Source organism: Geotrypetes seraphini, chromosome 19 (assembly GCF_902459505.1).
Source record: "Geotrypetes seraphini chromosome 19, aGeoSer1.1, whole genome shotgun sequence".
NCBI lineage: Eukaryota > Metazoa > Chordata > Amphibia > Gymnophiona > Dermophiidae > Geotrypetes > Geotrypetes seraphini.
In genome coordinates this window covers 9,458,100-9,530,188 of record NC_047102.1, presented here as the reverse complement: position 1 = coordinate 9,530,188, position 72,089 = coordinate 9,458,100, and positions in this window count along the sequence as shown.

The following is a 72,089-nucleotide window of genomic DNA, read 5'->3' as shown; positions in this document are numbered from 1 at the left end:
AATTCCACTCACTCCTGCCCTTAGCAGCATCATCTTCAAAATAGCTGCTTCCGCCATTCCCAAAGCCAACCCTTGCGCCATCCCAGACCTGCCTAATTTTTTATGGCTGGTCAGAGCCAAAATTCAGCAGCACTACCCAGTTACATGCTGCTGAATATTGGCGGCTGGGTGACCCGAAACCAATTTAAATGGATCAGAGCCTCTCTTGCCCACTTAAATTGCTTTGTATATTGGGCGAACAATTTCACCCAACTCATTTAGGAGTTTAGAAATTGAATAGCAATAGCAGTGGATTTACGGTGTGGAAATAAGATTATGGGCTTAGCAATGATTTTCAGCACTAGGCTCATAAATCTAGACAAAGGAATGACATATCTACATTTTTAAGCCTAGCTTTTAATCTCAGAATGAAAAAAAGAGGTGGTGCTTTTGTTCCGAGGAAGAAAAGAGAAAAAAAAAATCGTACCGAGAACAAAGATCCAAAATGAGATCAAACAGATTGGGGCTCTTCTCCCTGGAAAAGCGGAGACTCAGAGGAGACATGATAGAGACCTACAAGATCATGAAGGGCATAGAGAGAGTAGAGAGGGACAGATTTTTCAAACTTTCAAAACATAAAAGAACAAGAGGGCATTCGGAAAAGTTGGAAGGGGACAGATTCAAAACGAATGCTAGGAAGTTTTTCTTTACCCAGCGTGTGGTGGACACCTGGAATGCGCTTCTAGAGGACGTAATAGGACAGAGTACGGTACTGGAGTTCAAGAAAGGATTGGACAATTTCCTGCTGGAAAAAGGGATAGAGGGGTATAGATAGAGGATTACTGTACAGGTCCTGGACCTGTTGGGCCGCCGCGTGAGCGGACTGCTGGGCACGATGGACCTCGGGTCTGACCCAGTGGAGGCATTGCTTATGTTCTTATGTTCAACAGAGAAACTAGACTGCTCAACGTGGCAGGGTTTGAGGAGAAGCTTAATCAAGTAGGCCCAGTGATCTCCTACACTGAAGGGATGGAAGTGGAGCATGAAAAACATTGTACTTAAACAGTGTTTTTCAATTAACATATAATGGGAAACAATATAGAAAAAAGCTTCAAATAACTCTATTACTCATTAAATATTGAAGCATAAATTAATCACAAATATAAAATGTCATATTACAAACATTTTTTATTAAATAGACTATAATCTTTGTGCAATCATATTATTAACTTCTATCAATACAGTGCAATCAATCCTAGGATCCCTTCTTAGCAACAATTTACTAAAAGTGCGATATCATCACATGTTATAATATAAAATGTGAAAAATAAATAAATACAAGCTGAATATCTACTCGTTAAATTGCACCACCAAAATGATATTCATATATTAGTCCCAAAACCAGGGACTAATTAGATAAGGTTCCACATAGAATACGGAGAAAAGATCTCAGTTTCTTCCAAGGATACTTGACACTTGGAAAAACTCTATGATCGCCGAAGAACTTAAGAGCATCGTTCCTTGCTGCTGAGGCCAAGTCTTATGACAAGAAAAGCCTGACCCTGGCAGCAGGAGGTGATATGCTAAGAACTTCATTAGCTGCCATATGGAAATAAGGTCCTTTAATTGAATCGATCAAAAGATTCTGGGGCAGCACAAAAACGCTGAAATTAAGGTCATTTACTATGTTTATCTCTTAGTAAACGTAAGACATTTGGGGCGGGGAGGAGGGGGGATTCTCCTCTCAGTAAAGAATGGAGTCAGCTGGCTGTAGCCACATGAAAATATCTTAACTTAATCATAAGTTCAGGGGCCCCCCAAAACCTTTCAACCACATAGGACATTGTGAAACACCTTAAGGTCTGATGGGGGTTTCCTATTGGACTTCGCTGCGTAGGATAGGGAAATTCCTTTTAAGTTAGCCCTTCAAGTGTATGGCGTAATGATTAGAGCTATAGCCTCAGCACCCTGAGATTATAGTTCAAACCCCGCACTGCTCCCTGTGACCCTGGGCAAGTCACATAATCCCCCCTCCATTGTCCCAGGTACATTAGATAGACAGTGAGCCTACTGGGACAGAAATGGAAAAATGCTTGAGTACCTGAACCGTTCTGAGCTCCCTGGGGAGAATGGTATAGAAAATTGAATAAATCAAATAGTCCCTCTTTGACTGGTGGAGTCTGGGAACCTCACCGGCTTTGGAATGCCAAGAAAATTCTTCTTGATAAATTCAAAACTAAACTAAAAACTTTCTTATTTCAAGACGCATACCATAGCGTTTGACAATACCCCTTTCCAACATCACTTCAGTATACAAAAAGAACCACTTTTAAGAAGCGACCCCCCCCCCCCTCTCCTGGTGTTTTTTCCTCCCCTCTCTTCCCCCTCATTTATTTTTTATTTTATTTAATGATGTAATTATAAACTCTCCTTTCCCCCCTCTCCCTCAAAATTGCGTACGTCAACGTATTCGTCTATTTTATGTTCAACCTTTTCGTTTTACCTCCATTCTTAAATTTATTTTAACGATTTTAGCGTTGTAAACCGGCCAGATACATGATGATGGTCGGTATATAAAAATGTAAATAAACAACAGAAAATATTTATTCCCTGATTGAAAACGCTAGAAGGGAGAGGGTTTTTTATTCTTTCTGTATTGTTACTGATTGATTATAAGTGCTTATTAATATATGTATGTATATTGTTTTGCACTTTTTGTTAGCTTTGAAAACTTAATAAAGATAAAAAATAAAATAAAATGTAAATAAACTTGGAAACTTGGCCAGACTAACCCCCTGTTTTACTAAGGTGTGCTATGCGTTTTAGCACGCGCTAACCGCTAATATGTCCATAGACTAGCATGCGTTCAAGCACTGTTGCAATCGTGGTACTGGGGTTATTCCGTAATAATAACGACCAATAGGGAGTATGAGCTTTATAAACCCTATGTGATAACGCCCTTATTCAATTTATGTGATCCTCAGCAACACCACTCAGAGTTCAAGAAATTTCATTACTCTAAGCTTTATGTGTTCAGTCTTCATCGGATCAGCAAAAATGTTTGTATAAATAAATAAGTCAATTTTAGATAGATAGATTTTTAAATATTTAAATAGTTATATCATTTAATAATTAGATCTATATATTTTTTTAGTTAGCTTGTACTTAGCTTAGTTCTTGTGGTCTATTCACAAGGTAAAGGTAGGGGAGGGTCATTAGGGTGGGCAGACTGGATGGGCCGTGGCCCTTATCTGCCGTCTATTTCTATGTTTCTATGTTTCTAAATCAGGGACATGAATTCACCGACATGTTTCGCTAGTAAGCTTTCTCAAGGTGAAGTCCCTGCAGAATAAACAGAAATTAGAAGATTAACAACCTGTTCTATTATAAACATGGGAAAAAGGAAAACTAAAATCCCACCTCTGTTTCAAATCGCCAGAAACATAGACCACTTCCTCTACGAAGATGGCGGCGGCGTTCTTAGAGCTCAATTATATCAACCTCGGCAACAATCAGCTGATAACCCGGAAGTTCGGGAAATCGACTGACTAAGGGTGATGAGGAGGGTCAGAATTAACTAACATGCACACGTTAGCTTTTAGCACGTGGTTAGCGTGCGCTAAAACGCTTAGCGCACCTTTGTAAAAGGAGCCCTAAGTTGCAGTCTTGAGAAGTATAACATGCCAAAAAAAGTAAGCTTCAGGGGATGAATCCAGCCTAGAAGCCATGATTTGGGGATCCCACCTTACTCAACGTGGGGGGGGAGGGGGGGCGGGAACCAAACCATACCCCTTTGAAAATTCAAGCTAGCGTATGTTAAAGTAACAATTGATTCCCAGTGCAGAATGAAAATGATCTAAACTTGGCAATTTCAAGTCATTTGGAAAAGTTGAGGTTTTAATTAGAATTTGCAGCTGTCTTAGTAATGTAGACCAAAATATATGCTTGGAGGAAGTCGTCTGAGTAAGAATTGAAGCCAGAACACCACTGGCCCTGCCATTTTTTTTGTCTCAATTAGGCTAATAATAATTACCTTGGCAACTACAAACCCCGTCTCTTTCCTGCCTGCTCCTACCTACTGCAGGGAGCAAGTCTGCTTAAGAGATGGAACCTGCTGTAGCACTAGATCACTCACTAGCATTTACTAAATGTAGAAGTTCACCTTCTAGTGCCAAGTTTGATTCATTAGCATGGGGAGGGGGAGGGGGATGGGGGTTTGTTTTAAGATTTGTTATAGCTCATAGTGATATGCATTAGAGAATGACACGGTGACAAAATTCATCACCGTCCCCGTCCCCGCGGATAACCGTGGGAAATAATCCCATGTCATTTTCTAGTGTCTATTTCAACCTCGGTCCTTCTACACCAGCATTCTTCAAAGCAAAACTTGAGGGTCAGTGGTTGTGGCCATTCATACTCTGATTCTTATGTGAGCCAAGGATAATGAAGCCATTGTGACATCACTGATGTGATTGGCTCTTAGGCACTGGTGGAATGAGGCATTATGACATCACAATATCGGCTCTGGAATGTTGCTGTTCAATCTCAGCATTCTTCAAAGCAAAGCTTGCGGGTCAGTGGTTGTGGCCATTCGTACTCCGATTCTTCCCTCTCTCCTTAAAGAATGACATGAAGATGGTTTCCCGCGGTTATCCGCGGGGACGGGAACGGTGATGAATTTTGTCACCGTGTCATTCTCTAATATGCATACAAAAAAAAATATTTGCTCTGTGTTTAGGTTTCTTGGTTTAGGTTACGGATTTATTAAATTTACTATACTGTTTGACTTATTCAGAGCACAGCGATTTACAATAAAATAAAAAAATGCATGAAAAAAAAAATTGAAATGGAAAATAACTCCATAAATATGACAGGAAAGAACCTAAAATAAACACTCAGCAGACACCAGGGGCACGATTCTATAAATGGTGCCTAACTATAAATCACACACTTCCAAACTGTTTCCAAGGTGTTTTGAACTCAATTTTCTTTCACCCTTATATTTAACTTATCCAATATATGTATAAGTGGTGCCAAAGACCTCAGAAACACCCCTCCTCCGTCCCATTACAGGTACAATTTTCCGTGGAGGACCATGTGTTAAATCCTCACTGGTCTAGGCTCAATTCTCTCAATTTTTTAATTTTTAGATTTTAGTTAACTCTTTATCATTTTGTATTTTGTACTTATCTCAATTCAGTGACTGAGCGGTTGGACCTGACATGTTTTACTTTCACTTCGTCAGGGATCCACACTATAAAAAATCATACCACAGTAATTAACAACTCTTAAATATATTCCCATTACTATAGTACAAACCACAGACTCCTAACTCCAACTTACAAAGAAGCAATCTTACAAAGAAGCAATAGTGTGGGTTGGATGATAGCAGCTATGGTAAGGAAAACTATAAATCACAGGCATTTTCTCAGGCATCTATCAATTTAGATGTTGTTTATAGAATCAGGCCAAGTGCCATCTTTTGGACGTCTATCATTGTTGAAAATGATTCCCATAGTCACTTTTCTTTAAAAAAAAAATACAATAACACGAACGGACAGAAAAATATTATTGGTATTTTGCAAGACAATTTTAAATTTTAGGCCACAGGGTTATTATGCCCAGGTCAAAAGTAAAGGCACAGGAGATGAAAACACCGAGGTAACTAACAATGACTCTGTGTTATGGAAAGCAAGAGATGGGGGAGATTAGCAGAGCTGTTCATTCTGCAGAGAGAACAGATGCTGGAGGTTAATGGAGCATTAGAAGGGAAAAAAAAATAATCTGCATTGCCTGGTATCAACATGGTGAATAAAATCACCAGACTCCTTGCAAAGATGAATTCATTTTCTCGCGACGCTTAGACTTGGACACAGCATGGCTTTGTTTATGCCAAGACCTTTATCAAGGGCATACAGAAAGCAGATCCCAGGAAGCCCTCTGGTATTCAGAAGACATGAACAGATGAAAATGCCCACTGGCATTTCTGCGGATTAATTTTTGGTAATTATAACTGTTAGTCTTCTCCAGGATAGCATGCACTGGCAGCAAACTTTAAACAATAATAAACATCATTATAAATTACCGTTAATTTGGCCAAGTCATGTCAACAATGGGATTGTGTCCAGGCAGTCAAGATGGTGGACAGCTGTGAGCACTGGCAGTCGTAGGGCTATATTTTTAAAAATGGAATATTCCTTTGTCCACCTACAGTACATTTTTCAGTGCATGATTTGCCTGCTCGAACAACCAGCTCCAGGTCATAAAGAGCAGGTAATTCAGTCCTACTGTTGCAGCTTCCATTTCACGTATTGTCAAATATATTTTATTGAGCAATCAAGAAAACAACAGAGTGACACAACAAAGTCAAAAACCAGCTCAAAAGAGTTTGAAATATCTCCCCAAAGAACCTCCCTCCATTTCACGTATAATGGTATAAAACTTTGAAATCTTCTACTTCCTTTTCCAATAACTTATGTTAAATGTTCTTCTATTCTATCTTACAAACGTAAGGAAGTTCTTCTTCACCCAGAGAGTAGTAGAAATCTGGAACACTCTTCTGGAGGCTGTTATAGGGGAAAACACCCTCCAGGGATTCAAGATAAAGTTAGACAAGTTCCTGCTGAACCAGAACGTACGCAGGTAAGGCTAGACTCAATTGGTCTTTGACCTAAGGGCCGATGGATCACTGGTCTGACCCAGCAGCAGCAATTCTTATGTTCTTATGAACCTAAGAACAGTACCGAGGCAGAGCTTTAGATTCATGCCCAGAAATAGCTAAGGAGAAGAAGAAAAAAAAAAAACCCCAACAAATTTTTAGATTGAATCAGGTTGGGCAGACTACGGTAGATGGACCATTCAGGTCTTTATCTGCCCTCATCTACTATGTAGTTCTCCCTTTTTGCTCCCTTTTTGTCTAAATCTGTTTGTTCGTATTCTGTAGTAATTAATCAGTATGTCTGTATGTTATTATTTTAATTTTGTACATCACTTAGAAATTGGATAAGCGATCAAATCAAATTTTAATAAAACTTGAAACTTGATTTATACTATGGGGGCTCCTTTTACTAAGGTTACTAGCATTTTTAGCATACACTAAAGATTAGCGTGCGCTAATCACGCGCTAAATGAAAAATACTAACGCAAGCTCTATGGAGGCATTAGAATTTAGCGCATGCGGTATTGTAGCACGCGCTAAGCGCACACCTTAGTATATATCAATCCCACAGGCCACCTGAGCATATCCCATGATATTGCATTACAACCTGCAGTAAGCATGCATTAAGGGCTAGATTCTGTAACCTGCACCAATATCGGTGGCCGCCAATCGTGCGTCAGTCACAGCACTGGCACCAGTTTCAGAATCGCACCTATGGGATAGATAGGCACCGGAAATATAGGCCAGGATTTTCAAAAAATGAAAGTGGCCTAGATTTACCCCCCCTCACCCCCCCCCCCCCGACTTTTATAGGCTTTATCTCCGTTGTTTGTAACCTCACTTTTGGTGCTTTTTCGCTCAACAGGTCCCATATACATTCCAGGATGTAATTTTTCTTTTCTTCTGGTTCATTTCACATTTTAGGAGAAAACTGCACGTTCATGAGAAAAGTTGAACCAGTTTAGTAATTCAGTTCATATATCACCTCGGATAGAAAGGCCAGAATGTATCATTAAAAAAAAAAAAAAAAAAAAAAGGAGGAAAAGTGTATTCCTCAGAGACTCCCACACACTTTAACCTTCCAGGAAATTTTCTTAGTTGCTCTCCTGGCTCTGCTTAAAGCAACTGCAAAGAAGTAATAGCGTTTAATAATGTTTGTATATTATAGAGAAATACAGATACTCGTCGACTTACGACCTATGCAAGTTACAACTGTTCTACTTTACAACGCGTTTCGACAGTTTTCCCCCGCCAGCTATTAGCAGCGTCGGTCTCTCGCATTCCCAAGTCTCACTACGCAGCAGTAATAAAATATCATTACCCAGTCTAATATTCTTGACTTAATATAACATAGGCCGACTTATAACCTGTCAGTCAGAAACAATTGCAGTTGTAAGTCGATGAGTCTTATCTGCCTGCCTTTATTTCACCATAAGCTCAGTGGAAGAGAGGCTTTCTTTCTCTCTACATCTCGTAATGTGGTGATTACTATTAGTAGTCGTCAGGGCTGTTTTGACGCACAGGTAGTATGGTCAGTGGCATAGTAAGGGAGCGGGGGTGTCCGCCCCAGGCACGGTCTTCCTAACGGTGCAGCACTCCTCCTCCTCGCCATGCACACACACCCTGGCCTTCCCCTGTACCTCTTTTTACGCCCCCGGCGCGAAGTTGCTGCTCACGTCGGCATCGGCACTCCCTCCGACATCGCTCCCGGGACCCACGCCTAGGGAGCAACGTCAAAGAGCGACCCAACACGAGCGTGCTGCTCACGGAGAAGTTAAAAAGCTACAGGAAAAGGGAAGGGGGTACGTGGCAGGGTGGAGTGGAGAAGAGGGCGGGGTAGGGGTGCCCCTGCCCCGAGCACCGCTTGCCATTACTACGCCACTGAATAGGGGCATCTACCTGGGGGTGCCAAGCGAAAGAAGACAGAGGGAAGCAGGATGAGCTTCATCTCTAGCCGTATGCTGTACTGTACATGCGGTGATTGGTTCCAGGAAACAAGTAGGCAGGTAGTCTGCTAGTCCCCAAATAATAAATGTCAGGGAAGCAAACATGGTTAATGGAAGATAATTTTTTAAAATTTTTTTTTAAATATTTCAAAAACCCTTCGCTGCTCCCTGTGACCCTGGGCAAGTCACTTAATCCTCCACTGCCCCAGGTACATTAGGTAGACGGTGAGTCCACTGGGACAGGCAGGGAAAATGCTTGAAGTACCTGTATGTGAACTGCTTTGAATGTGGTTTGTATAACTACAAAATGGTGGTATACAAGTCCCGATCCCTTTCCCTGGCAGAAACCCAACATAGCGTAACATAAAACTCACTTGTATACCGCAAATACCATTAAGTTCTATGCGGTTCGCAAAGACTAGTAATACAAATGGACAGACATCCGATTTCTAACTTCTGAAGTGTTCCCTAAAAAGATACGTTTTTAAGGCATGTCGAAATTGTTGATATGAAGTTGGGAATGTAAATATATAAGTTAAATCCCTAGTCCATGAGGCTGCCTGAAAAGATAGCAGTCGTTCCTGAAATTTCTTGTATTTACATCCTTTCACAGAAGGGAAAGAAAACGAGTGAGTTTTCCTAGGATGTTTAGAATTTGTGATAATAAAAGATTCCATAAGATACTCAGGAATTGAGCCTGTTAGTAGCAACATTCCAGAGCTCATATTGTGATGTCATAATGCCTCATTCCACCAATGCCTAAGAGCCAACGTCATCAGTGATGTCACAATGGCTTCATTGTTCTATACTTGGCTCACTGCTGCTGTTGCATTGGAAGAGAGTGTAGCGCAGTGGTTTGAGCTACAGCCTCAGCACCCTGAGGTTGTGGGTTCAAACCCCGATGCTGCTCCTTGTGGCCATGGGTAAATCACTTAATTTCCCCATTGCTCCAGGTACATTAGATAAATGGTAAGCCCACCAGGATTGATAGAGAAAATGTTTAAAGTACCTATATGTAAACCACTTTGAGTATGGTTCTAAAACTACAAAAAAAAAGTGGTATCCCAATCCCAAATAATATAAAGAAAAGATCAAGAACACCTATGTTTGAGCAAAGCCGTCTTTGCCTTTACTTAGATATTTTGCAACATATGTAAATGTTAACTCAGGCTGCAAAGACTGTAAATGAGCCAGAAAAAGAATTCAACTTTCTCCAAGATCAGTGGGGGCACCACACTCCTTTGCTTGTGTAAAAAAAACATGATTCTTGAAATGATTTGCACTGTAATTTTCCACTAGAACATGAGAGAAACGTGGCACAATCCAAGCACTTGAAGAGATGACGCGGCACCGTTTCATTGTATTTTTTTCTTATATTATAAATCTGCAAAAGCAGTGCCTGAAGTTTGAAAGAGCTTAATACCTTTTTATTCTGTGTAATTAATTACAAGCCAACCTGCAAAGTAATTGTGCAGAAATGATACCTTTATTAAGCTAATGCATGTTTCAAAATGGGCCTATTACCATCTATCTAATTTATGTATTACAGAGCACAGCAATTATGGAAATATGCCTGAATGTTGTCATGAAATCTGATGTTTTGTTTACCACAGAATCTTTTAAATAGTACCACTTTCACATTTGCCACAGAGATATGTTGAAAGATAAGAAGTACACAATCACTGGCAGAGTCTAAATAATGTTGCGTTTCTAGTCTAGTGTTAAAAGAACAATTGAAAAGATCGTAAATCTACTGTTTCAAAACATTACCGCAAACCACATCTTTCCAATTTCAACAAAGCAGCTCAAATGGTCAACGGTTTGGTAGGAAAAGAGCTTAAGGTAGTTTAAATAGATGCATTCTTACCGGTTGTTGAAAGTGCAAACTTATTTCTACTGCGTTTACGAGACTAAAGAGCCCGAGAGCTGGTCTCGATGGGTGACCTTAACAATGGGCCGGATGGCTCGAGTTGGTCGTCAATGGGAGTCATCTCTGCAAGGGAGTTGGGAGGAGTTAGGTCAGGTTAAAGGGGAGGCGGGAAGTGCAAAGTGAAACTTGGCTTCCCACTGATAAGTTTTTAAAGGATAGGGTAGAGAAGAAGGAGCGGGGAATTATAAGTGGGGATATAAGGATCCTTTCCTTCCCTGTCCCTCAGAGGCAACTTTCCCTCCCGCCTGCCCCTTTTTTGTGTTAGGGTTAGTTACGGCGGTGTGGAGCTTGGCAATCCCAAGCTAGAGTGTTTTTTTGGCTCATCAAATAATGAGCGGTTACTTGGAAGTGAGCTCAAGTGAACGAATATTCTTTGGCTCAGGTGAGGGTACAGTACAAATTGCTGTTGCTAATGTATTTATGTGTACATCGGATGGCTCCGAAACAGTCGGGCGATACTGTATCCCCATATACGCTGTCTCGATTGTGGAGATCTGAATATACCAACCATAAAGCAAATGAAATTGCATATGACTAGAGTAGGCTCTTTTTCATGTTTCGGCTCTGATACCTGGAATAATATTCCGCTATACAGTACATCCGCACGTGCTCAGAGGCCCTCCAGATGTGGCTGGAGCTTGTAGGGACTTTCCGAAACCTGGACAAATGCCGGGTTTTGGAAGGCCGGACAATCCTCTAAAAGGAGGACATGTCTGGGTTTTCCCGGGTGTCTGGTAACCCTAGGCTTGGTTTCAAAATGTGCTATAGTTTAACCACCTCCCACCCCCTTGTTTTTTCCACTTTTCTACCAAAATGAAAATTGTAACTTTTGCATTTTCCCTCCCTACTCATGTTTGTATTTTATGAAAGAATATTGTCAACATGTTTGTTTCTTTGTATTATACTCTATTTTTAATTTTGTTCATCGCTTAGTAATTTTAATAATCGATTCATCAAACATTAATAAACTTGAAACTAAGATAAGTTATTTCTCAACATGATAAGTTATAAGTTTGATTAAAGTGATTTATGGGAGGCTTTTCAGGGTCAATGATGGAGACCTGGAACCAATAATTCTCAGATCTTTGAGATAAAGTTGATCTTGAGTCGGTTGTTCCAGGTACATCAGATTGCAAGCCCAGCAGGACAGATAGGGAGAAATACTTGAGTATCTGAATGTAAACCACTTAGGTTATAAGTGGTGTATAAATACCAAAATAGATAAAGACTTCAAGGGCCCACATTTTCCATCATGAACTGCTGACCCCCTTTGGCAAGTGCAGAAAGCTATTTGCATTAGATCTGCCTATCAGACGAAATCTGAAAGCAGCTCCGTCTTGTGTGTTCATAAAGTGCTTTTCTCATCTCCTAGGGGGATTTTATTTTAACATTTCAGCTTTTTCCCCCAAAAAACTTTCCCAGCCTTGGAGAATGACAACAGTACTTTAAATGCCAACGTTTTAATATTATCCATTTAGTGAAGCTGCTGAGATCAGGGGAAATGAAAGAGAAGACCCGTGTAGTTCCTTAAGCAATCAAGGAGCTCCGTAGGAGGGAAGTCCCACAGCTATTCCCCCTCCAACAAAGATGCAAGCTGTAATTAAAAAGCTGGTCACAGAGATTTATTCATTGACAGTCTCGCATCTCTACCTCCACAAGAAAAAATAAAAACCCACAACCCTATGAATCAGTTATTAAGGGCTTGTGGGGATGTTTCTGTACTTGCATATTTGATGCAAAAAAAAAATACATTTCAGCACTAAATTTATAGCACATGCAACAACTAATCAAATCTTTTCTGCTGATTCTAGTACATTGTCATCAAGTAGAATTTTTATCTTGGGTGATTATAGTTTAGTTTTCAAGAGAAACAAGATGCTACATTGCTTTCAAACTGCTCAGCTGAAAGCATAGGTATATTAGAAATCAAAGGCATTCATTCTTAACCTGATCAAATCACTGAAATAAACATTTTAGGCTGCTAAAATAGACAGAAGGGCAAGAAATACACCAGTAATAAAGAATCAAAGCCAGTGCTGAGCTGATTTCATTGGTCTGTGCCCTGATCGTGGTCACACAGATTCATCTTCAGTGGTCGGAGAACATGGCTAGTGTTGGACCGACTTCTATGGCACCCTGAAAATGGCAAGGACAAGTCAAGATCAGGTATGCATATGTAATATCTTATGCTATGAGTTTATCTTGTTGGGCAGACTAGATGGACCATAGAGGTCTATCTGCCATGAGGTGTGACAAACTCATTCTAGAAAAAGTGCTACATTCCTCCATTGCTGAATATCGCTATGGTCGCCTTCGAAGTAACTCCGCTTGGGAAGATATGCACCGATGCCAGCGCCTAGTCCACCCTTCAAAGCAATTTTGGAACTCTTTTTCTGGAATGCCATCAGAGCTCTTGCCGTATTACCCTTGATGTCCTGAATGTAATCAAAATGTCTTCCTTTCAATATTTCTTTTTATTTTTGGGTAAAGAAAAAAGTCATTGGGTTATTTGTTTTCTGGCTATAAACTCCCTCATAGACAGTGCCGTGTGAGCTGGTGCATTGTCGTCATGCAAGAGCCATGAGTTTTTGGCAAAAAGTTCAGGTTGTTTCCGTCTAACTTTTTCACACGGCCTTTTCAGCACTTCCAAATAGTAAACTTGGGTTAACTATTTGTTCAGTTGGTACAAATTCAAAATGAACAATCCCTCTGACATAAAAAAGGTTAGCAATATCGTTTTGATTCTTGATTTGGACTGACAGAACATATTTGGTCTTGGAGAATTGACCGACTTCCATTGTACATTTTGACACTTTGTTTCAGGGTCGTATTGGTACACCCATGTTTCATCACCAGTGATAACACGGCCCAAAACATAATCTTGCCTCTCCAAAAGGCCTTGGCAAACATTTTGTTCCCCCCCCCCCCAGATTTCCCTAAAAAACTTTCTTTTCAAAGATACTTTTGAGCTGTAAACCATAGCTAACCATCCTCGTCTCTTAGGCTTAGCTTACATAAGCTTCTTGCCGTGCTCTTAAAGAATCCTAAATAACCTCCCCCTTCCTTTTGTTTTAACCTTTTTTTGTTTACTTTTCTATACTTATTGAAGTTCATCCTTCTCTCACCATGTTTTTAGTACGTCTGTTATCGTCTTCGTCCGAATCTGTTCCACATTTGTTTACCAAAATCTATTCCCATAATTTTTATTGTACATCGCCTAGAAGTCTCGATAAGCGATTAATAAAATTTTTAAAAAACTTGAAACTTGATTTCAAGAGCTGGCTACCTGCCTAATACATATATATCAATTTGCATATATACAGTAAATCTTTTTTTATATATGTATAGGTACACATGGTTGTATCTTATACATAAAAACTAACACCGTATTTACAGTAGAATATTAACAAGAGGTTGGATTTCTGCTTTGAGCCCATAATGGAGCGCATTAAGACATTGCTTTTCATCCTAACTTTGGTGAAACAAACCCCCTCTTTTACTAAGGTGCACCAGCCGATTTAGCACACACTAATCGATTTAGCGCGCTCTAAATGCTAACGCGACCATTATATTCTATGGACGCGTTAGCGTTTAGCGCCTTAGTAAAAGAACCCCAATGTTCTCGCCATTATACAGTAGTCTTTTCTTCTCTTGGCTAACTGCTTAAAGATCGTAGCAACTTGCACAGCACAGATGACTTGAAGAATTTTGGGGACTGAGAGTGCGCATGGCTGTGCCCTTGATACAGAAACTAATTAAGTCTTATTACATCTATGAGGGTTGTGCCCTAAGGGAACTTCTTTCATAATTACATTGTAATCTGGCTATCATATGCAGGTAGACAGATGGCTTAGTGCTTATGCCGAAATGTTCTTTATTCTGAACTCTACCTGGAATGTACTTTCCGTGCTCAGATGCTTTCTTTGTCAAGACCAGCCCTGGAAAATACTGTAAGCTGAATGTGACCAAAAACGACACCTTCATCAGCCAGGTAAGACCAATATTCTTTGAAATCTTGAAGATATCCCACTAACCCACAATTGGCAGATCATAGCATTTCATACAATTGGCAGGACTTTATTTTTTTTCCTAATGATATATTGTTGCCTTTATACAATTATCAACATCACTAATGGTATTTTTCTCATTTAACACTGGGGGGGGGGAGGAGGATGGAAGCTCATTTACAAAACACTAAGATGTCCCCAAATGGCCTAAATCGGTTCTTGAATGTTTTTCTCTCCAAGACGTCCAAATGCCGATTTTCAAAACTGACTTTCTGGATGTCTTGCTAGGCATCTTGTTCTCTAAGCAGACACAGTTCGCGAGGGCATGTTGGAGACATGTTATAGGTGGGCTTTAGGCATGCTTACCATTTGGATGGCTTGTGGTGATAACAGTGGCTTAGTGAGGGTGAGAAGCATCCTGAGGTTGTGGATTCAAATCCCATGCTGCTCCTTGTGACCCTGAGCAAGTCACTTACTCCCCCATTGCCCCCAGGTACGTTAGGATGAGTGTGAGCCTACCAGGACAGATAGGGAAATATGCTTGAGTACCTGAATGTAAACCACTTAGACTATAAGTGGTATATAAATACTAATATAAATAAATAAATAAAAAAGACAACTGCAGACCTCACATCATGCCCTGAAGAAGCCACAGCATGATGGCTGAAACGTGGGTTCTATTTACATAGACACGGCAAGACCCAGACAACTGCAACAACGATGACTGATGTGTTTGATATGAATAAAAGAGCAATCATTATTAAATGTGCCTTTAGGGGATCATTTGTTTGAAATTGCATCATTTCATGTTGTTTTCTGCCCCGAATGACCACAAAATTCTTTTTCTCGTTCATGTATTGTTACTGGAGTGCACCGTCTTTGAAAAAGTGCATATGTCTCAGAACTAATTACACTCTGGTTGTGAAGAATGTTTGCTGTACCACAGTACTCGCCCTTCCATAAAAGAAAACCTTTGTTGTTGTTTATTAATGAGCCTAAAGTTTCAAGCAACCAGATGGATAAACTTGTGCAAATTTTGCTGAATCAAAAGGTGAGTTAAAGGAAATGGCATTCATGGAGGACAGGGCTGCCTTGATATGCCATTGACAGTCTAATTGTAGCTGCCTCAGGCTAGTATGAAACTGCCGTGCAGCTGCCTGTAGACCGTGCCAAAGCAGACAGATGCCGCAGAGATATAACAAAATTGAAAATCTATCTCGGCTTGGCATCTTAAAAGAGCCTTGGAGGGCACAAGGCACGAGCTTAGCTTCTGGCAGCAAAAGCAAGGGCGAGGAAATGAAAGAGAAATAGAAGACAGAAACAAGAATTGCACCCGTAGCCGATAAACCCTTTCAAAGGAATGCTGACAATTCTGGGAAAACAAAATCCTGAAATCTTGTTTGCCATTTGTTTGTAATAGTGGTACGAGAAAAGCAGCAAATTGACACGACGGGTCCTATCTCAGTTTTTGTATCTTTGGCGCTGCATCATCAGATCTTAATTCCTGGGGCAATCTAAATTTTAGACTCTGGGACAGTCGAAGTGATTTGCACCAGCCTCTCCCTTCCAGGCAATCTGCAAGGGAGAGCAGGAGAAGGGATGAGCCTGGAGCAGAGCAGTAGTTCTCAATCCGATCATCAGGGTATACCCAGCCAATCAGACTTTCAGTATATCCACAGTGAGAATTCATGAGCTAGATTTAAAAAACCCAGGAGGGCAGTTTATGCAAATCTAGCTCTTGCTTATTCATTGTGGATTGTCCCAAGACTCTGACTGGCTGGAGATGCTCCAAAGACTGTTGAGAACCACTGAAGCAGAGAATGGTCAGTCTAGACCAGTGGATCTCAACTCAGTCCTGGAGTACTCTCTTGCCAGTCAGGATTTCAGGATATCCACAATAAATATGCATGGAAGACATTTGCATATAATGGAGGCAGTGCATGCAAACAAGGGCACTCTCTAAAGTTGAAAGGGGATAGATTCCGTACAAACGTAAGGAAGTTCTTCTTCATCCAGAGAGTGATGGAAAACTGGAACGCTCTTCTGGAGGCTGTTATAGAGGAAAACACCCTCCAGGGATTCAAGACAAAGTAGATAAAGACAGGTTGTTCACCCTCTCCAAGGTAGGGAGAACAAGAGGGCACTCTCTAAAGTTAAAAGGGGATAGATTCCGTACAAACGTAAGGAAGTTCTTCTTTACCCAGAGAGTGGTAGAAAACTGGAACGCTCTTCCGGAGTCTGTCATAGGGGAAAACACCCTCCAGGGATTTAAGACAAAGTTAGACAAGTTCCTGCTGAACCAGAACGTACGCAGGTAAGGCTAGACTCAGGACACTGGTCTGTGACCTAAGGGCCGCCGCGGGAGCGGACTGCTGGGCACGATGGAGCACTGGTCTGACCCAGCAGCGGCAATCCTTATGTTCTTATTTCTTTCGTCCATATTTATTGTGGATATCGTGAAAACCTGACTGACAAGCGGGTACTCCAGGACTGAGTTGAGAAACACTGGGCTACACCAGTGGTTTTAACTCATTTGGTTTTCAGGATACCCACAGTGACTATGCAGCGCTACCCCCCAAATATGCAAATCTCTCTCATGCGTAGTGTCGCAAGCTAGGCCCCTGTCTAGGCCAGTAAGCGGCACTAGCAGCAATTATGCTTCAGGGAGGTATTGACCAGGCCCCTGTGGGGGCCTTATTTTTTTTAAAATCAAAGGTGTGTCGTGAATAAAACAAAACACAGTGTTCAAAAAGAGCCAGCTTGGTGACTTTTATTCTGTCCTCTGATCAGACTCAATTCAAAATAGCCACCAAGTCACTCAAACAAACAAAAACACATTTATTTTCCCTGTTCATGCACAGCACCAGTGGCATAGTAAGAGGGTGGAGCGAGGGATGGTCGTCCACCCTGGCACCATGTTGGTGGGGACGCCGGCATCCCTCCTCCTCTCCACCCCCCACCTCTTCCCACTGCTACCCTTGTTACACACATGCCCCCCCCTTTCCTTACCTTCCCCCGTACCTCTAGTTAAAGTTGTTGATGGTGGCAGTCAACCACGTGCTCGCAACCCTGTTGGCTCTCCCATTGACGTCACTTCCTGGTGTTGCACATAGGAAGTGACATAGGAGGGAGAGCCTACAGAGTCGCAAGGAGCACGCAGTTGACCTCTGAGGGCAACAACTTTGACTAGAGGTACGGGGGAGCAGGGGGCGGAGATGAGGGCAGGGGAAGTGGCACCGCTGCCTCGGGCACCTCTCACCCTCGCTCTGCCTCTGCACAGCACTTGAACCCCATTGATTTCACCTGGGCTTCCAGTCTTTGGTTAGTAAGGCACAGGGCAAATTATCTTTGGCAAACTTTCATTGTAAAGTTCACAAATTTTTCACCAACAAAAAAAAAAGAAAAACAAGCCCCATACTTTAGGCACTTCTCATATTAGCTGTCTGCACTGCAGGTAGAATTGAACTCTAGCAGATTTTTCACACTGTGGCAGTTTCCATACTACCAATGGATAGAAAGCTTTCTCACTGGGCAAGAAAAGTTCAAAGCTTCTTTTAGGCAAAAACAAAACTTCAAAGAAAAACAGAACTCAATTAACACTCTCCTGGCTGGGTTTAAAATAATTCCTTGCCAGGCTTGAGCTGGAATATCTTTCTGTACTCTACCAACACAGCCTGGCTAAAATCAGATATCAAGCACAGAAACCTTATTTCAGACTCCATATTGGTAACATACAGTCCTTTTCTTTTCTTCACAAGGTTTTTCAATTAAACCTGGCAGCAGTTCTAGTAGTGTTCAAATTCCCAGAGAAACACAAATAATTCAGGCTTACTTTTCTTCACCATTATGGACCCACCTCCATGCAGTCCTGTGGCTCTAAGAATTCTACAGGCAGTTCAGTAGTGTCCATTTCCTCCAAATCCTCTGGTCGTTCAGTGCTTTGGAACAGGGGCTGTTCATTTTCTTCAGCCATCTCCTTCTCCTTGCCCTGTCAAACTTCTAGTGGAATATTCCACCTTCCATGCTCCTGTCTCCCTTAAGTCCTTAAGTCTCCCAGCACCACGCCCATTCCTCCTGGCAAAAGGGATGGGCTTTAGCTTCCTTGAGCGCAGCATGTGGCTTTCTCTATATGCTCTGCTCTGGGGCTGTCTTAAAGAGACAGACTTATTTCTGGGAACTGCAGGCTTGCTAATTTTTAAACAGGATTATTCTGATAATGGATACCCTATCCAATTCCCACTCACTCTCTGAAGAGTAGGCATCTGACTGAGACTTTGTAAAAGTGGCCCAATATTTTAAATATTTTAGATATCCTATGCCTGTTCTTTAGTATGGTTTTTGTGCTTCTTTTGAAGGGCTTACCAGTATTTTCCATCTTATTCAACTTTTCAGTTATCCGACAACAAGTAAGTCCCATTTTTGGCAGATAATCGAGACTGTACTGTAACAGGGATATAAGATTTATCATTAAAGAGAATATTTTCTTACCAATCCTATTAATGTTCCTTTAAGAAAGCTCAGAAGCAATGTACATGCCAGCAAATTTATAGTGACTCTACAGGTAAAGCATGCAATTTTCAGGTTGTCTCCTTTTGTTCCGAGCATATGGTGCAGCAAGACAGAAGGGGTGGAGTCCGGTGTTGGCAGAGGAGGAGAAGGGCACAGATAAGAGGGACTTACCAGCTGAGCATTTTGAAACATGCTCAACTATAATGAAACACCCCAGATCAGGTTAAAATTCTAGTGGTTAGAGCTGTAACCTCAGCACCCTGAGGTTGTGGGTTCAAGCCCCATTCTGCTCCTTGTGACCCTGGCCAAGTAAGTTAATCCTCTACTGCCCCAAGTACATTAGATAGATTGTGATCTTCTCTCACATCAGGCTGCTCTATGAGGTAAAGACCTAGAACAACTCCTATTGCCCACCACTTATGAGGTATTCAGGAAACGCCTCAAAACCCACCTATTCCTGAAATACCTAGACAGTTAACCCACTTCCCTCTTTCCCCTCCCTTGCCCTTTCTCCCCATTGTTCCCCACATCCCTTAAGTTAATTCAACTTGTACGTCAACTCAACTTGTACTCCACTAATCTTTTGTAAACCGCATAGAACTTAACGGTATTGCGGTATATAAACTGTTATTATTATTATTATTATTATAGTGAAAAATGCTTGAGTACCTGAATATAAACAGGTAGACAGTATATAAATAACTTAGACCCTCTTTTACTAAGCTGTGGTAGAGAGCTCTACCGTGGCCTGGAGTACTAAATGCGCCGACACTGCTCTGATACTCATAGGAATTCTATGAGCATCGGAGCAGCGTCGGAATATTTAGCGCGCCAGGCCATTGTAGAGATCTCTACCGCGGCTTAGTAAAAAAAAAAGGGGTGGGGTTAGATAAATAAAAAAAGATTACTATCCACCATAAGGTATATTTAAAAGCAAACACTTGATGTTATACACAGTGATTTCTCTTGTAGGATTCATACAATACATCATGGAGCGTATTAATGGAGAGGAGGTGTTAAATGTGCTCTCCACTTTATTTCCCAAATGTATCTTCTAAGAAGCGGAGTTGTCTTATTTCTCGACTAAGTGCAGCCTCAGATTCTCGTGGGAAGTTAGCATTTTACATCATCCCTTCAGTGCGGTGGGAAGAAAAGATGTGGAGGTACAAGATTTTCAGAACCTGCCCTGCATGTTAATTAAGCTGAACCATCCAAGGGAAGGGAAAGGGAAGCATTCCGTGGCTCTTGAAGCATCCATCAAAAGATAGCCTATAATAATGCTTTTATTACAACTCAACAGTCTTATCCAGACCAGAGACAGACCCTATTGGGTATTCAGGCATGCTAAGTAGGGTTTCGTGATGCTGGGAGTTGGGGGGAAAATGAGATTTAGCAGCATCTACAAGAAGTCCACACTACTATCAAAGAAGCAAAGAATAAGGGAAAAATATTCAAATGGAGTCTCTGAGTCACTGCAAAGCAAGGCAGACAAGCAAAAAGGCAAGTGCGTGCACGACAAATGCGCACACTGAATGGGAGCACCCGACTTGTGACCCAACAGGATACTATTTTGTCTTTGGGGGGTGGCACCCCCACCCCACTACACTTAAAAGATTCCCTTCCTATCTAGTGTTAGGGTTATGTATATTTGGAGGGTCCTGATTTGCTCAGACCCCTCAAGCCCCGTCCCTCGGGACGGATGCTTCAGGAGATGAGAACCTGCATTTCAAAGCTCTTTTGTCGAATTACCAATCACATCGCCCCTTGCAGTCTTCTGTACCATGTGCTGAAATGTCTCAGTATTCTCCTGTTGTGAACCGCCCAGAACTACTGGTTGGGCGGTATACAAGAAAATAAATTATTATTATGTGACATTGCCATCTGCCAAGGAATTTCATTTATTGTAACTGAGAGACTCATGTTTTGGGGGGAGTATGCAGGGGCTTTGGAATAAGCTCCCTGAGGATCCTAAAATATTTTGTGACTATGCAGCATTTTGCAGACATTTGAAAATAAAAACATAGAAACCTGATGGCAGATAAAGGCCAAATGGCTCATCCATAGCATCCACTATCTCCTCCTCTCCCTATTGGCTAAGGCTCTTAACATTTGCATCTCCTCTTCCTATAGGCTAAGGCTCTTTACACCCGCATTGTGATGCCATAGAACTTTAGTAACATAGTAGCATGATGGCAGATAAAGGCCAAATGGCTCATCCGCAGCATCCACTATCTCCTCCTCTCCCTATTGGCTAAGGCTCTTTACACCTGCATTGTGAGGTCATAGAGTTGCCCATCCGCAGTAACCATTATCTCTTTCTCTCTCCGAGAGACCTCAATTGCCTATCCCAGGTCCTTTTGAATTCAGACACAGTCTCTGTCTCTACCACCTCTCCTGGGAGACTGTTCCATGCATCTACCACCCTTTCAATAAAAAAGTATTTCCTCAGATTACTCCGGAGTGTGTCACCTCTTAACTTAATCCTATGCCCTCTCATTACAGAGTTTCCTTTCAAATGAGACTCACCTCATGTGCATTTACATTATGTAGGTATTTAAACATCTCTATCATATCTCCCCTCTACCACCTTTCCTCCAAAGTAAACATATTGAGATCTTTAAGTCTGTCCCCATACGCCTTATGATGAAGACCGTGCACCATTTTAGTTGGCTTCCTCTGGACCGACTCCATCCTGTTTATATCTTTTTGAAGGTGCGGCCTCCAGAATTGTACACAATATTCTAAATGAGGTCTCACCAGAGTCTTATACAGAGGCATCAGTACCTCCTTTCTCCACACTGCACAGTTTGTTAAAATAATTTTGGATTAACTAGATAAAGTTTTCCCCTGATGTAGCTACTTTAACGAAGCGAAACAGAAATACTTGCTGTCGGGAGAGGATTGCAGAAGCAGCCTTTAAATAGATATAGAGTAATAGACTGCTACAGGATAACGATTTACAGATAAAGTTCTATTGCATTCACGTAGTATTGTTTGAAAATATACATTCTTCGGTGTACGTACCCATTAGGAGGGTTCAACCATTAAGAGATTGGCATACGCAGTGAAATCCGAAGTATCATCCTGTTGATGAAGATAAGTGAAAAGTCTATTTGAAAATATGAAAGACTGATGAAAGATATTTATGTGTGGAGTTTTTTTTCAAGCCAGTGATGATACAAACGGCTTAGGGTACAGCGTGGTCCCGGCTGTCTGTGTATGAGGTTTGTTTTTCTCCACATTTTTATACTTATAATTTGTTATAAGTACAGGGATTCAAACAGGGATTGGACGGATTCCTGAGGGATAAAGGGATCGTGGGATACTGAGGGAGGAGCTGGGATGTAACACAAGTATAGAAAGCTAACCAGGTAATAAGTATAGAAACCCAACCAGGTCGTGCATGTGCAAGACCGGAGGGTTAGGACTTTGATAGGAAGATAGGACTTCAATGAGAAACCAAGGTGGCAAGGGAGCCCCTTCTGGTGATTCAGGCAGATCGTGACCTGTTTGGGCCGCCGCGGGAGCGGACTGCCGGGCAGAATGGACCTATGGTCTGACCCGGCGGAGGCACTGCTTATGTTCTTATGTTCTTATGTTATTACTTTTTGTCTTTGTGGTATGGATGACTGAGAATACCTGCAGAGCTTATTCACAGTGTGTTTTTTTCTTTTTTTTGGGGGGGGGAGGGGCGTTGTTAGATGCCATTGACTCATGCTTGAGTCCTAGCGACTTGATGAATTGCAGATCTAAAAATAAATCGGTTTTGTGCTAAGCCGGAAAGGTCCTCCAGTGTCATACCTATGGTTGTTTTCAACGTGTCCGGCCATCTGACTGCTGGTCGGCCTCTTCGCCTGGTTCCATTGATCTTCCCAAACATGTTGTCCTTCTCCAGTGGTCTCTTCCATCAACTCGTGCTCAAGTCCTAGCGACTTGATGAATTGCGGATCTAAAACGAAATTGGTTTTGTGCTAGTCCATGAAGGTCCTCCACCGTCATCCCCATGGTTGCTTTCAACTTGTCCAGCCTTCTGATTGCAGGTCGTCCTCTTCGCCTGGTTCCTTCAATCTTCCCAAACATGATGTCTTTCTCCAGTGATCTCTCCCATCGACTCATGTTCGAGTCCTAGCGACTTGATGAATTGCAGATCTAAAAATAAATCAGTTTTGTGCTATGCCGGAAAGGTCCTCCAGCGTCATATCCATGGTTGTTTTCAACGTGTCCGGCCATCTGACTGCAGGTCGGCCTCTTCGCCTGGTTCCATTGATCTTCCCAAACATGTTGTCCTTCTCCAGTGATCTCTTCCATCAACTCGTGCTCAAGTCCTAGCGACTTGATGAATTGCGGATCTAAAATGAAATTGGTTTTGTGCTAGTCCATGAAGGTCCTCCAGCGTCATCCCCATGGTTGCTTTCAACTTGTCCAGCCATCTGATTGCAGGTCGCCCTCTTCACTTGGTTCCTTCGATTTCCCCAAACATGATGTCCTTTTCCAGTGACCTCTCTCTTCCGACGGGTGTGACCAAAATAAGACAGTCGTAACTTCATTGTTTGGGCTTCGAGCGACATAGCTGATTTGATCTCTTCCAGAATCGATTTGTTAGCTCTTCTGGCAGTCCACGGCAAGCCTAAAATCCTTCTCCAGCAACAAAACTCAAATGAGTCAATCTTCTTTCTGTCTTGTTTCCGTAGTGTCCAACTTTCACATCTGTAACTGATGACTGAGAAAATGAGGGCGTGCCTTCCACAATTATCACAGAAACATTGCAGTTATTGCATGTTAATTTCGGGTATTAATGCACAGAAACTGCATAATTGTAATGTAAGCTTAGGAAAAAAGGGGGCCGATTAGGTTCACTGCAGCTCTAGCAGGAGTTAAATGGCGGACTCTCTGTAGTACAATGCTGTGATGCTTTGTTGGCCATAGAAGTGCTGACAATACTGGACAGTTGCAGCTGCAAAGTCGTTATTGGTGGCACAGGAATATGTCTTTAATGATAATCATCGCAATAATAATAGGAACTTTACAGAGCACAGTTTAAAACATGATCCCAAAGCACTTTGCAATTATTGTGCTTCAGAAAAGTACAAACAGTCCCCACTGGGGTAGAAGGTCAGGCCACCAGTTTTGGTTGTCTGACCTACATGCTGGTTTTCATAAGATGGTCGAGGTGCTGGGTGGAGGAGCTATGTTATTTCAATTATTATCCAATTCAGCTGCTCATCAGTCATTCCCTCCATCAACATATTGTGCTTATACAGACAGATAATATTTATTCCTTTCTCCCTCAACCCATGTGCCAAAGCACCGTACTGAAATTACAATCTCCTGCCTTAGAATAAAGACCCTCACCTCTTTTATCCATCTATTTTTTTTGGGGAAGGGGAGGGTCTGGTTCCTTTTCCATGGCCTCAATTCATGCGCATAGATGCAGGGACACAGGGGGTAATTCTAATTCAGTGCAAGCATGTACAGCATTGGCACCCAGAAAGCACATAAGTGCGCCTATTCTATAAAGGGGTTACACTGATAAATCCGCACACGATGATCGTACCCTGCCACGTGCACCCTGACAATTGCACGCACAGATAAGTGCATGCACGACAATGGTGCCCTATCAATTGCACCCCGTGAATGAATCTGCCATAAGTGGATATCTGGAAGACCCTGATTTGCTCAGACTCCTCAGGCCCCATCCCTTTGGGAAAATCTGGTAACCCTAGCTTTATTGGCTGCAATATTTTGAACTTAATAAGAACTATAAGGGCCTCTTTTACAAAGCCACACTAGCAGCTACCCTGTGCTAACGGCCCCAAAGCCCATAGAGATTTGTAAAAGAGGCAGTAAGTTTTGGGAGAGCTAGACTAAAATAGCACTAATATTGAGCTGATGTTTCGTTTTCTGTATGCAATGCAGAACCTAGCATGCCTCATGAGTTGTACTTTTATTGATGTTCTTTCAATCAAAATAAGTTAGACTTCCTCCCCCAACCCAACCCAACCCACACACACAAATGCACTATAGGCTTAAAATATTTATTTGCAATGCCTTAGGCCCATAAAATTGCATAAAATCTTCTTTCTGTTTTGAGCAGGAAGATACGGGGAATAAAATTAAGACTGCAGGGGCGGTGAGAGGACGGGGATGAATTTTTGTCCCCACGTCATTCTGTAGATTCCATTTTTTGTGTGTGTATGTGTTTGAAAGATTTACATGGCTCCAAGGCTTACTTATTTTACAGGTTATCAAAGGAGCTTTTTTTTTTTTCAGCTTAGAATATTGTCTAGAGTATAACATTTGAAAACAACGTCAGGCTTTCGGACAGTGACACAAAGTTTGGCGATTACGAAACCGGACTTTTGTAATGCATTGCTCATCGGTATTGCAAAATCTAAAATTAAGGCACAGCCAGCTGTGCAGAACGCCGCAGCAAGACTAATTACAGGGGTTTCTCGATATGTGCACATTTCGCTCATACTGAAGCAATTACACTGGCTACCAATTAAGTTTAGGACTGAGTATAAAATCCTAACAATTGTTCATCAGACAATCTATGGAATGGAACCGTGGCATTTACGGCAGACACTAAGGAGATACACACCGCTGCCTTCATTAAGATCAGAATCAGAAATGAGATTGTCAACCGAATCTCAGTAGGAGAAACACGGTACAAAAGAACCCAAGGAACAGCTTTTTCAGCAGCAGGGCCACAGTTGTGGAATTGTCTTGCCAGGTTGTTTGAAACTCTACAAGGACTTGAAAACGTTTAGGAAGGAACTGAAAACTCATTTATATGTAGAAGCATTTTATTAATGTGGAATGTATTTTCTGCATGAGATGTATGTAATTAGATATTCTGAAAGTAGAAGATAGATAAAATAGACAGGGACAGATTTTTCAAATTAAGGGGATCAACAAGTACAAGGGGGCACTCAGAGAAATTGAAAGGGGAGAGGTTTAGAACAAACGCCAGGAAGTTCTTTTTCACACAGAGGGTGGTGGATACATGAAACGCGCTACCAGAGGATGTGATAAACAGGAGCACGCTACAGGGGTTCAAAGAAGCTTTGGATAGGTACTTGGAAGACAAAGGGATTGAGGGGTACAGATAAGAGTAGAGGTAGATTATAGGGATGGGATTAGAGGTAAGTTACAAAATTAATCAGGGACCACTGTTCAGGCACTAGGCCTGATGGGCCGCCGTGGGAGCGGACCGCTGAGCAAGATGGACCTCTGGTCTGACTCAGCAGGGGCAACTTCTTATGTTCTTATGTTCTTTCTTATGTTCTTATAGATGGGATGGCTGACATGTTTCTTTCAATATAACTTATACGTAAGAGCTTATGTATGTGCCTAATGTAATCCACTAAGGCCCAAATTCTGCAACCGGTGTCTAAGGTTAGGCACCTATTTTGGGGGCGCCTATCTAAATTGAATAACAAGCTCAATTAAGCTTTTTAATCAGCACTAATTGAAACTTAGGCGCCTATCAAGAAAGAGCGATTCTGCAACAAGGCGCCTCTAAAAATTTAGGCGGCCTTCAAAAAAATTAGGCGCTATGCATGTTAGGCGTGGGCGTGGCTATGTGGTAGGCGCCTTGTTGCAGAATCGCTGCTCTTAAGCGTGCTTAAGCGCTCACTTCGGCGCCTAACTTTTAGTTGTGCCTAGAGCTGGCCTATTTCTCGGGCGCCTCCAAAATAGGTTCCGCTCAGCGTCATTCATTAAACAGCACCCAATTTTACTTGAATTGCGCTGAACGGTGCCTATTTCGTCACCTAAACTTTGGGCACTTCTTATAGAATTTGCCCTTTAGGTTTTAAGCAGAATCTGTAGTGTAGCCCCTCCCTTGCCCTCATCTCCATCCCCCCCCCGCTCCTTCTCCGAACTCACCTGCCATGCGCACCCCCTTCCCTCGCACCTCTAGTTTTTCACCACTGTGAGTGACATCAACGTGCTCCTTGCAACCCCAGCAGATCTCCCTCTGACGTCACTTCCTATGAGCGGCAGCTGGAAGTGACGTCACCGGTGATGCGGTCATGAGGAACACATTGAAGTTGTTGGTTGCGGCGGTGAACAACTGGAGGTACGGGGAAGGGAAAGGGGGCATGCATGTGGTGAGGGGAGGAGGGCGGAGAGGAGGAGGGGTGAGGCACCCCTCCCCCCCCCTTACTATGCCACTGAGCGAAATAGAAATTTTAAAATAAATAAATTGTGTTACTGTTCTTTTGTTAGCCATTATATATCATAAACTTCTTCCATGTCCCCTCTTAGTTGTCTCCTTTTTAAGCTGACAAGTTTTAACCTTTTTAAAATCTTAATTGTTTCTTTGTAAAGGAGGAGATTCATTCGCTCTTTCATTTTTGTTACCTGTTCAAAAACATTGGACTCAACAAACAGAACAAGCAGCTGACACACGTAAACACCAGCTGCCAAATTATCAGGTGGAGGTGAAAGCTCCTTTCTCTAATCCTCTTCCACATCTGCGGGAGGGAGGGAGAGAAAATATACAGTAGATCTAACGTGAACCAACTTCTCTTTATCTGTCGCACCTTGTGTGTTTATTCAAACTGCATTGCCCAGCACGGAAAGCATTTGATGCAAAGAAAAAAAAGTGACAGACCCTTGAGTTAAGAAATAAGAGGCAAGAGTGCAACATGGTAGGGGAACTCTGAATCAGTCGAGAGTCATTTGCAAAGCTCAAAACAAACAGCAGTCCCTTCCAATTAACAGGCTACCGGCGCACAGTGCAAAAAGTCATAAAGTTGGTTGCTATGGTTACTGCGCAATCTTTCATCTGTCCAGACATAGTGATAAACATGCAGGGATTACGAGGCAAAGCCTGCCTCTGTCAAAATAGCCAAGCATCCATGGACCCGTTTATCTCTGACTAGAGGAGCTGCAATTCTACGCCGCATATACAACTGACGAGGATGAGTGAGGCATTGGAAAGATTTTATTCTTAAAATCTCTGTCCTCTACAGTACATTTTCTAATAAAGAGCACAGAACCAGGTCTGCAAAATCTTCCCCTAGAGTATTCAGAGAAAAAAGAAGGTTTATATCATAAAATCAGACCTACTACCCTATGTTTAGAAGGAAAAAAAACCCACCCCATACAAAGCTTATTTTCTGCACAGCTCTATCAAAAACATGACCAATTTCATTAAAACTTGGGATATATCATCCTGAATAAATTTGCATTAAGCCTATACCCATCCTGTTCGCTCATCTAAATGATGTCACCACCACCTTGCAATTGTCATCCTGATACGCTTAGACGCTATTTTGCTTTAAACATAAACAGTGACCACGGTTTTCAGTCAGGAGGATCTGATCCTAATTTTTAAAAAAATTGTATCTGGAGAAAGGTTATGGTTCTCATAGACTGATGCAAGAGTGTCCAGAAAAGAACTAGAAGAGGATATGTGTAGAATGTGTTTGAAAGAAATTGCGAGAAACAGGCTCAACTGATCACCAGTCAGGAAGCACCAGGACCCAATCAGTTCGCACTGAATAAAAACATCATAACAGTTGAAGATCCAGGTAGTACAGTGATGTCATTTAGGTGACCTGGCTGGTGTGAGGGTAGGCTTTTTGCAAATAAGTTTTGACAGGGTTTAAAAAAAAGGTTTGGATAATTTCCATAAAGAAAAGTCCATAGCCATTATTGAGATGGGATAGAAACATAGAAACATAGAAAAAAGCAGCAGAAAAGGGCTATAGCCCACCAAGTCTGCCCATTCCAAGTATCCCCTCCCCTGAATTTACTCCCTTAAAGATCCCACGTGAGTATCCCATTTTCTCTTAAAATCTGTCACGATGCTGGCCTTTATCACCTGGAGTGGGAGTCTGTTCCAATGATCCACTACTCTTTCGGTGAAGAAGTACTTCCTGGAGTCGCCATGAAACTTCCCTCCCCTGATTTTCAGCGGATGCTCTCTGGTGATCGAGGGTCCCATGAGCCAGAAGATATCATCTTCTGACTCGATGCGTCCCGTGATGTACTTATATGTTTCAATCATATCTCCCCGTTCTCTTCTTTCCTCAAGTGAGTACAGCCGCAATTTTTTTAATCTTTCTTCATACGTGAGATCCCTGAGCCCCCAAGATCATCCTGGTGGCCGTTCGCTGAACCGACTCGATCCTCAGCATCCTCATCCTCAGCTGAACCGACTCGATCCTTTCGGTAGTGTGGTCTCCAAAACTGAACACAGTACTCCAAGTGAAGCCTCACCATGGCTCTGTACAACGGCATCATAACTTCAGGTCTACCTGCTGACGAAACCTCTGCGGATACACCCCATCATTTGTCTTGCCCTGGAGGAAGCCTTCTCCACTTGATTGGCAACCTTCATGTCCTCACTAATGATCACCCCTAGGTCGCGTTCCGCCGTGGTCCTAACCAAGGTTTCACCATTTAGTACATAAGTTCTACGCGGGTTTCTGTTTTACTCTTTGGGATCTTGCCAAGTACTTGTGACCTGGTTTGGCCTCTTGGAAACAGGATACTTGGCTTGATGGACCTCCGATCTGTTCCAGTATGGCACTTCTTATGCTGAAAACATATTCACTTCTTTGTGGTCCACCTCAGCCAGAAATCTTAGTAAGCTTCTAATGAGCTACCCCTTGACAAAAAGGCCTCAGATAGACGCTTATTTTCAACACTATATTTATGCATATCAACACATAGAAATGGAACAACCTCCCAACAACCATCAGATCTGAACTGAACTACCTCACATTCCAGAAGAAACTAAAGATTCATCTCTTCAAGACCATATCCACCACAGAAAACTGAATCCTGAGCCTACCAAACACCTTGCAACCTCTTTGACACTGCACACACCATCATCCACATGATTTTGGACTATACATTACCTCATAGCATCACTCTTTAAACAGTCCTAGCTCATCTCTTCTCATATTGTTCCATCTCTCAAACTGTTTTGTAATGTTTATCCTAAACATGGAAACATGATGACAGATAAAGGCCACATCCGGTCTGCCCATCCGCTGCATCCACTATCTCCTCTTCTCCCTATTGGCTAAGGCTCTTTACACCTGCATTGTGATGTCATAGAGCTTTATGGTTATAGGTACATAGAAACATGATGGCAGATAAAGGCCAAATGGCCCATCTAGTCTGGCCATTCATAGTAACCATTATCTCTTTCTCTCTCTGAGAGATCCCAGGTGCCTATCCCAGGCCCTTTTAAATTCAGACACAGTCTCTGTCTCCACCACCTGTTCTGGGAGACTGTTCCACGCATCTACCAATGTATTTCCTTGGATTACTGCTGAGCTTTCACCTCTTCACTTCATCCTACACCCTCTCATTCCAGAACTTCCTTGTGACTGTATTAAATTGTATCTCTTAAATTGTAGTGTAAGTCATCTTGTACCTATTTAAGCATCGCGCAACTCATAAATCCCAGATTAGAAAACAAGCTTTGTACAATTTTTTTTTAAACAGTGTATACTTCTAAGGACTTTGATCATGAAACTAACCTCAGGCCATTGGGTGCTAAGAGTAAAAAAATTATAAAATATATATTGTTCCCATCAGTAGTGCAGTGTGTTTAGATTGAGCTCATGAATTTTGATACTCAGAGTAAGTTGTGTTTAGGTATAGGAAGTTTTTTTCTCTATTTTCAGAGGACTTCACTAAAGGCCTTATTCACTAATGTGCATTAAGCAGTTAATTACATGTTAGTTATTCATTTTAAGTGCATGGTCAGTAAACGGGCTTTGTTAACACGTTAAATTGCATTTTTTAACACGTTAAATTGCAGTACGACATGTTAATGTGCAGTTGCAGGTTAACTGGTTTAGAGAATGACACGGTGACAAAATTCACCGTTCCCGTCCCCGCGGATAACCACAGTAAACCATCTTCATGTCATTCTTTAAGGAGAGAGGGAAGAATCAGAGTATGAATGGCCACAACCACTGACCCGCAAGCTTTGCTTTGAAGAATGCTGCTGTAGAAGGACTGAGGCTGAAATAGACACTAAAAAATGACATGGGATTATTTCCCGCGGTTATCCGCGGGGACGGGAACGGTGATGAATTTTGTCACCGTGTCATTCTCTAAACTGGTTAACATTCTCTAAACTGGTTAATATAACATAGATTCTAACAAGATGGCGGCCGATTAAGTCATCAATTGCACTGTCTCCCTCTACTTTTTTATTTTTGGTTTTTTGTCTGTTGCTTTGTTTATTTTTATTCATTTCATTTAGTAGCTCACTTTATTTAATTTATCTTTATTAATCTTATTTTGATTATTATTGGATTGAGCCTCTATTCGTGAAAATGGACTGACAGCTACTGATTTGACCGTTAGTTTCTGGTCTAACAGTTGAAAAGCCTTCTTCCTACCGGATATTTCCTTGCACTTCTGAAGGGTGTCGGGCTGTGCCTGACGGTTGAGCCATGGCAAGTGACACTGGTAGTCGAGAGTCGAGAGAGTATCAGTGCCGAAGTCGATGAGAGGTGCTGAAACATCGTGGAGCGGTTGCTGTTGGGACCTGGAAGCGCCATGTTTGAGGTGCTCAGCGTAAGCTCTGAAGCCGACAGGGATGCAGCTCCTTATATTCTGCCTGCAGGGCGACATCAGCGGGATGAGAGGTCTACAGAGTTGTTTCATCCTGATGAAGTTTCACCACACCCGATTCCTCACCAATCATGGGAGTGATATGATGAGAGGCGGTATCTATGGGAGCGAGGGTTGGCAGAGTGAGGCGTAGTCCGGACCAGGGAGCAGTTGACTGAAGTCGGCATGATCTGTGTGGAAGCGGAGCTGTTCAGCACACTGACCGTCGAGAAGACTGAGGGAGATTTCTTTTACATCGGAGGAGGTGTCCTGAAGTTGCGTGTTGTGATTGATAATGGCGGTTGATCGGTTAAAACGGCTGATGGACTAGAGACGCTGAGAATGATGATCTGACTGAAGTGAAATTGAGACCCTCCTGATTCTTATAACATCATGTTTAAAATTTCATTTATTTTACTGTTTCTTATTTATTTTGTTTTACATTTTTATTTTAAATTTTCATTAGAATTCCATTGTCTAACGGTTGTTTTTTTTGTTTTTTTTTGGTTTCTCTCTTAATTAATTAATTTATATATATTTATTTTTAATTCAAATAATTTTAATTTAATTTACTTTACCCACTTTATTATTGCTTGGATGTACACTTGCTTTAAAAGAATACGGCCGCAATGAGATCAATGTTTTTTATGTATTCTTGTTAGGATGCTTTATATCTCATTTCCTCTATTCTTTATTTTCCCTTTCTATTATTTGCTAATTTGTTTGTGCTTAGGTACTTTAGTTAGATTGTGAGCCTTCGGGACAGTAAGGGAATTTCAAAGTACCAATTTCTTTATTCATTTATTTTATTTTATTATACTCTTCAATGTATATTTCTCTGTAAACCGCTTAGAACTTAACGGATTTAGCGGTATATAAGAAATAAATTACATTACATTACATTACATTAACTGGGGGGTTAACCATGGGCCACAACTCTCCTGGCTCCTCAAGAGAAGCCTCGAGCTGTGCCTTCACGTTCCCACCGAAGGGGTAAGATACGCATTTCCTCTATCTGGAGGCAGGACGGAGAAGATTCTGGAAGGACTTATCTGTTCTACGTACATGGTCTAGAAGTCAAATATCAAAGACCCCCCAGCTAGAGAATGTTAGTCTGGCCAGAGATGGAAATCAGCTAAAATATTTTGTATTTTTTTTTTTTCTGTGGGGAAGAAGATTCATGAATTTCCAAAAAAGGTGTTGAGGAAGAGATGGCTGAAGGGGGAGGGCAAAACATTCTACAGTTCAATTAAGAATTTTGATAAGTGATTTTTGTGTGGATTTGGCATTTTTCTACCCATAAACTATGAAGCAGGAGCATCAGAATGTATTTTTAGTTGCAGGTGATCCTGCCCCCCTTCCCCCCCTAAAAAACACCTCAAACAATCTCTCAGTCTGGTCTCCAAGTGCTTTAATTGCTCTTTCTCTTTGGGGTGATAAATCTTGGTGGGGCTGTGGGCCCCGTGACCCACCACATTCTGCTGCCTATGCTGTGAAGATCGGATTGGGGAGGCTTGGACTATTTCCCAGGGATTCTTTTTCTGCCTCTTGTAACGTTTTACTGATTTTTTACTTTGGGAAACTTTATTATCTGGTTTGTAACAAACATTCAGAGGCTGTAGTACTTTTGTGAAGAGAGAGAAAAAGAGAAAGAAAGATCCCCTAAGGTTTTGCAATGTGTTTCTTTTCCCAGAATCAGTGTTCCAGACAGACACTGCAGCTAGTTTTAGCTACTGAAATCCCTAATGGTAGACTCTAACTTTAACAGAGTGCACTGCCAACAGGGGATTATGCTGATGTATTTTATTAAGCGAAATGATGATTGAACTCATCCCATTTGGATGAAAAGTGTCATACAGTGTGAGGATGAAAAGATTATTATTTTAAAAATCAATGCAAGGATGTCACAAAAGTGTTCCTACTGAGACTGAGAGCATGAGCTTAGAGAAAAGGAGTAAGTTTATCTTTTATAATCCCCAATAGGAGACTCTGTTTAAGAAGTGTGTTACTATAAAATTCATGATTCGATTGTTGGTTCTCCTTCCCTAGGACAACATTCCAGAAAGATGGAGAATGTTCCGAGATGAAAGGGAGCAGATCTAGGATACCTACTGTAGAAAAGGAGGGTGATGGATTTCAGGAAAATTTCATAGAAGGGTTTGGAGTTAGTCCTAAGCTCTTTGGGGCAAATTCTATAAATGGAGTCCTGATTGTAGGCAGTGGTAGATGTCCTACCGCTATATAACCAGCCAATTGGGATGCACATTTTATTAAAAAAATTAAAAAAAAAAAAAAAAAACCGAGGCAGGCCGCCTACAGTATAGGCATCTGTCATGGGTGCAAGGAGGCGCACTCATTTAAGGAGTCTTTAGTATCTGCCAATTGGAATCTTAGGCCACTCCCAGTACATCCCAGAATACACTGGGAAGGAGGCCTAAGTCTCCGGTTGGCCCAGGTGCCTAAGGCCCCTCCCAATCTTGGCTTTAGGTCCCTCCCCAGTGCATCCCAGAATGCACTGGGAAGGGGAAGGCCCGTCATTTTGGAGGAGGTGGGCTTGCTGGCCAGGGGGAATGGCATCCCTCTTGCCAACCAACTCCTAACAGTATGGGAGGGGGTTTGGGAGGTGTCAAGGGGGATGTTGGGGTATGAGGGAGTATCGGGATGTGTTTGGGAAGTGTTGAGGAATGTCAGGTGAGTGTCAGGGAGGTGTTGGGGAGTGTCAGATGGGTGTTGGGGAGTGTCAAGGGTGCGGTGGATTGACAGGGCTGGCAGCAGGAGGAAGTGAAGATCCTCCTGCTGGGGGACTTTGAGGGGGGGGTTCAGGGGTGGCGGCGGGAGGAATTGGGCATCCCTCCTGCTAGCCAAGTTCACGGGGAGGGGGGTACGGGGGTTCCCTGCCGCAGCTGCTCAGCTAATCGTGACAGGGGGATTCCCTTGCTGCGATCAGCTGATAGGAAGGGATCAGGCACAATTCTCTAACCAGCGCCTATAGGTGGGGTTCGGCATGTATCACTTAAGGTAGACGCGATTCTGTATAAGACGCCAGTGTGCGATTCTCAGCCTGCTTCTTAGGCGGCTGCAGAAATAGGCATCCTATACAGAATGTCCCCCTTTTTGTTTAACAGAAGAGTCTGAGTTGCCCCAAGTAGCTGAAAGAAATGACGTTGCTTTTGAGGCAGGAACGCCAGACAGGTGGAAATCCTATAGAATCAGAGGGGCCAGCTCTGTGGGTGCTGTGAGTGCTTGAGCACCCCCCAAAACTGAGCACATCCTTGATTATGTCCGAGGAGGGATAATTTCCATTGGGTTTAGCACCGCCAACTAAAGAGTGTTGCAGTAGTCAGGAGCTCTGATTATGCGCTCCTGAACATAGGAACCAACTTTTCAAAATATTGTGGATGCTCAAGCACCCACAGAGCTCCTCTGATGCTATAGGATTTCCATCTGTCTGACACTCCTGCCTCGAAAGATTTCCGTGCCTAACTTTAGCAACCAGATTTATGCCTGCTGAAACCTGGTATAAATTCTGGCGGCTAAGTTAGGCTTGCAGAGGCTGTATTTTATAATTCTGCCCACAAGTTTTGATTTATGCACGAGTAGAGTTTGTAAACAACTATGGGGGTGACGCTGGAGGATCTTCCTGGACTAGCACAAAACCGATTTCTTTCTAGATCTGTAATTCATCAAGTCGCTAGGGCTCGAGCACGAGTCGATAGCACTTAGGAAGAAGAGTCGGGCACCATGCTTGATAGAATGCAGAGCCAGATGTGCGTGCAAATTTTAATGAGCACCAATTAACATCTGTAATCGTTTGTTAGCACCAACTATTGAAGCTAACTCGCTCATTAATTTATTTGCACATGCATCTTGTGTGCATACACAAATTTGGGTGCATATTTCTGGATACCATATACTGTATACTGTAGAATCTGGGATTTATATCTGAAGGGAAGTGAAGCCTCTGTAGTCTGTCCGTTTTCTATGCTTGGATATGCTTTAGACTTACTTCACTGTTGCATATGACCTCATGGTCTCCCAAGAAGTCAGGTGGATTTTTGATAATTTGACTTTTTTTTTTGTCTATAGGAAATAATGTTCCAATGCTTAATATCTTTTGTCCTGCATTCTTTCTTGCTCATTCCGTGCATTGAACAAAGTCTCTCTGGAGATTTTCCAACCAGTCAACTTCTCTTTCATAGACTAATTCAGCTGTTAAAATACGTCAATGTTGCATAGTTATATTGAGAAAACTATAACCCAGAGACCATCTTCAACATAAGTAGCAAACCGACAGATTCACTTGATAGTGAATTCATTTTGCTATCAATATGAAGCCTAATTTTATGGTTCTGTGAACTTTTAATGCAAGCTATGATGTGTGTTATTTGAGCTTCAGCCAGTTGCTTTTTCCTGAAGCCTGAATTATCTAGAAAGATGTCAAGTGCAATAATAGCAGGAGCCGGCATGCTGGAGCTAGGGTTGCTAATTGGTTTGGGATTATTGGGGCAGACTGATCTGGTTTTACCCTGCTGCATGCACTGTTTTCTTGTTATGATTATAGTTTAGTTTAGTTTTATAAAGAGGGAGTCCATTTAAATATAATAAACCTGTGTGTAATATATGGTATACTACTCCACTAATCACAGGGGAGAAAATTCTTATACTGTTAAAAAATATAATATAATGTGAAGTGCTCAGCTCACCAATCAAAGTGCTTATACGTTCAAAGCATAGGTTGCCATAGGGACCATCATCACGCTCTCAATGTCCCAATCCACCTATTTTCTTTCTTTGAAAATCTTCAATCAAATAATTTTAAATACTTATCTTTATAAGCTTCTAAGTTCTCATTTAGCGGTATCTCCATGTTGTTGGCTCCCCATTACCAGAGCAGGTTATATTCTCAATCCTGAAACTTGTCCCTTCTGGCTATCCCAGACATGGGCAACTCCAGTCCTCGAGGGCCGGAATCCAATCGGGTTTTCAGGATTTCCCCAGTGAATATGCATTGAAAGCAGTGCATGCAAATAGATCTCATGCATATTCATTGGGGGAAATCCTGAAAACCCGATTGGATTCTGGCCCTCGAGGACCGGAGTTGCCCATGTCTGTGCTATCCCCTCAACTCATGTTTCGCTAAGACGCTTCTTCAGGAGGGAGCCACTGAAAAGAATATAATGTGTATATAAAATCACTCTACTATGGGGCCGCAGAATTTTGCACAATCTGTAATGCTTTTAAGCAGGTGGATGGAAAACCCAGGTAAATACCATTACAGTAATCAAGCTTTGAGAGCAATAATGTCTGTAAGACGTGTCTGAGATTCCAATCTGTTAAAATCTACAGGTTCTACTGGTTGCTAAATCTGTCTACCTAACAAATCAGGATTTTGAAGATATCCACGATGAATAGCACGAGAGATGTGCATACACCACCTCAATTGTATGCAAACTTCTATCTCATTAACGTAGATTGTGGATAACCTGGAAATCTGAATAGCTGGAGGTCCTCCGAGGACATGTGTCTGAACCACCATTGTTTTACCCTACTACAGCTAGAATAAAAAGATGGAGGCTGCCTCTGTTCCTGAACTTTTTCCTTTTTTTTCTTCTTCTTTTTCAGAAAATTACCACTCCATGAAAGCCTCTTTCATCTCTCTCTTCACCTTATTCCACAAGCCCTTCATGACCTTATGTGTAGTTATTAGCCTAATAAATCTCCTTCCATTTACTCAAAAGCTCCAATTCTTTTTCCAGTTCAACATCCAAAACAAAGTCCTTTTACAGTGTACAGTAATATACCGCCTTACTGATATACCGCCTTATCAATAAGGGTCAAAGCAGTTACTTTGGATTTCTAAGTTTTTGAACAGTTTAATCATGCAGTATGTATTTGACCTCTATTATAAGGTCACCCTGGCCCCAAAACATCTGGAAATAAATCCAAATAATTTTATTTATTTAAAAAATTTCTAGTCCGCTTAACAACCTATGCAGATTACAATTTATATACAAAGTAAAAATACAGTACCATAGAATCATTAACAGACTAATTATTCATGCAATTTCCATTGGTTTGTACTGGTAAATGGAAATTGCACCATTACACACGTGTGCATGCATGCATGTGAATTGGAAGAATTCCATGATCCTGATCCACACGCTTTTTTCCCACTTCTAATAACAGAATAAATATTGTGAGGTTATAGAGCCTTATGAGAAAATCCTCCAGGACAAAGTACTCATTAAGAAGGGAGAGTAAAAAGAAATTAAACAAGTTGGTTGATGGATGATTTCCCACTAATGATTTATTTCACAAGGGCTAGAGGCAGTGGAGACGCTGCTCAAAATTTCAATAAAAGTCCATTTTTTATCACATGTATGCCACAAATGTGCTGTTGCTTGCTCTTTCTAGGAAGGGGAGAAGAGATGTGAGGTGGTGGGTGATTCTGCTGCCAATCTCTCACTGCCTTGTTGTCCAATTCAGTGGCAGCTGGATTGATGAGATGTCCTCGAGACTGATAGGAAGGTGTAGTAATTCAGAACGAGAAGAAGGGCCAGGAGAGTGGGGAGACAGAATTCACAGGCTTTTTAGAAGAAATGGTCACAAAGATACAACAAGGCGGGCAAAGGATTCTGTCTACATCGGCATCAAAGTACGGTATTTTGTTCTAACCCTGAATTTTCTTTTTTTATATTGCCATTACGAGCCATGCTGATTTGTGGTTGCACTTTTTCGATTGCAGCAATAAGACTGTAAGTCCTAGAAAACTTTGCAGAACGAATTAGAAGAAAAAGAGTGGAATGAAATATATCCATGCCACCATGGTTACAAGAAGAACAAATATATAGGGAAAAAGATAGAAAAATCCTGAAGTTTCAATACCCAACCTTAAAAACTCAAATAACCATAATAATAATCCCCCCCCCCTTTTACAAAACCATGAAATCGGTTTTTAACACAAGCCAGTGCGCTGAACGCTCTGCGCTGCTCCCGATGCGTCGGAAACAGTGCAGAGCATTCAGCTTGCCGGCCTGTGCTAAAAATTGCTTTTGTGATATTGTAAAGGGGGGGTGGAATAAAAACAAAAGGGGACTGACCTGGTGAATATGCATGGAGCAGATTTGCATGCCTGGTACTTCCATTATATGCAGATCTCTCTCATGCATATTCATTAGGGCTATCCCGAAAACCTGACTGGCCTGGTGGTCCTCCAGGACAAGGTTGGGAACCACTGATCTAGACTACAGTACTCCCCTGAAATTCACGGGGGTTCCGTTCCAGGAACCCCCGCGAATTTCAAAAAAACCGCAAATGCGGTTTTTTCGCCTGTCAAAAGGCAGGGGAGGCAGGAGAAGGCAGCTGGAGCGCCGGTGGGCGAAGAAAATCAATCACGGTCTGCTCCTAACGCCTCTTCCTGTAGTAAAGTCGGGCTACACCTATCAGGAGCTGCTTTGATACGCAGCTCCCGATTGGTGTAGCCCGACTTTACTACAGGAAGAGGTGGTCGGAGCAGACCGCGAATGAGCGAGTCTACGCTTCGTGAACCGCAAATGCGTGGGGGAACACTGTACAGCTTAGATGCTGTTTGCTGAGCATTATTTTGCCACTGTAGAGTATTATCTTATTTCATTAAGTGCCAATTTGCAGAATCATAATAATATGTTTTGACATTGTTTCAGATGATTGATTGAACCATATTCACGTCATTTTCTTCTTGGTTGAGCTGAGAACTTTTCACTTCCCCCTCATAGCGTGAAGAGTTTCAGTGTCTGGTAACCAGAGCTGAGATTGTCATAATGCCTCATTCCACCAATAAGAGCCAACCTCATCAGTGATGTCACAATGGCTTGATTGTCCTATACTTGGCTCACTTTTATTACATACAAGGGGGTGTTGAAAAGTTCTCAGCCCAATCAACCAACTTCCAAAATTCTGAGCGTTATTTTGCCACTGTAGCTGAAAAGAGCATTATCTTATTTCGTTAAGTGCCAATTTGCAGAATCATAATAATATGTTTTGGCATTGTTTCAGATGATTGATTGAACCATATCCACGTCATTCTCTTCTTGGTCGTAGCGTGAAGAGTTTCAGTGTCTGGTAACCAGAGCTGAGATTGTGATGTCATAATGCCTCATTCCACCAATAAGAGCCAACCTCATCAGTGATGTCGCAATGGTTTGATTGTCCTATACTTGGCTCACTTTTATTACATACAAGGGGGTGCTGAAAAGTTCTCAACCCAACCAACCAGCTTCCTAAATTCTGAGCGTTATTTTGCCACTGTAGCTGAGCGTTATTTCGTCAAGTGCCAATTTGCAGAAACAAAATTTAGGGCTCCTTTTACTAAGGTGCGCTATCGTTTTTAGCGCGCGCTGAAGATTAGCGCGTGCAAACCATGTGCTAAATGAAAAATACTAATGCAGTCTCTATGGAGGCATTAGCGTCTAGCGTGCACGGCATTGTAGCGTGCGCTAAGCACAGGCACATCTTAGTAAAAGGAGCTCCTAGTGTTTTGACATTGTTTCAGATATTGATTGAACCGTATCCATGTCGTTCTCGTCTTGGTTGGGCTGAGAACTTTTCGGCACCCCTTTGTACATGTATGTAAGCCAAAGTGATTTTGTGCAATGAGACCCTGTGGTAAAATAACCCATCGTAAGGGTAGCCTAAGTTGATAACTTCCTCTCTTAATGTGCAAAAATAACCTATTTGGAAACATTGCCCATGAGACAAACCAAGGTGACACCTTTGTGGATGAGTGTTGGTTTTTGTTTGGTTTTTGGGTTTTGGTTGTTGTTGTTTTTTTTTTTTTTTTGGGGGGGGGGGGGAAGAACAGCACTACATCAGTAATGTTTATGACCAGAATAGTAAGAAGAAATTTTTAAAACAATCTAGGAACTTAAGATCTATGAAGTTAACTGGTCTCCATACCTGAAGAAGGATATAACACTACTGGAGAGGGTGCAGAGGAGAGCGACGAAGCTAGTAAAAGGTATGGAGAACTTGAGCTACAAAGATCGCCTCAGAAAACTGGGACTATTCACCCTTGAGAAAAGAAGACTGAGAGGGGATCTGATAGAGACTTTTAAATTGCTAAAAGGGATCGACATAATGGAGCAAGCTCACTCACCAGCAGGGGGAAAGGATGGTGAGCAAGAAACAGCGTTATTCACATTGGCAAATGTAGCCCAGTCTCGGACCAGAGGTCATGGACTGAAGCTGAGAGGGGACACGGCCAGGACAAACGTCAGAAAGTTCTGCTTCACACAGCGAGTAGTGAACGCCTGGAACTCTCTCCCGAAAGAGCTGGTGGAGGAAACCACCATTCTAGGATTTAAGGGAAAATTGGATGCACATCTTCTTGCAGAAGACATTGAGGGATACGAGTGACCATTGTATTCGCCAGGGTGTGTCTGGCTGAGCCTCCGCGTGTGCGGATCGCCGGACTAGATGGACCCCAGGTCTGATCCGGTGCAGGCATTTCTTATGTTCTTATGTTAAGATGAACTACTTTGACACCGACAAAGATTTGGTTTCCAACCTCATTATAAACATCAGATTTATTATGATTCCATGAGCTCAAGTTATTCAGCATTATAGGACTCACACTGTGGAATTCATTACCGCTGGATATTAGATTAAAACCGTCATACTTAGAACTCTGAACAAACTTCAAAACTTACTTATTCAGAGATGCATTCTATAATTAATATATTGAATTAATCTCCTTTTAAGATACACCCTGTTCTAGGCACGGAGACCCTGTGGATTAGCAAGATAATTTATTTAATTTTCTTATTATCCTTTAACGAATGAAGTTTTATCTATCAAATATTTTTTTATTTAAATTTTAATTAATTATTACTTTGATTGTAAGACGCTTAGACGGCTTCGGCCCTGGGGTGATCTATCAAATTTTAACAAAACTTGAAACTTGAACTCGAAAGTTATATTTCTTTGTCACCCATCCATCTCCCCCTATTTTCCCTCTGAGACGGTCACGGTAACGGCTGCTTCTGCGGTAATCGCTCCAATGCCTATAGGGAATTAATAATAATAATAACAGTTTATATATTATATATTATACTATTCAGGCAAACTGGGAAAATCCCTTCTCTTCAAAATCACAGGTCTTTGGAACGACCTCACCACCCCGCTGCGGAACCTGAGCTCCCTTCAGTTATTCCGCAAACAACTGAAAACCTGGCTTTTCAGCAAATTGTAGCTCTATCCTTCCCCCCTTTCTCTCCCCCCTTCTACACATAAGTTCATGTAATCCTTTTTCTTCTTCTCTACCCACTATTTTAAGTTCTTGTAAACCGTGTCGAGCTCCATTCTCATGGAGACGATGCGGTATATAAACTTAAGGTTTAGATTAGATTAGATTAGATTAGATATACCGCAGGACTGTGAGGTTCTATGCGGTTCACAATGATTATAAGGTATTACAGATCGAGTGAAATAAACAAGGTTCAGAGTTAGTGCATAACAGTTCTAAAGATCATTTGTTGAGGACTAAGATTGTCTAGGTCAGGTACCTAAGTACTTCAGGAACAGATGTGTTTTTAGGCGTTTCCTGAATTCCCTATAAGTAGTAGGCACGAGCAGTTGTTCCAGGTCTTTACCCCATAATGCTGCTTGATGTGAGAGAAGATGGTGATGACTTTTAAATTTACAGCCTCTAACCGGTGGAGAAACAAAGTGCGGATGTGAGGTTCTCCTGAATCTGTTGGCTGTGAAGGAGAAAAGGTCTCTTATATATTTGGGGGCTAAGCCGTAGTGTACCTTGAAGCAAAAACAACCATGACTTGATGAATTTCACAGGTGCCTCCATCGGCAGCCAGTGCAGAAGTCGATAGGAAGGTGTCACGTGATCAAACTTCTTCAGTCCACAAAGTAACCTAACCGCTGCATTTTGTACCATTTAATGGGCATTTAATGGGCATCGGAGTATTTGCCACACGGCAGCCGCTTCTGCGGCTTTGTAAAACGAGGGGTTTATTTTTCTCTAATAAATTTGTCATTTGATTTTTTGCTCATATTATCTTGACCTGAGAGAGAAGGTTCCGGCCTTTGAAAGCTAGTGAAATGTATTAAGTGAGTCCAAAAGGCTCTGATTTAAGTAATAGTGCTCTAAACCCCCACCTTCCTTTTACAAAACCGTAATGTGGTTTTGAGTGCCGGCAACGGCAGTCACAGCTCTGATGCTCATAGGATTCCTATGAGCGTCGGAGCTGTTACCGGCCTGGCCGGCGCTAAAAACCACGCTACGGTTTTGTAAAAGGGAGTGGGGTAAGTTAGGTAGCGGTAAGCAACCTATTGCTGCCTAACTTAATTGTTTTAATTGGTGATAAACAGCACGATGATTGACCATGTCATTTAAAACCAATTAAAAAATGCTTAAGGGCACCTCCAACATGACAGTCATTTTTCCATCTATGGAGGCCCTTTACGATGTCGACAATGGCATTATTTATAGAATCCAGTCCAAAAGGTATTATCTTATTCCCTCCCCCCCTTCTTTTGGTTTGTTTTATTCTATTTATTACTTTTAAAGTGGTCTACCACTGCAATCACACTACCTTTATCCCACCCAAATCTTAAATTTCTCTTTGCTTTTTGACTGCTGTAAGACACCGAGCTAAGGATGTCAACGTCTTTTCCACAAGACTAGTAGGATATGGGGGGGGAGGGGGAGGAGATGGAAGAGTCAACCCTGGGAGAGGGCCTTGCAGTAAGGAAGGTAGCTAGGGACATAGAGTAGCAGGAGGGGGAAGAATTGAAGTGAAGGAGCAATGACGATCATGTTTATCGCACCGCCTAATTTTCACTCAACAGCTGCCAATGATTATAGAGCGATTTATAGCTGCCATTATAGTACAACATGCAATGAGGGTTACACAAGCATCAAGGTGAAGTGGTATGAGAATCAATACCAACCAATCATAGAGGTCTGTAAATTTAAGCATGTATAATTACTCGTATATTGTATCTGTTGTAGGACGTCTACGCTAGGTCGTCTCAGTACTTTTAATTCATTTTTCATATTGTTAATGATCAGGGAAAATGGTTTATGAAATTAAGCTATATTCTTCCTGCTTAAACTTCAAAGACCATCTGCTACTAAAACATAATTATAATAAGTAAACTAAGAAAATCTGCCTAGAGAACAGATCTGCACACAGCACAGAACCTTAAAAGCATCCTTTTCAGTGGAAGGTCGCTAGGAATTTCTTTTCCTCCATGCGCTCAGAAGGTTCGTTGAAGTGAATTTCTCTGCTGCAAAGAACTATTCATTTAGATGCTATGGTGATAATCAAATACAGCAATATTCCTGTCCATACCACAACTGCCATTACTAGAACCATGGTTACTTGTAGTATATAGCTCCTTATCCAAGCCAGGCTTTGTTTCTTCATATTTGGTTATCTATGCCGCTTCATAGAGAAGCAAACAAGATGTCATATTTAATCAAAGCAGCAAACAGAGAAAAAAAAGGCAAGGGAGACGTCTCAAACAACATACACATGATCTTGAAATAAAGGTCCCAGAATGGGATATTTATTGTTTAAAATATTTATTATTAAAATGTCCCTACATATTTAATAAATGCCCAGCTCATTCTACCCTCCAGGTCTTAGTGGCAAACTTTGTGGCAATCTTAGCAGCTTAAAAATGTAGTTAGTTAGATGCCATTGGCTCGTGTTCGAGTCCTAGCAACTTGATGAATTGCAGATGTAAAAATAAATCAGTTTTGTGTTACTCTGGTGAGGTCCTCCAGCGTCATCCCCATGGTTGTTTTCAACGTGTTCAGCCATCTGATTGCAGGTCGCCCTCTTCGCCTGGTTCCTTTGATCTTCCTAAACATGATGTCCTTCTCCAGTGATCTCTCCCATCGACTCGTGCTTGAATTCTAGCAGATCTAAAAAGAAATCGGTTTTGTGCTAGTCCGGAAAGGTCCTCCAGTGTCACCCCATGGTTGTTTTCAATGTGTCCAGTCATCTGGTTGCAGGTCACCCGCTTCGCCTGGTTCCTTCAATCTTCCCAAACATGATGTCCTTCTCCAGTGATCTCTCCCATCGACTCGTGCTTGAGTTCTAGCAGATCTAAACAGAAATCGGTTTTGTGCTAGTCCGGAAAGGTCCTCCAGTGTCACCCCATGGTTGTTTTCAATGTGTCCAGTCATCTGGTTGCAGGTCACCCACTTTGCCTGGTTCCTTCAATCTTCCCAAACATGATGTCCTTCTCCAGTGATCTCTCCCATCGGCTCGTGCTCGAGTTCTAGTGACTTGATGAATTGCAGATCTAAAAAGAAATCGGTTTTGTGCTAGTCCGGAAAGGTCCTCCAGTGTCATCCCCATGGTTGTTTTCAATGTGTCCAGTCATCTGGTCGCAGGTCACCCAATTCGCCTGGTTCCTTCAATCTTCCCAAACATGATGTCCTTCTCCAGTGATCTCTCCCATCGACACATGCTTGAGTTCTAGCAGATCTAAAAAGAAACAGGTTTTGTGCTAGTCCGGAAAGGTCCTCCAGCGTCATCTCCATGGTTGTTTTCCAAGTGCCCAGGCATCTGATTGCAGGTCGCCCTCTTCAGCCCAGTTCCTTCAATCTTCCCAAACATGATGTCCTTCTCCAGTGATCTCTCCCATCGGCTCATGCTAGAGTTCTAGCGACTTGATGAATTGCAGATCTATAAAGAAATAGGTTTTGTGCTAGTCCGGAAAGGTCCTCCAGTGTCATCCCCATGGTTGTTTTCAACGTGTTCAGCCATCTGATTGCAGATCGCCCTCTTCGCCTGGTTCCTTCGATCTTCCCAAACATGATGTCCTTTTCCAATGATCTTTCTCTTCTGACAGACCTAGGGACCCTTCAACTAAGGTATGACAAAACTTGGCTTTAGCCTGCCCTTGTGTGGGTTTTTTCCTATATGCTAATGTCACTATTGCTGCATCAGTAAAAAAATGACCTTTTTCTACTTTGTGTATTAATGGCCATGCGCTAATATCGCCAATGCTCATGTAATACTGTTGGATGGGCGAAAAGGCCTCAGAATAAAGTGACAGTAGGAGGCTTATTAGATGAAGAAGCCATCACAATGACACCATACCAACTGTGTAACTCATAGGAAATAAGCGGAGGAGTAGCCTAATGGTTAGAGCGGCCGACTGAGAACCAGAGATATCAGAGTTCAAATCTTGTATCTTGACTGATACGCCTACTTTACCTTCTATTACCTCAGCTAAAATTCTGGTGGCTCACATACCAAAAGAACAGTAAAAAGAGACCTTAGAGTACCCTTAGACTGGTAATTTCCATGCTCTAAGACCATTTGTAGCACTGGGGGAAAATGGTTGATTTTTCTTTTTTTTCCTATTATTGGCTAGGTGTCAATTTTTCCGTTAGTGCGTCAGCCCCTACTGCTACCTATTGTAGAGTTGATAGAGAATCATATGCTAAACTAGTACTAATCGGTTAGGGTACAGCAACGTGCTTGGGTCTAAGACAATTCAGTGTGGCCGTTTCAGTGTGATGAGCTGGTCGTGATGAATTATCCAATTTCAGCATGGTTGGGTGATGCCCCCCAACACCCCCATAGCTTATGCATTTGCCCCCCCCCCAAAAAAAAAAAATATATATTATACCCTCCGCCTCTCCTCTCTGTTTGCAATTCAGCACCTCTGCGGTGGCTGGCTTGGGCCCTGGAGGGAGAAGCTGCCATGACAGATGGGATTGGAAGCCTGGTTAAGTGGATCTTTCTAAATTTCCTGCCTATCCAACCAGGGAGGAAGGATGCGGAGCCTCATCTCCTGACCCCCTACCAAGATCAGCAAGTTAAGCCCCAGCCTGGAATTGGAAAGGGACGATTTACCGTGGCTTTTTCATCGCAGCCACACTGGAACATCCCTAGATGAATTTTCCCCATTCCGACGTCAAGATACTAACCAACTAGCGCAGAACATGCCCACTCCACAAACATCCCGAAAAGACCAAGGGATGCCTCAGCATGCCCTATAGCAAGTCATTTTCCGCTGCAGTAAGTGTGCTGTAGTGCATACTGCAGATTTGTAAACGGGGCCCTTAGATTGTAAATCCACTTAGGCAGAAAAGAAATTGCCTGCCACCTTGGAAAAAAGGCAAGTAATTATAGCCAGGAAGAAATAAAATATATGCAAGCCTGTCCCTAGCATCCATGAGAATCAAATAAGCAAAATTTCCAAAGGATATTTAGACTAGTGGCTTGATTCAAAGCTTTGAGTCAGAAAGGTTGAATATATCTTTCCATAGAGAGGATTTATAGACTAGAGAGGGCAGATTTGACCAGATCCAGAATTAAAATGGTTTTTAGCAGGGAGAACATACAAACTCAGTTTGAATCATGCCTTGGGTGGCAGTAAAACATGTATAGGGCTAAATCAATAGAACTGACTTTCTTTGAGAAATTCTTGGGGGAAAAAAGTGCTAATTGAACATTGGACAAAATGGTTTTCTCCGATTTGCAGAGTTACTGCACAGTGGATGTATGTATCAGCTCTTCTCCCAAGAGAAATGGAAATGTTTGTGTTTTTTAAAGCTTTATTTATTTATTTATTTCCATTTACGCTCAAGCACATTTTTCTTAAACGGAGATGGATGGAGCATTTCACCCCTAGACTTTAATACCAAGGGTACTTTGCCTGTTTTTTTGTTAGAAGAAAAGGTTAATTAAGAATTGATTTTACGTAAGGCTGAGAGAATGCAAGGAACTTTTGAACTGGGGTTCATATAAAGCTACATACTTCCATGAAGTAAAATGAACATAAAATGAATGTCTATCATTGCGCCTCTAAGTAATTTGCAGAATAATATACAATGGCTAAAAAATAAATAGAACATAATAATAGGAATACAGTGTTCCCCCGCAAATTCGCGGTTTCACTCATTCACGATATTCTCCTACTGCCTCTTTCTGTACTAAAGTCAGGCTACACCAATCAGGAGCTGCGTGTCAAAGCAGCTCCTGATTGGTGTAGCCTGACTTTAGTACAGGAAGAGGCGATCGGAGCTCTATCTTTATGGTGAGGACGCAGTATATAAATTTAAGGTTTAGTTTAGTTTAGCACACCGCGAGTGATTTCCTTCAGTCGCCGACACTCCAGCTGCCTTCTCCTGCCTCCCCAGGCAAAAAAAAACCGTATTCGTGGTTTTTCAATATTCGCGGGGGTTTCTGGAACGGAACCCCCGGGAATATTGGGGGAGTACTGTATGTGATAAAAATAAGCAAAAATAGCTAGCTCAAATAAAATGGGCTTCGTAGCATTTAGCATGTGTTAATCATTAGTACATGCTACGAGGGAAATTCTGATACGGGCCATCTAAAGTTAGGTGCTGGCGGGCATCTAGATTGAGCCTTTTAGTGCCTAACTTAATTGTTTTAATTGGCTTTAAGTGGCATAATAATTGATTGTGCCATTACAAGCCGATTAAGAAACAATTAAAAATTTAAAAAACCTTAGGCATCGCTAGGCCCCTCCGGGACTGGCAACTAGCACCCGGGTGTCTAGCAACAGTTAGTGATGCTGCACGCCTAAATAGACATCTTTAGGGGCGGAGTTAGTGTGACAGGGTGAGGATCCTGTCACTGGTCAGCAGAGGGAGCCTTAGCAGTGGTAATGGAGCTCATTTGCAAATAAGTTCCTGGGAGCTGTCCACTCACCCTGAGTGGAAAAAGGTGCTGAAAAGAACAAGAGCTCCAAACCCTTGGTAAGCCTGACCAGAGAGAGGATCTGACAACCAGCAGAGGGCCTGGTGGAGAGAGACCGAGCAATTGGGAGAGACCTCAGAGAGTAAAGGCTGAGTGACCAGAGAAGTCCTCAGAGAGTGAAGATTAAGTGACTGGGAGAGTTTTCAGTGAGAGTGTTTGAGGGACTGAAAGAGTCTCAGTGAGAGTACCTGAGGGACCGGGAGAGTCCTCAGGGAGTGACCAGTGACCAGAGGGTCTATGGAGGGACCAGCATACTGGTAGAGTATATTTGACTGACTGGTGAAGTGACCGGAGGTAGCCAGTGGAGGAATCAGAGTGACTCTCCAAAACCCGGTAGTTTGTCTGAGTTTTGGAAAGCCCCGACCTCCCATTCCCTTCTGGAGGTCCTCTGAGCATGTGCATCCACACATGCTTGGAGGAAACCCCAGATATGGCCTGGAGGTCAGAAAACAAAGATGAGGCTTTATGGGGGCGGGACTAGAGGCAGAGTGGGGTGGGGCTAGAGGTGGAATAGGGCGGGACTGGAGGCAGAATGGGGCAGGGCCATGAAATCTGGTAACCCTATGCAAGGTTGAGAGCAGGTAGGCAGGACCAAGTCTTACTTGTAGAGGGAAGACTTTCTCCCAGAAGCACTTCTTAGGTTACTCCTTATCCTCCTTTCCCCAGAGGGAACCAGATGGCAAAATCTCTTCAGAGAGCTTCAGTGACTCCCTGCTGAGGCTCTTGACTTATGTTGGATCTGCTCTCAATGAAGGCCTATAATAATATTGGAGAGGAGGTTTGTGGCCAAGGGGGTCCAGAGCCTCTGCAGCCCATATTGTATGGGCTTTACATTTTGTTTCATGTTTAATGGCACCGAGAGCTGTCACGTCCACTTTTAGTTAATGTTGCAACTGTGAATATGTTATGTGCCATTTTACAATTCACAAGAGAATGGTGTAACTAGAAGTCTAGCAGAAAGGGTCCAGTATGTCAGTGCCCAGCGCTCAGCATATGTTTACAGAAAGGACATGAAGAATTAACAAGACAGAAAACTTGGCCGTGCTGACTATATGCAGAAAATGTCCTATAAATTATTTACTGTAATACTTCTAGGGCATAATTAGTCAACAGACTGCCATTTGCAAAAGCGAAATGCTTCAAAGGAAATAGGATCTGAATTGCATCTAAGATTTGCTGGTTCGTGACATGGTGATCTTTTTTTTTTTCCCTTACCCAAACATTTACAGCTCGCAGTATCCACGGACTACAAATTCTGTAAGAAAAACAGCTTATCTGTCTGAGTCCTGAAGAGAAGGAAAGATAACTCATGCTGTTCTTCATGGGGTTGTTTTTTTTTTTCCCAAGATGGTAAAATCTACTGTTCAGATCTGTTCTGATGAGGGTAAGTTTATACGGTGTCAAAGGCGCGCCCAGACAATTGAGCGCAGCGCGGAGGTGCGCGCTGCTCAAAATTACTGTTTTTAGGGCTCTGACGGGGGGGGGGGGTGTTGTGGGGGGCGTGGGGGGTTGTAACCCCCACTTTACTTAATAGACATCGCGCCACGTTGTGGGGGGCATGGGGGGTTGTAACCCCCCACATTTTACTGAAAACTTAACTTTTTCCCTGTTTTTAGGGGAAAAGTTAAGTTTACAGTAAAATGTGGAAGGTTACAACCCCCCAAACCCCCCATAATGCCGGCGCGATGTCTATTAAGTAAAGTGGGGGGGGTTCCCCAACAAAACCCCCTGTCGGAGCCCCTAAAAACTGTAATTTTCTTCGGCGCGCCTCCGTCTTGCGCTCAGTTGTCGGCGCGCGCCTTTGTCTTTCGCGCCGTTGTCTATGAACCGTTTATACTGGAAAAAAAAAAAAACAACCAAAACCGCCACACAAACAAAAGGTGGGGGGGGGTGTGATCAGGTAGAAAACAGAGTGCACCAGAAATGTGAAAGAAGGCTGAGAAGCCCCTGGAGAGCTTCAGAAATAAGATGCAAAAGTTAGAAGCCAATATTCAGAGTACAGGTGCCTTTATTTATTTTATTTTATTTTTTAAAATAAGGCACTGTAACATTAGGGCCCTCTTTACAAAGGTGCGCACGCGTTTTAGCGTCCATAGGACAACATGCACGGGCTAGCGTTTAGCGTACGCTAAAAAGCTTAGCACACCTTTGTAAAAGAGGGGGGGGGGGATTTTAAATGCCTTAAATGGAAGCTTAAGCCTGCTATGGATTTTCCTAAGGGGTAAATATTCAGCGGTTGGCAGATAGCGATTTTTTTGGGCCACCGCCGGCTTTATGCCTGGCTATGAACCCTTCGGACCCTGTTGCTGCCAAGAATGTCCGAGCTATAATCCAAATGAGAATTGGCTAACACTCTTGTTCTCCTGGGGGGGGGGGGGGGAATATTTGTTTCTTGATCTATTGAGTCTAGAACTTTCCATTTCACTGTGCATCAGTTTTTTATATGAGCTGTTTTTATTGGTTTTTGCACTTAGGGCTCCTTTTATCAAGGCGCGCTACGGGGGTTAGCGCGTCGGACATTTCATCACGCGCTAACCCCTTGCGGCAATCCAAAAAACGAATGCCTCATCAATGGAGGCGTTAGAGACTAGCGCGGCAGGCGGTTGAACACGTGGTATTCCACGTATTAACCGCCTACCGCACCTTGATAAAAGGAGCCCTTATTTAATAGTATTATGAAATTTTTATTATATTTCAGACTTTTTATGAAACACATGGAAGCAGGATACAGTTTATTGTACTGTTTCAGCATGAAATTTTCATCAGCATTCGCACTTGCACTTTAAGCTTTTTAAGGCGCACTTTCAGCATTTCAAGGACCCTTAAACCCTCTACTGTACCCCTTTCACATCTTATTGTTTCCCCACAGTGTGTATTTATGTAACCAAAATCCTCACTGTTATTTTTTTCTTCTCGCTGTATCCAAAATCTCCATTGTTATTTTCATTCGCTGACTGTCCAGCTCCTCTTGTTGTAAACCGCCTCGAACTACTATGGCTTTGGCGGTATATAAAAATAAAATTATTATTATTATTCTAGCACTTTCACTTTATGACGTTTTGGGAGTCAGTTTATTCTTTTTGTCTTAGTATTTTTTCTAGTATTTTTTTTTGATTGATGAATTTTTCTGCTAGTGCGAATGTTTGCAAGTGATTCAAAGTACACACTTTCTTTTTTGATTATATATAAAACAGGACAATATGATGTATGAGGCAGTTCTTATTTGGACTTATGTCTGGTGCTGGTCACCAATGAGTTACTGCCAACAATCCCTCGTATTTAATCTGAAGGGCTCATACTGATGTCCATTATTTAAAGTTTTTTTTACACCAAACATTCCCCCCAGGAGAACAAGAGTGTTAGCCAATTCTCATTTGGATATTCAATTCCGGGCCATGTCCAGTTACCAGCATGTCCAGGTATGTGCATACAACCAGCACTAAACCAGTGAAACTCCCTCCCTTTTACAAAACCCGTGAAAGCATTTTTTTTAGTGCCGGCCGGTGCGCTGAATGCTCCGCGCTGCTCCTGATGCTCACAGGAACTCACTGGACTACACTTTTGGGTGGAATTCTGTTTGCCTTTATAAAAAAAAAAAAAAACTACGAACAATATGCAATTGATGTCTACGCCTACATCCTTCACCCTGGTCTTTTCTTGATCAGTATGTACAGCAGGATCACAGCAACGTCACTTGACCATCGATGTGATTTTTATTTCTCTATTTCAACCACCTTATTATTTTTACCCTTTATGCTCTTTTATTTGATGGTGATTTTTATTGTATATGATGTTATTGGAGAGCTAGACCTCTTTTATTTAGATTTTATTTGTTTGCTTAGAATGTTTTGTATTACTTCGTTATGTTAAAACTAGTATTTTAGTCCGTTACATTAACGGGTGCTAGAATATACGTCTGTGTGTCTTTATTTCTGTCTCTCTCTCCCTCCCGCTGTCTGTCTCTCTCCCTGGCTCCCTTTGTTTATCTGTCTTTCTGTGTCTCTCCCTGCCCCTGTGTCATTCTTCTTTTCTTTCTATCTATCTGTCTCTCTCCCTGCCTCCTATCCAGCACCATTTCTCTCCCACCACTTCCCTGTGCAGCAGCCACAGCAGCATTCTCTCCCCCCACACCACTTCCCTGTGCAGCAGCAGAATTTCCCCTACCCCCCCCTTTCCCATCCCACGGTCTGGCCAGCTCCCTTAGTCCCTTACCGCCCCTCCCCTTCCCTTCCCGCGGTCCCGACAAACCTTCCGATTCCAGCAGCGTTTGCAGCATTGTACACACGCTGCTTCAGGGCCTTCTACTTCCCAGAAAATCAGGGCAGTAGAAGGCCCCGAAGCAGCGTATGTAGAGTGCTGCAGACACTGCTTGAATCGGAAGGTTTCAGGACCTGCAGCCCTTGCCGGACCCGAAGCGAGCTCTGGGGGTTTTTAAGTCTGTTGGGGGAGGGGAGGAGAGCAGCTCCTCTCCCTTCCAGCTCCGTGCTTCTTGGCTTTATCCTTCAGACGGCAAGAGCCGCGGTGGCTGACAGGCTCCGCGTCGCCACGCGCATGCGCACTCCTACCTGCGGGTCCCTACAGCGCACGGAAAATGGGAGCACGTAGGTGGTAGTGCACATGCACGCTTAGGGCTTTATTAGATTAGATTAGATTACAAAATTCAATAAAAATGTTGAACTAAAAAAAAAGAAGAAAAGTTTCAGCCTCTGATAACCAGAGCTGGTATTGTGATGTCATAATGCCTCATTCCACCAATAAGAGCCAACCTCATCAGTGATGTCACAATGGCTTGATTGTCCTATACTGTACTTGACTCACTTTAATTACACATAGCAGTGGTTTTGATGTCTAGAAACATTTCTTTTCTCTTTAATTAATGGAGGAAGTTATCAACAAGGGCTACTATTAAAGACATGTTAATTTACTGCTAACCCCAGTTATTAGTAACTAGATCTTTGTGTTATTAAACAGAACTTGTGCTAAAATAGATGAGTTGGTGGCAAAATAACACATCTTAATAGTAGCCCATATTGATTACTATGCACCTTTATGATTAAATTCACTCTGCTTATGCTATTTTTTCTTGATATGTGCCTGACTTCAGAAAAGGTTTCCATGGTATCCACTTTTTCTTTCCAGAGACAGCTGTGATGGAGAAAAAAAAAAAAGACATGATCCTTCTGTGTACAAAAGAAGATCCGAGCTTGGAAGTGATTGCGTCTGATGATTCCAGGGCGGAAAAACAGGTAGAAAAGACAACGGTCAAAGCCAGGAACATGCTTGGGTGCATAAGGAGAGGAATGGCCAGTAAGAAAAGGGAGGTGATAATTCTGTTGCATAATTAATTCTCTGGTGAGGCCCCATTTGGAATACTGTGTGCAATTTTGGAGATCCCACCTTAAAAAAAGATATAAATAGGATGGAAACGGTCCAGAGGGCTGCTACAAAATTGGTTAGTGGTTTTTGTCATAAATAATATGGGCACAGACTTAGACAACATAGGCCCATATTCTATAAATGGTGCAGGTTTTTTAGGTGCCCATGCTAAGTGAAAAACGCTGTTTAAACGCTGTTTTAAACTGATTGTCAAGGCGCTTACGGCACCTAAAAAAACAGCACCGGAATTGCGCCTCCATAGGCGCTTTACGACGCCAATGCCACTCTCGGCATGGCGTTGGGCACTGTAAAACACCTATGAAGGCGCAATTCATGTCAAAGGTAGGCGCCATAAATGTCGGCCTTGAAAACCCTGGTCCTACATTTCCGGCGCTTACCTTTGCCAGAGGCACGATTCTCTAAATGGCATTGTCGTGCGATTGACACGCAATCAGAAGCCACTTATAAGGTAGCTGCCGCCGATGGCACCATTTGGAAAATTTCAGCTTTAATATGTATACTCTGGAAGAAATACGAGAGAGAAGGGATATGACAGAGATGATTAAATATCTCTGTGGTATTAATGTTCAGGAGGTGAGTCTTTTTCAAATGAAGGAAAACTCCAGAATGACGTTAAGAAGAGGAGGAAATAGTAGATGATGTGGCTGAGCAGACTAGATGGGCCATTTGGCCTTTAAAGCTCTATGACCTCACAATGCAAGAGTTAAGAGCCTCAGCCAATAATCATAACGCTCTAAGACCTCACAGTGCAAGCGTAAAGAGCCTCAGCCAATAACCATAAAGCTCTATGACCTCACAATGCAGGTATAAAGAGCCTTAGTCAATAGGGAGAGGAGGAGATGCGTAGAAAAAGAATGGGAAGAGTTGAAGCCCACCCCACTGTAATAAAAAGATATTTTATATATTCAATTACAGAGCACATTTTGCCTATTCAACAAAATATGTTTCTAAATGTTAACACTTAACGAGATCTGCTTGTGCTACCTTAATCTAATATTCATGAAAATCCCTTCTTAATTCTTGTATAAAATGCTTTTTTCTATCATCAAGGCTTGTATCTGAAGTGCTAGTGTGTACATTAGAAACTCTTTTTTTTTTTTTTAATCACCCTTAATTTACTGTTTGACTAAGGCATTGGTACAAAATCTTGAAGAAATTATCTCATAATACACAAAAGTCATCTTTAAACAATAATAGTACTAGAAACCTTCCATTTACGTATAATACCTCTGAAAACTGGATGAACTCGGCAAGACGACCTTAGCAAGAGGGCACCAGCAGAATTATTGCAAAGCAACACACTTTCCGGACCATAGAGGAAAAGCCATTTTCCAGGAAGTTAATTATTCTCAGTCACCCTTAGACGGATGCTATAGATTAAACAGCAGTGCTAGCTAATCTCTTCAACATATCTATTGGCTTGGTATTTTATTATCTGGATATTTTGGAGGAAGGAGACTTTTTTTTTCCTTGTTTTGTTTCTAAGTCAAAAAAACCAAGAACGTGCGCTGGTATGGCTAGTCTCAGTTAGGGTGACGGTCTTTGACCAGAGGGCCGCCGTATCAGGGGACTGCTGGGCATGATAGACCACTGGTCTTGACAGGAAGAGCTTTGTGTTACTTACGACACAGTTGCCATCTTGCACAGAGTGGTCTTGTTCACTGATTGCTATCTTGTGAAAATGTATATTTATTGGCATACATTAAGGGGTCCTTTTACTAAGGTGCGTTAGTGCATCTTAGCTTGTGCTAAATGCTAATGCGTGGCAATGCATCCATAGGATATAATAATAATAATAATAATAACTTTATTTTTATATACCGCCATACCACAAACAGTTCTAAGGGGTTTACAAGGGAAGAGGCTGTATACAGACAGCGACATTACAGGGTTTAGTCAGGTTTACCTGGAAGTGTTTTGGAAGTACATCAGGTTGAAGTGGGGTCAGAGAAATTTGTCAAAGAGATCAGTTTGGATTGACTTCCTAAACGTTTGAGATGAAGTCGGTTAAACATTTGCTCCATTTGCCTGCTTGGAACGGTAGTGTTCTGTCGAGGTATCTCTTGCAGGTGCAGCCCTTTAGGGATGGAAAAGCGAACAAGTAGGTACTGCGTGAATTTGTTGCGCCTGGGGAATTCGAATTGGTTGGGGGGGGATGAACCTGTCATGGTTTTGAAGCCAAGGCAAGCAAACTTAAAAATGACCCTTGCTTCCACTGGCAGCCAGTGTAGGTTAATGATCTTAAAAATAAACCAGGCCTAAAGCATTGGAACACAATGTCCTGTGCTGTTTGCAAATCAACTAATTATGTAAAAAGATTAACATGACTTGCATTCCCCCGTTTATCATATTGAACTGGTATCTTTACCTCCAGAAGTATAGCTAACTTTCCTTTTGTTTCAGCTGCCTCTCATATGGCAGCCCACTTTGTGCGTCTGGTAGCGCTATAGAAATAATTAATACCATGCACCCTTGTCCTCCATGTTCTATCCCTTCCCTCTATCTCATTTCTTCTACTTTTATGTAACTTTTCCCCTCCTTCCCATTTTTCCTCACAGTCATGTTTGTTATTATATGTCTAATATGTTTTCGCTAATTTTTCCAACACACCAATAACTAGTTCTTACTCTCTTATTTTAAATTTTTTCTTTTTTTTATTGTTAACCGGTCAGATATTTGTTTTATGATCGGGATATCAAAAATCAATAAACTTGAAACTTGAAACTTGAGTAGTATTAGTAGGAAGAGCTGAGAAATAAATTAGAATCCTGCATGTTGAAAGGTGTGCATTGGATGAATGCCCCATGATTGAGTTTGAACGTGGGAAAAAACTGAAGTAATGCTTGTGGGACAGGGTGGCGAAGAGATGTGGCCAGAGGTCGTAGATTCATTGGGTGAAAGTATTAGGGGTAAAACTGGACGAAGTGTCAGATTGACAAAACTATTCAGGCTTGTTTTGGCTTCTTACATATACTGCATTGTTTAAAACCAATGCTGAGACCTTTTGATTTGAAGAACTGTAGTTCAGGGTATAGCTGTCTCCAGAGTGGACTACTGCAATGCAGTGTACCTTGGAATTACTAAAACTAGGAACAGTGCATTACAGCTGATCAAAAATGCAGCAGCATGGTTGGTTATAAGTGTTGCAAGAGATGAGCCCATAACCCCAATCCTTCGGAAGTTTCACTGGTTACCAGAAGTACAGACTCCAATATAAAGTAATCTTGATTGTTCATCAAACGTTTTACTATCCAATACCTTTGTATTTTAAGCAATCAATGATGTTATACTGTCCCGGTAGAGCACTGCGTTCAGAAAATGCCATGTTTCTTGAAACTTTGACTAAAGTGTGATATGCTGAGACGAGAGCAGCTGCTTTTTGTGTGGCAGGTGTTAAAACGTGGAATGCATTGATGGGGCAATTACGCCTGTGTGCTGACAGATTGAAATTTAACAAACTACTGAAAACACAGCTATTTGTATTTTGCTTTCATGTAAGGAAAGATTTCTAGTTGTACAGACAATAGATGGAAGTAGGCAAGAAATGTCATAAAGACTCAGATTTTAGTAATGTTAATTTTATACGGAAACCGTCTAGATCAGTGGTCTCAAACTCGCGGCCCACCAGGTACTATTTTGAGGCCCTCGGTATTTATGGAAAACTTGTGCCTTATGTGTTCAGCGGTTATGTCCGGCGGTCACGTTCTGGAATGTTGCCCGCCTCACTGCTGTAACCTCAAGCAAGCACTTTCCTGCATCTGTACACGATTGTCCTCCCCACTCTACCTCACAATTGTGTACAGATGCAGGAAAGCGCTTAAAATAAATAAACATAAGAATTGTCATACTGAAGCCCAGCATTAGAGAATGACACGGTGACAAAATTCATCACCGTCCCCGTCCCCGCGGATAACCGCGGGAAATAATCCCATGTCATTTTCTAGTGTCTATTTCAACCTCGGTCCTTCTACACCAGCATTCTTCAAAGCAAAGCTTGCAGGTCAGTGGTTGTGGCCATTCATACTCTGATTCTTCCCTCTCTCCTTAAAGAATGACATGAAGAAGGTTTCCCGCGGTTATCCGCAGGGACAGGAACAGTGATGAATATTGTCACCATGTCATTCTCTACCCAGCATCCTGTTTCCAACAGTGACAAGCCCAGGTCCCAAGAGAAATGGAACCGGCAAAATAGTTTGTGTTTTTAAACCTGTATTATTATTTTTTGACGCCCAGTCTTCCAGTCTCACAGGGTCCTCTTGCAATTTTTCACAATCCTCTTGCAATTTAACAACTTTGTCTCATCAGCAAATTGAGCCCCCCCCCTTTAATTAAACTGCACAAGAGGTTTTAAGCGTGAGCTGGCGAGGTAAGTACTCCAGCGCTCATAGGAATTCTATGAGCGTTGGAGCATTTACTGTGCCGGCCTGCGCTAAAAACCTCTAGCACAGCTTGATAAAAAGGGGCCGTTAACTATCTCACTAGTTATTCCCATCTCTAGATCATTGATAAATATGTTATAAAGCAGCTGTCCCAGCACAGACCCTGGGGAACCCTCCACTATTTACCCTTCTCCATTGAGACTATTGACCATTGAAACCTACTCTCTGTTTTCTGTCTTTCAACCAGTTCTTGATCCATAATTGGACATCCCATGACTTTCTAATTTCCTCAAAAGCTGAAAGGGGATAGATTCCGTCCAACCATAAGGAAGTTCTTCTTCACCCAGAGAGTGGTGGAAAACTGGAACGCTCTTCCAGAGTCTTATAGGGGAAAACATCCTTCAGGGATTCAAGACAAAGTTGGACAAGTTCCTGCTAAACTGGAACATGCGCAGGTGAGGCTGGACTCATTTAGAGCACTGGCCTTTGACCTAAGGGCCGCCGTGGGAGCGGACTTCTGGGTACGATGGACCACTGGTCTGACCCAGCAGCGGCAATTCTTATGTTCTTTGTCAAATGCCTTTTGAAAATTCAAACACACAATATCAGCTGGTCCACCTTTATCCACATGTTCATTCACCCCCTTCAAAGAAATGCAATAGATTGTTGGGGCAAGATTTCCCTTGACTAAATCCATGTTGGCTTTCTCTCATTAATCCACGCTTATGTATATGTTCTGTCATTTTATTCTTTATAATAGTCTCTTCCATTTTGCCCGGCCCTGACATAAGTCTCGCCGGTCAATAATTTCCAGGATCGCCTTCTGGAATGCTTTTAAAAAATTGGCGGCACATTGGTCACCCTCCACTCTTCTTACTAACAATAGCTCTGCAAGTTCATTTTTCAATTATATCAGCAAGTATCCCCTCCTGATGGAAAAATAAAAATGTCTGGATTCCCAGTGACTCCCTCAAGTCTCTCCTTCTCTAAGTCTAAGAATTCACTTCTGGTGAGACTTTGAAATCTTCTCATTAGCCCCCTCTTCCTCAACAATAAACCCAAGGTTGCCCTGGATCTTGGTTTACACCTAGTGAACCCAGTTGCTTCTGACCAGCACCATTTCAAAATGTCTGACCCTTAGAATTACTTCCGATTGCATTGCTAGAGGTCATCTTACAAATAAGGAAACACTGAAATTTGTAATGGTTGAGCTCAAATTTAACATCCACTGGAGTTTCTTAGACATGTGCTTAAAGTTTAGTCAATGTCACTTTGCCTTTGGATCTTACCTTGGTAACTGGTGCTGGGCAGTTCTGTGAAGGAGACTGAAGAACAATGTGTGATATTGAATTGTCCTTCTGTACACAATTTTTTGATACTTAGATGTAAACAATTTTATTAAAGCCCTTCTCCAGATTTTAAAGATAACTGTTTCTGAAACATCTTTTATCTAAAGTAAACATAAATAAATATCTTCTAGACAGTTATTCTCAGAATCTTTGGAGTGTATTTTTTCTCTCTCGCTGTTCTCTGCAACATAGAGGATTCTGTGGGAAAGCAGTAGTTTGTCTTTGGTTTGAAATAATTGGCTTTAACAATGGGAAGATTCAGTAGTTTATCAGTCAGTTGCAGTGGAGAGACTATGAACCTCTTCTATTAAACTGCGCTAGCAGTTTCTAGCGCGGGGAGCCGCGCTGAATGGCCCCGCACTGCTCCCGACACTCTTAGAGTTCCTATGACTGTCGGGAGCAGCGGGTGCCATTCAGCGCGGCTCTGCGCTAAAAACTGCTACTACAGTTTAATAGAAGAGGGGGTATATTTTTTTCAGCAATATTATCTTACAGATGTTGTCTTCTCCCTTTTCCCATCAGATCTTCCATCGCACCTCGCTTCTCCAACTGTACCCCAATCCCTCTTCTTTTTTCTTCTACATCCCTACGACAATCCATCAACCCTCCCACTAGTAGAGTTTAGGTTCCCAGCTGACCACACTGCCTGGGTGCCTCTTGCTCAATATAGAGCAAGGCATCTACTACATTTTCTCATAAAGATCAGTCAAGATCAAACGTAAGTAGGGTTGTTCGATGGCCCCAATCGTTCAAGACAGGAGGACCATATATCGGTTTTCCCCCTATGTCTCAAAAGATTTGTCAGGAACCTAGTTGTGAAACCAGAAACTACATGTTAATGAGGGGAAAAGGAAATCCCTAGATTTTGCAAAGAACTTTGTTTAATGGTATTCTTTAAGCAAATCTTGGTAGTTTTTTTTTCCTAAAAAAACAAAACCTTAAGCAACATTTTGTATAACTGACCACCAAAATTCACAACCTACTTTTTCTACCGTTCAAAAGTGACATCAGTGTGATGTCATTGTTTACAATAACTGAAAATGGTGTTTACCGAAGAAGAGTTGCAATTGAGTTTCAGGTGCAAAATGAGACTTACTGTTGGATTTCTGACAAAAAAGTTGGACATGGGGGGGTAGGAATTAAATAAGGTTTTGAAAAAAGATTGATTAAATTGGTGCAACAGAGTGTCAGGAGGGTAGTGACCACATAGGAAGAACTTGATTGACGCGCAATCAGTGATACAGTATGATAGTGGTGTACAAGTCTTCCCATGTGTGTCTGCTCGGAGAGAACAATTTGAACAAATTCTATGACTGAAATTATACTTTGCAGGAGTAACTCCAGACCCCCCTTTTACTACACCACAATAGTGGTTATTAGCATCGGGAGCCGCGCAGAGTCTTTAAATTGCTGGTACACTCATTGGTGCTGAGCCATTTGGACTATTGTAATATAGTCTATTTAGCAGGTACTAAGAAAAATCTTTCAAGATTGAAAATTATTCAAAACTCTGCAGTAAGACTTATTTATGGTTTGAAAAAATACGATCATGTATCTCAATTCTACTGAGAATTGCACTGGCTGACAGTGGAGGCGCGGGATGTTCTTAAGCTGGGTTGTATATATTACAAAGTTCTAACTGGAGCTGCTTCTTCCTAATTGATCGAATTATTCTGTTTTACTACTCAAATATCTTCTCGAAGTTCTAAAGCCCTTCTGATTTTTCCATCGGCGAAAGGTTATAAATTGAAAAGATATCACGATCAGATGCTTTCATACCAGGCTGCAATTAGGAATGATTTTAAACCTTTTCAATTGACGTCTGTTTCATATTTACATTTTAGGAGACAACTAAACACTTACTTATTTTCAAAGTTCTTGGGTTCCTAGTTTCTAACTATCATCTACAGTGTATACGAAGGGGTTTCGTCAGTCGTAAGGCGGAAGTCATTATGCCATTGTATAGATCCATGGTGAGGCCCCACCTGGAATACTGTGTGCAATTCTGGAGGCCGCATTATCGCAAGGATGTGCTGAGACTGGAGTCAGTGCAAAGAATGGCCACCCGGATGGTCTCGGGACTCAAGGATCTACCATACGAAAAACGGCTTGACAAATTACAGCTATACTCGCTCGAGGAGCGCAGAGAGAGGGGGGACATGATCGAGACGTTCAAGTATCTTACGGGCCGCATCGAGGCAGAGGAAGATATCTTCTTTTTCAAGGGTCCCACGACAACAAGAGGGCATCCGTTGAAAATCAGGGGCGGGAAACTACGAGGTGACACCAGGAAATTCTTTTTCACTGAAAGAGTGGTTGATCGCTGGAATAGTCTTCCACTACAGGTGATTGAGGCCAGCAGCGTGCCTGATTTTAAGGCCAAATGGGATCGGCACATGGGATCTATTCACAGGGCAAAGGTAGGGGAGGGACATTAAGGTGGGCAGACTAGATGGGCCGTGGGCCCTTATCTGCCGTCTATTTCTATGTTTCTATGTTTCTATGTTTCTATGTATTCCCAGTGTATTCTATACAAACCGCATAGAACTTAAAGGTAATGCAATCTAGAAATGGCTTTTTATGTTATGTTATCGCGGTTTAGGTAAAGAGGGGGAGGGCATATTTGTTACTAATCGAAAAAGGTCATATAGGTTTTTGCTAAAAGTATGCTGGACAACTGTTATGTTTTATTCAGATTTCAAGTCTTCTATTGTACAAGGTGGGTGATGACAGAATTAGGGCGTAATACATTTTTGCGCATTTACTGAAAATTTGACTTAAATATGTGCACAGTAAAATGAGATATAAAGAATGACATCACATTTTTGCACGGTAGAAAAAATAAGCCAACAGCAAGTTCTGGCACTCAATCATGCAAACTGTGGCTTAATGTTTACATTGGTATAGATTAACCAAATTTGCTTAAACAATGCTGTTTAACAATGCAATTAAATGACAAAATGGGGGGGGGGGTTTCCCTTCTTTCCAGTCACCCTGTACAAGTTCCTGCATGCAACGACCAAAACCAAGATTGGACAATATATCCTGAGCAAATGGAGCCAGCGGACAATTCTAAGGTCTGAGCCATAGGCTGAAGATGGCCTTTATGTTTATTTTATTAATTTAAACTTTCTTACCAGCAAGAGAGAAAAGCAAGCAAGAGAAACTAGGGGAAACAATCTAGTCCGCATCAAAGAAGAAAGAGATGAACATTCAAAGGGAATCTATGCACATATTGTACCAGAGAGTGGTAGAAAACTGGAACGCTCTTCCGGAGTCTGTCATAGGGGAAAACACCCTCCAGGGATTCAAGACAAAGTTAGACAAGTTCCTGCTGAACCAGAACGTATGCAGGTAGGGCTAGTCTCAGTTAAGGCGCTGGTCTTTGACCAGAGGGCTGCCACGTGAGCGGACTGCTGGGCATGATGGACCATTGCAGCAGCAATTCTTATGTTCTTATGTTCAATTATTATCATATCCATTTTCATAATAATCTCTCCATCTGACAATAGAATAAAACCCTATCATCATCATGATTTAAATACCTTATCCAATTAAAAAAAAAGATTCTAATTGGTTTGGATTAAAAATTTATTTTTTTTTTCCAGAAAATTTAACCAAGCACTTGTAGGGGAACATCATAAAGAAAGTTGCCCCAATAGTGAGTACTCAGATGGCATTCATTTTTAAAACTGAAGCTGAAACCGAAAAGCTGTACAGTGGGTTTACCAGGTTTACACGGTTTTACACGGATTTACCAGGGGAAGGTCCTGCCAATCTAATCTGATTGACTTCTTTGATTGGGTGACCAGTCATCTGGATGCCGGTGAGTTCCTGGACGTGATATATTTGGACTTCAGCAAAGCTTTTGATAGCGTCCCACACCGCAGGCTATTGAACAAACTAAAATTGATGGGATTAGGGGATACATTCACTACATGGGTAAGGGATTGGCTAGATGGTAGGCTTCAAAGGGTGATGGTAAACGGTACCCCCTCCAAAACGTCAGCAGTGATGAGTGGAGTACCTCAGGGCTCCGTCTTAGGGCCGATTCTATTCAATTTATTCATAGGAGATTTGACCCAAGGGCTTAGAGGAAAAGTATCACTGTTTGCCGACGATGCCAAACTATGCAACATAGTTGGCAAAAGCAGTGTGCCTGACTTTATGACGCAGGACCTAAGACAGCTGGAACAGTGGTCATCAACTTGGCAGCTAGGCTTCAATGCTAAAAAATGTAAAGTAATGCACCTAGGCAAAAAAAATCCACACAGAACTTACACACTAAATGGTGAAACCTTGTCCAGGACCACGGTGGAACGTGATTTAGGAGTGATCATTAGCGATGATATGAAGGCTGCCAATCAAGTAGAGAAGGCTTCGTCCAAGGCAAGACAAATGATGGGCTGTATCCGTAGGGGTTTTGTCAGCAGAAAACCTGAAGTCATAATGCCACTGTACAGATCCATGGTGAGACCTCATCTCGAGTATTGTGTTCAATTCTGGAGACCACACTACCAAAAAGATGTGTTGAGAATTGAGTCGGTTCAGCAAATGGCTACCAGGATGATCTTGGGGCTCAGGGATCTCACGTATGAAGAAAGGTTAAAAAAACTGCGGATGTACTCACTGGAGGAGCGAAGAGAGAGGAGGGACATGATTGAGACCTTTAAGTATATCACGGGGCGTATAGAGGTGAAAGATGATATCTTCAGTCTTACAGGGCCCTCGGTAACCAGAGGACACTCGCTGAAAATCAGGGGAGGGAAATTTCAAGGTGATGCTAGGAAGTACTTCTTCACCGAAAGGGTGGTCGATCATTGGAACGAGCTGCCACAGCGGGTGATTGAGGCCAGCAGCGTGTTAGATTTTAAGAGAAAATGGGATATTCATGTGGGATCTATAGGGGAGTAAGAATCAGGGAGTGGGTCATTGGTATGGGCAGACTCGATGGGCTATGGCCCTTTTCTGCCGTCAATTTCTATGTTTCTATGTTTCTATGGGTTGGTGGGGGAGGCAGGAGTGGGGATTAATAACCTATTGTTAGATCCCAACTTGGGAAACTAAAATCACTTGAACATTGGCCAAACTGGGAGGATTAAATCTCCAATACAAAATCCAAACAGATGATCTCGAGCCTTTAAGAGAGACTTTAGCTTTTTGTAAATGAAAACTCTGGACCTGCCATGCAGAAATATTAGCATTTAAAGATACATTTATCACGATTATCACTTGTCATTAATTTAAATTCCCTTTATGCGTCTGTTGAAAAAAAAAAATAATTAGGATTTTCTCCTGCAGTAAATATGCTTGTTCATCCATTAGGGAAAAAACAGGAGATTAATTGCAGTACAATACCAATCAGAACTAAAACATCCAAAGCTCTAATGATAACAGTGGCAGCTGTGCAGGCCATAATACTTTGCTCTGATAAGCCTTACCTACAAGTGTAGACAGGAAAATAATGTAATCCCTGCTGAGGGAGCACCCTCCCCCGCTTTCTTCTTTCTAAACTGGAGTCCTCTGCCTACACTCCCACCAGTAGGTGGTGCTGTTTCACTATCACATTTTCAATAGTGAGGACAATCAAGCTCTGCAGGAATAGGGTTACCAGATTTTCCCAAAGGAAAATCCGGACCCATGGCCACGCCCCCAGGCCTGCCCAGTTCCAACTGTGGCACGCCCCTTTCTGCCACCCAGACAGCATTCTCGGAGGCAACGCAATGATGCCACGTGCATGTGTGCGTGATGTCACCACGTTGCACGCGCAGATGCCCCTTCCTGATGCGATTTTGATGGGAAGTTTTTCAAAACCCGGACAAAGTTCTGGGTTTTGAAAAGTCATCCAGACCCCCGGACATCTGTTAACCCTAAGTGAGGGACAATCAAGCTCTACAGGAATCCATGTATTTTTTTATGTGGATTTATTAACCACCTTTACAAAGAGACTAGTGTTTAAGCCCATTACATTTGTTACAGTAATGGGTGCTAGAATAGCCCCACCTATACCCTGAAGCCACCCATGCCACGCCTGTACCATGGCTGGATCATGCCTCCCATTGATCCCAGTCCCACCACCTCACCTTTCACCATTTCCTTAGTCCTTTGCACCCTTTAGACCCTCTTCACACCCTTTCCCTCTCTCACACCCTCTACCATCTCTCTCTGACCCTGTTTCACTCCTTTTGCCATCTTTTCCCTTCAGGTCCCCTTTGTCCTTCCCCAAGGCCATATGTCTTCCTTCTGCAGCAGCAGCATTTCTCTCTCCTCACTTCCCTGTGCAGCAACTGCAGCAGCATTCCATCCCCCTCCATTTCACTATGTAGCAGCATTTCCTTCCCTCCACCTTACTTCCCTGTGCAGCAGCAGCATTTCCCTCCCCTCCATTTTTATGTGCAGCAGCATTTCCCTCCGCCCCACTTCCCTTTAGAACAGCAGCCGCAGCAGCATTCTCTCCCCATCCATTTCCCTCCCCCCACACCACTTCCCTGTGCAGCAACAGCAGCAGTATTTCCCTCCCCCTGCACTTCTCTGTGCATAAGCAGCAGCGGCATTTCACTTCCCATCCACATCACTGTGCAACAGCAGCAGCAGCATTTTCCCCTACCCCATCTTTCCCTTCCCGCGGTCCTGACAAACCTCCCGACTCCAGCAACGGCCGCAGCACTCTAAACACGCTGCTTCACGGCCTTCTACTGCCCTGATATACTCTGGCACGTCCCTGATGACATCATCAGAGACGCGGCACAGCAAATCAGGGCAGTAGAAGGCCGTGAAGCAGCGTGTTTAGAGTGCTGTGGCTGCTGCTGGAGTTGGGAGGTTTGTCAGGACCGCAGGAAGGGAAGGGGGGGGAGTGCGGCAAGGGACTATGGGAGCCATCCAGACCGCGGGAAGGGAGGGTCAGATGGGAGTGTCAGACCGCAGTGGGAGGGTCGGGTGGGTTCGTTGGAGTACTTCGTGGGGCCGTTGTAAGCACGCATGCGCACTCCTGACTGCCACGGACATACGGATCACGGAACACGCATGTAGGAGTGCACATGCGCGCTTAGCGTTTTATTATAGTAGATTCAACCATAGAACCTGTCTGTCCCTAGCAATTGAAAATACAGTATTGAAGCACTGCCCCCCTCTGGCAGCAATGCAGTTGGAGGACTCCCCCTCAGAGGGAATAATGCTCTCCCATTTCTTTTTCTATGTCTATTTCTGATCCCGTTCCCTGTAAAGCAACGGGTGGTGTTGCAATAGTGAGTGAAGCTAATTGTGTACGAAATGATCAGAAATCAGACTTGTAGCTTTTAGATATTAGATTAAAAACATCAACATTTTCAGAGAGAATATTCCCCTATGGTGAAAAATGAATTCCAGCCTCCCCTAACCATAGTAAATTTGAATTCTAGAAGTGATTTGGGGGGGGGGGAACTTTCTTTCTGACGTTCCCCTACAAGTGCTTGGTTAAATTTTCTGAAAGGGGGGGGGTGGTGGTATAGAAAGCAAACGTGAAAATGTAAGTGTTATGGCACTGTTTCACAGGGTGTGGTGGCTTTGGGTGGTAAGGTTTTATGGTGTGGGTAAGTCACAGGAAATCGGCGACAGGCGTACAAGCGCAGTTGGAGCCAAGGCTAGGGCCCTCTTTTACAACGGCGCACTAAGCGTGTTAGCGTGGATTTAGTGTGCGCTAACCGCTAATGTGTCCATAGGATAACACGCGCGCGTTAGTGTTTAGTGCGTGTTTAGCCTGCGCTAATATTTAGCGCACCTTTGTAAAAGAGAGGGGGTAAATCTGACTGCAGTTTGACAAGAGCAAATGACTTTGAGTTCTCCAGGCCCATAAAAACCCGTTCTGTCAGATTTGTCCCGGGAAACTATAAAAACTGAAGGAAAGCTGTAGCAGATCCTACACAATCTCAATAATCTGCAGAATTCCGAGGGGAATTTATTGTGGCCGAAACTCTGAAAATCCACGTGCCTCCTTCAGGGTGCCAAGAAAATATAAATCTCAGTATTCATCTGAAATTGTGCTACAGGATACGGGGTGGGGGGGGGGGCGGGAAGTGATGAGGGATTGTCATTTGCAGTGTGAAGCAATAATGTTTAGCTCATAAATTGTTTGCAGACATATTGTCTTCTTTGAACTAACGAGGAGTCCTTTAAAAATTCCAAGGTTTTATAAATATAGATGCCGGTGTATTTCTCCAGGCTTCTCTTCCATAAATTATGGAGCACCTTTGGGAGGAAAAGAAACTGGCAGTATATACTCTATAAAAAAAAACAGCAAAGCTAGTACAGGCTGTTTTCATTCATATGTATGAGCTCAGGTTTACATAGGTAACATATTGATGAGTTTTAGGACCTTTAATTGCAAATCAATCATTTAGCCCATCTGCAAGTAAATAAGGATTTCAGATTTAACTGCTTGCCTTTTTTTCATATCTGAGCTCAGGATGAGTTGCAATTTAGGTATGATGGGTATTGCCCTGCCCCGCCCCAGAGTCTTACAATACAAGGGTTTAAGTTACTGGCTTAAATTATAACCCCAGATTGCATAAATATGTGCTCCCAATTTAGTGCAGAATGTCGCATGTGCAAGTTATGGAATAAGGTCAGATGTGTACAGTCCTCCCCCAAAATTTTTTTTTTGGGGGTTCCATTCCAGGAATCCCCGTGAATTTCAAAAAAACCGCAAATGTGGTTTTTTTGCCCGTCAAAAGGCAAGGGGAGGCAGGAAAGGGCAGCTGAAGAAAATCACTCACGGTCTGCTCCAACCGCCTCTTCCTGTAGTAAAGTCAGGCTACACCAATCAGGAGCTGCTTTGACACGCAGCTCCTGATTGGTGTAGCCCGACTTTACTACAAGAAGAGGTGGTTGGAGCAGACCGCGAATGAGTGAGTCCACGATTCGCGAACCACAAATTCGTGGGGGAACATTCTATGTAAATTAATTTGGTAATAAGCTGATAATTGGTGTTAATGAGCAATTACAGACTACAATTGGCTTTTATCGGCAACAGTTAGTTATGCATGCAACTACCCTTAGTTGTCACCACTTTGCCATCCCAGTCCAAATGCTGGTCTTATCAGTGGTGTAGTAAGGATGAGCGGCACCCTCCTCCGCCGCGCGCACCCCCTTCCCTTTCCCCGTACCTTTTTAACTTCTCCGGCGTGAGCAGCATGCCCATGTCGGTGTCCGCTCACCCTTTGACGTCGCTCCTTAGGCGCAGGTCCTGGACATGACATCAGAGCACCAATGTGGACAGCAACCTCACGCCGGGGAAGTAACAAAGGTAAGGGGTCAGTGCAGTGCCCTTAGGAAGGCTGTTCCTGTGGCGGACTTCTCCCCCTACCACGTCACTGGGTCTTATCACAACTAGATTACTGCAACTCACTCAATGCTACCTTGAGCTCTTCTCTAACACAAATTAAAATGATTCAAAACACAGCAGACTATAAAAAATATGACACAATTTCCAAATACTACCCAAAATTCACTAGTTACCTATAAAAGTGCATATTACATTCAAACCAGCCTGCATCATATACCAAAGCCTCCATGCTAACTCCGCAGAGCAAATAATTCAACTCTTCTCCAGTTCCCATTTCACTTCCACCAGACTCAATGACAAGAAACTACTAATGCTCCCCCCAACCAAAGGAGTCAAATACAAACATGTCCATAACTCCCTATTCACCTACATATTTTCCACAAGGTGTGTAGACACACTCCCAGCTTCCCTATGAATAGAATGTGCTGGTAGAGTGAGAAGATTCTGTGACAAAGATGAACTGCCTTGAAATCATCAATTGTGTTTATTCTTTACTTCATGTTATTACAGAAACTGGTTCAAGAACTACAGTCTGGCTGATAACACTATTACAGAAGTGAGCGTTAACGGAAGGGAACCGTAATTAATCCCACACCCCCTTTACAAAATTGAAGTGTGGTTTTTAGCACCAGCCACAGTGGTAACAGTTCCGATACTCATAGAATTCCTTTGAATGTTAGAACTGTTACCGCCATGGGCGGGGCTGAAAAACATGCTACGATTTTGTCAAAAAAGGGGAGGGAGAGTAAGTGAGTTCAGCAGTGCATGGCCATGAGGAGCTCCTGCTTTTCAGTACAGAACCTAAGTAAATCTATGGTAAAGACTGTCCAATAAAATCTGTAGCCAGCACAATAATAATGTATGTAAATTTTTAAAAATTTTGGCCTCTTCTCATATGAATTGCCTTGAACCTGTTTTAGATAAGAACAATTCAGAAATTCAAATTAGATTACGTAATTTTAGCTCCTTCTTTTTTTTTTTTTTTTTTTTCTTCTTCTATTTTTGAATTTTACCTTGGTCTTTCATTCGTCCTGCCTTAACCACTAATTGTCTAGATTTGAATCTCTGCTATTAGATGGTTTGATGAAGTATTTTTTTTTTTTTAAGTTTATTAGGATTTTATATACCGCCTATCAAGGTTTTCTAAGCGGTTTTTACAATCAGGTACTCAAGCATTTTCCCTATCTGTCCCGGTGGGCTCACAATCTATCTAACGTACCTGGGGCTATAGAGGGATTAAGTGACTTGCCCAGGGTCACAAGGAGCAGCACGGGGTTTGAACCCACAACCCCAGGGTGCTAAGGCTGTAGCTTCAACCACCGCGCCACACACTCCTGAGCTGAGTTTTTACATGGCCCTTACACAGGGTCCATGACAAAGCACGGTTTGCATTCACTGCAGTTATCTTTTATTACCAATAGAGGGGGCTCATTCCAAGCTGCTCTCTTTGTAGGCAACATGATTCTATTGTTTTTGCTTGTGCCTGGGGGGGTGGGGGGGGGGTTTCTTAATTCTTTCACAAACCTTTGTCTCTTCCAGTAACGGTCAGGCACATAGGCCCTGTGCTTTGAGCAATAACATGGAGGCTCCAAACTGCTTTTTTGTTGGACTTTGGACCAATTACCAATTTTCAGTCTCTTGGAGCTCAATTAAAACTGAATTACACATCATTTGTTTCTGCTCATAATCCTGCTGTCTCAATTTCACACATAAAATTGTACAAAAAGGCATTCTATTTCAGCTGATCAGGAGGTAATTCCCTTAGTTCTTCTAAACCTCATTTTACAGAATTCTCATTCAAGACATCTTTTGTCCTGTGACCAGCCTAGATTGCAGTCTCCAAATAAACTTGTTTCCCCTGCCTGTACCACACAGAGTTTTTAAATGTCGTGCCTGAAAAAGTTAAAGCCCAGTTCCTGCACAGTAAATCTTTCCGTGTTTTGTTTTCTTTGCCTGGGCCATTAATAATTCAGTTCACAGAATTGGCTGACACATAATGAATTTGAAACATGTTTTCAAGTGGTTTTTAAATGCATTCCAGGGGTGGTTGAAGTCCATTTGTTTTGCAGCTTAAACAAGATTTGAAATTCTTGTCCAAACACAAATGGGGTTTGGATTGAAGACAAATTTGGAATTTAATAAATGAAATAACATTATTATCCGAAGCAAAGGACGGTGCGTTTAGATTTAGTTTACAGCTTTCTTAGTAGTTCAAGGTCAGTTATCTTCAGGTTCAGCTGGTATTTTCCTGACCCTGGAAGACTTACACTCTAAGGAGAAGTGCAGTAAACTCTGCTTATTTTTTTTTTTTTTAGTCCAGTAGTGTACTGAAGATTTTTCCAGTGCAAAAAGCCTTCTAGTGGAGAATGTGTAGTGCAGTGGTTAGAACCACAACCTCAGCACCCTGAGGTTGTGGGTTCAAATCCCACACTGCTCCTTGTGACCCTGGGCAAGTCACTTAATCCCCCATTGCCCCAGGTACATTAGACAGAGTGTGAGCCCGCCAGGACAGATAGGGGAAAATGCTTGAGTACCTGAATGTACAATTATAAGTGGTATATAAATGCAATAAATAAATAAGCATCCCATGGGACCAATTACCATTCTGGTTTTTCTATGGACCCCACTTTGGCCATACTTGGACACTCCCTCTTTACCAGTGGCATCCAGAGTGGGCCTTCAGGGGATTCAATCTACTCCCCTAAGGGTACTGCTCTGGGAAGGGGTAAAATGCGGACCTCACGGACCTGACGGACCTCACGGATCTAAACCCGTACGGCCTTAAAAATCTGAGGTCCGTGTCAGTCCGTGTAAAATCTGAGGTCCGTGTCGGTCTGTATCCCTGCCACTTGTAGTTTCTATCACTGACAGACCTTAATTGAGATTTGAGCGCTGACGGATCCGTCTCAGCATAGGGAGGGAAAAGTGTTAGGATCCGTCAGCGCTCAAATCTCAATCAAGGTCTGTCAGCGACAGAAACTACAAGCGGCAGGGACACGGACCGACACGGACCTCAGATTTTTAAGGCCGTACGGGTTTAGATCCGTGAGGTCCGTCAGGTCCGTAAGGTCCGCGTTTTACCCCTTCCCTACTGCTCTGAATTTTATTGGTTGAGCAGGCAACAGGCAGATGCTGCTCAGCCAATCAATTTCAGATCAGTACTGTCAGGGCCTTCAGGGGGTTCAGAGAATCCCCAGCCCGAGAGCCTTGCTTTTTTTTTTTTTTTGTTTTATTTGTTTACTTTTTGTTTGACTGGTTGAGCACAATCAGAGGCAAA